Source organism: Zalophus californianus, chromosome 10 (genome assembly GCF_009762305.2).
Source record: "Zalophus californianus isolate mZalCal1 chromosome 10, mZalCal1.pri.v2, whole genome shotgun sequence".
NCBI lineage: Eukaryota > Metazoa > Chordata > Mammalia > Carnivora > Otariidae > Zalophus > Zalophus californianus.
Genome location: NC_045604.1, coordinates 2,752,583 through 2,823,808, shown reverse-complemented (window position 1 = coordinate 2,823,808; position 71,226 = coordinate 2,752,583). Strand labels below are relative to the sequence as shown.

The 71,226-nt window shown below is 46.5% G+C and overlaps 2 protein-coding genes across 5 annotated transcripts in view; both read left to right on the top strand.

Annotated features, from left to right (window-relative positions):
- The window catches only part of FCRL4 (Fc receptor like 4), a 22,753-nt gene extending 14,530 nt beyond the window's left edge, over positions 1-8,223 (top strand). The window contains exons 8-12 of one of the 2 annotated variants that reach the window (XM_027610895.2): positions 744-771; positions 1,699-1,781; positions 2,009-2,077; positions 6,242-6,273; positions 6,373-8,223. In XM_027610895.2, the coding sequence (XP_027466696.1) occupies positions 744-771; positions 1,699-1,781; positions 2,009-2,077; positions 6,242-6,273; positions 6,373-6,489 (329 nt within the window). In that variant the 3' untranslated portion in view covers positions 6,490-8,223. Of the gene's footprint in view, positions 1-743; positions 772-951; positions 1,782-2,008; positions 2,078-6,241; positions 6,274-6,372 lie in introns of those variants that run through there. The other variant, XR_003522981.2, reaches the window with a different exon arrangement.
- Positions 8,224-22,369: 14,146 nt separating this feature from the next.
- Positions 22,370-55,936, top strand: FCRL5 (Fc receptor like 5). Of its 3 annotated transcripts, XM_027610881.2 has the most exons (15): positions 22,384-22,504; positions 23,349-23,399; positions 33,053-33,073; positions 34,297-34,551; positions 36,818-37,081; positions 37,359-37,646; positions 38,999-39,277; positions 41,708-41,986; positions 47,129-47,407; positions 50,237-50,515; positions 50,949-51,065; positions 51,669-51,696; positions 52,616-52,698; positions 52,863-52,931; positions 54,729-55,936. In XM_027610881.2, the coding sequence occupies exons 1-15, from the start codon at positions 22,474-22,476 to the stop codon at positions 54,884-54,886; spliced, it is 2,481 nt and encodes an 826-aa protein (XP_027466682.2). In that variant the 5' UTR covers positions 22,384-22,473; the 3' UTR covers positions 54,887-55,936. The 3 variants fall into 3 exon arrangements, with proteins under 3 accessions (XP_027466684.2, XP_027466682.2, XP_027466685.2); XM_027610883.2 differs by lacking the exon at positions 23,349-23,399 and having other exon boundaries at positions 22,370-22,504; XM_027610884.2 differs by lacking the exon at positions 50,949-51,065.
- The last annotated feature ends 15,290 nt before the right edge of the window (positions 55,937-71,226 follow it).

The window sequence follows — 71,226 nt, the reverse complement described above, 5'->3', positions numbered from 1 at the left end:
CAGGCCTCTGAGAATGGGAGCTGGTTAATCCGCATCCTTCCTCCTCCTCGGAGACTTCCCTGTGCCAAAGCCTGAACCCTCCATCCTGCGCTCCAAGAGCAGGGGTCCCCGCAGGCCAGGCCACCAGCTCCTCCCTTACCTAGGGGAGCGTCGCTCTTCCAGAGGCTTCTTGCCTTGGCCCAGCTCAGACTAGTTTCAGGTGCTAGAGAGCCTCGTGTAGGAGATGGGCACAGACGCTGTTCTGGCTCTAGAATAATTACCCACACCCTCCAACTCTGTCTCTTGGTTTAAATCAGTTCTGTTCAACCCATCACGTTGTTCTCAGCACCATCCCTGTGCCCTGCATGGGCTGCTTTGGATGACAAGCCTTCTCGGCGAGCTGGAGCTGGAGTGGGAGCCCAAGGCTCCTCCGGGCATGACCATGGATGCTCCTCAAAGTCCGCCTGCAGCCCCTCACTGCTCTGCCTGCCAGACTATTTGGTCCTATTTAGTGTTTCTTGAGGTGTATCCTCACAGCCTTCGACCTTAATCAAGTCTCAAGTAATTGCATGTTTGACCCAGGAATATGCAGCCCTGTTCCCAGCAAGTTATGCACTTTGTTCCATCCTTTTCCAGATCATTTCCCTCAAAATCGAGGACAGGGTGCATGTTTGAATTAACTTTTCCTGATGACCTCTCTAAGGCAGTTTGTGTGTGTGAACTGTTTGAGAATGACACGAACGTGCCTTTGCTTTGTTTTGCAGGAGATGGTTTTCTGAGAAACACAGCCAGGTGAGGCCTCAGCCTTCGGGTCTTCCAAGCACAGAATATGCAGAACTGTGGGTTCACACAATTAGGTCAAGTCCTGCCTCTCTGTCCCTGTGGCTAGGTGCCCGCATTTTCACATCCCTTGAAATGACCCAAATCACAACTTCTAGAACCTTCTAATAGTTCCTATCGTGGATTTTGCAGGTATTTGGATCCATTTATGTGAAATTTATCCACTCATCCAAATGGGTGATACCAAAGATGACAGATCTTCTAGGGGGGCACACAATATTTCTGGCGCAGATGACACCCTAGTCAGACGATGCGTGGCTGTAAATATGTGCCCAGTGACTGTGCCAGATTTTCCAGGGAAGTCTTGGTTTCGAATCATTTTCTCTTGTCCCACACATGCACATATGCTCCTCAGACTCTGTATCTTTAACTTTGGTTTGGAAAACATGGTCCTGCATGTCTCAGGCTTGGGTGGTAGCCAGTGACTTGGGGCACAGACTGTGTCCAGTTCCTTCCTGACTTGTCCAGGCGGGACAGTGTGAAGACATGGAGTCACCACCTCTGGGGGTAAGGCGAGGATTTTAACCAATTGAGAGTGGTCGCTCTGTCTCTGAGGTGGTTGTTAATAAGCTGTCAGAGAGTGGTCAGCCTGTTCCCAGCAGCCCGCCATACCGGTCCTCCGGTTGCTCTCAAAAGAACAATCGGGCTCTATATGGACCTACTGAACGTCCAGTTAAACCATTCCCGGTCCCGGTCCCCTGCTCACTGCTGACCCCTCCCCTCCAGCTCTCCCAACCCCGCTATGCCCCTCCCTCTCTGGGTCCCAGGTCCCCTGCTTTCCGCTGGCTACCCCCCCCCGTGCCCCTCCCTCTCTGGCCATCCCGCTGCCGTGCCTCGTATGACGTTCCAGGGATGATCATGCGGTTACGTGTCTCGCAGGAGCCCTCCCGCCGCAGGCCGAGGAAAGGCACCCCGTGCAGGGTGCCCTGCTCCTGTGGAACTGCAGCGGTTATATGACAACGGTGAGGAGTCCCGCGGGGAAGCCGCTCCCGCTGGAGCCAGGGAGAGAGAATGTGCTTGAGGCCTGGGGGAGGCCTGGTCTCCTTACGGTGTCCCAAACCCAGACCCGCAGGAAAGCACCGCCTCATCCTACGTCCAAGAAGCGTGGGGACGAGCTTTAGAAGAGGCCTGTGTAGCGCATACTTCTGGGGTGGGGGGCAGCCTAGAAAGCGCTGTTTCTCCTTTGCAGGGCACTCCGGACAGGGAGGCTTGGTGTATTCTGAGATCCAGTTTATTCAGCTGCGACAAGAAGCGGCTGGTAAGTCCCTGGGGAAGATTCTGGCTGCAAACTATATTCCTTCGTTCAACATAAGCTAGGTGCTAGGTACTGAGGAATGTACAAGGAGTCAGTCAGCAAACAAGGCAGATAAAAACCCCTACACTGGTGCTTAGATTCTAAAGAAAGAAAAAAGACACTTAAAAATGCATCATATATCTTTGCTGATGATCAGAACAGAAATTGAACATCCTTCTAATCGATATCATGATCGTGAAGGTGTATGTTTGAAATTTTTTAAGATTTATTTATTTATTTAACAGAGAGAACACACATGAGCGGAAGCGGGGAGGGGCAGAGGGACAAGCAGACTCCCCGCCGAGCAGGGAGCCGGATGCGGGGTTTGATCCCAGGACCCTGGGATCATAACCTGAGCTGAAGGCAGACGCTTAACCGACTGAGCCACCCAGGTGCCCCAGAAAATTTCTTTTAAGTAATGAATTAAGTAGTCAAGTGATGAGGTTTACAAGCCACCTACTATGTGGTGAGAACATTTATAGATACATGTTCACATAATGTATATATATATATATATATATATATATATATATACACAGACATAGAGAAATGCTCAGTCCATATAAACAACCCTGTGTGACCGATACACTGAACAAGTAAGACCTGTGACTTCATTACAAAAATTGTGTTTCCCACTGTTTCTTGAAACTTTACTTTGTGGGAGATCTGCCCAGGCCCTCCGGATGAACATTTTGGCAGCACAGGCTTTTCAACACATTCTCCAGTCTCTTAGGTAACAGACAGCAGGTGGACACTGTCAGTCTCAGTTCAGCAACTAGAACACTTAGCCCTCCGCTCGTTCAGGCAATTTCAGGCTGGGAGCTTGCAGGGGCAGGAGGGTAGGATGGAGCTGGCTTCTCTGTTTCTGTGGCTGGCCACCCCTCAGTGGCCTGGAGGGCGCTGGGGACCTGAGCGTGAAGGACGCACCCAGCTGGTGCTTGGGAGCTGGCGTCCACCTGTCTGGCTGGCCGGTGCAGAAGTGGGCCCTGTGTGAGGTGCGTGCACGCTCTCTTCTGAGGCTCCCTGTCAGATGTTCCTTCCTACAGCCCCTTCGGTGCCTCATTCCCCCATCACTCACATCCAGCTTCCTGCTGCTGGCGTCCCCTGGTACCCGTCGGCCCTGCTAGACAGGGCCCCCTTGGCTATACTCTTGTCCTCTGTCCAAGCGGGATCACATCTGTCCCTGGACACATGCTGCCTCAGCAATGTGTTGATAATACCACCAGCTGCAAGTCAGCGCTCTCAACCCTCTAGACTGGTGGCTCTCAAACATTTTTATTGTAATCCACAGGAAGAGATACAGATTGTATTGTTAGCCGGTGTGAACATGCACACACACAAACACTAACGCATAAGTGCAACACAAGTTTTATAATTGTACTTAGTGTGATGCCCTCGAGTTTCTATTCCACTCAAATTTATGGTTTTAATCAGATTTATTGAGGTATAACCTACATACGGTATAATTCACTAATTTAAAATGCACAATTTAATTAATGTTAACAAATGTATCCAGTCCCAGACCCACCACCACCTTCAAGACGTGGAACGTTTCCAACACCCAGAAAGTCCCTTCCTGCCCCTTTGCAGATAACTTTTCCAACTCTACCCTGACCACCACTGACCCACTTTCTGTCCCTAGAGCTTTGTTTTTCTACAAGTTCAAGTAAATGGAAACCTATGGAAGGTAGTCTCTTTGTCTGGCTTCTGTCCCTTAACATAATAACGTTCTGCAACTCATCCATGTTGTAGCATATTCTAAGTAGCTCACTACTTTTTTTGACATGGAAAAAAGCTGTACATATTTAATGTATACAAGTGGATGATGTGAAACCATCAGCATATGTATCATCTCCTAATGATAATTCCTAAAGTTACCTTCCACCCCCATTATTACTCTTAATCTGTGTGCCCGGTTAGAACATTTAAGGTAAGATCTACCCTCTTAGCTAATTTTAAGTATACAATACAGTACCATTAGCTGTAGGCATGATGCTCTCTAGTGGATCTATAGAACTTGTTCACCCCGCATAGCTCAAACTTTGTATCCTTTGACCTTTACTTCCGTTCCCCCTCCCCACAGCCCTTGGTTACCACTGTTCTATTGTCTGTTTCTATGAGCCTATTTTAGATTCCAAACATAAAGTGAGGATATATAGTATTTTCCTTTCTGTGTCCAGCTTATCTTACTTAGCATAGCATCTTCCAGGTCCATCATATTGTCAAAATGTCAGGATTTCCTTCTTTTTTAAGGCTAAATAATACTCCACTCTGTGTGTGTCTGTGTGTGTGTGTGTGTGTGTCACATATTCTTTCTCTATTCATCAGTTAATGGACACTTAGGTTGTTCCCATGTCTTGGCTACTGTGAATAATGCTGCAGCAAACACAGGGTGCAAATATCTCTTCAAGATCTTGACTTTAATTCCTTGGGGTATATACCCAGAAGTGGGGTTGCTGGATCATGCAGTAGTTCTATTTTTAATTTTTTGAGGATTCTCCATATTGGTTTTCCACAGTGGCCGCACTGCCTTACACCCCCACCAACAGTACAGGAGGGCTTCCTCTTCTCCACATCCTTACCAACACTTGTCATCTTGTCTTTTTAATGACAGCCATCTTAACAGGTGTGAGTGAACATCTCATGGTAGTTTTTGTTTGTATTCCCTAATGACAAGTGATGTTGAGTACCTTTTCAATATCTGTTGGCCATTAGTAAGTCTTTGGAGAAATGTCTATTCTTTGCCCATTTTTTAATTAAGTTGGTAGTAATAGTATTTTGGCTATTTCGTTGCATGAGCTCCTCATATATTTTGGATATTAACCCCTTATCAGATATGTAGTTTGCAAATATGTTCTCCCATTTCATAGGTTGCTTTTCCAATTTTGGCACCTCACTTGGGAATTTAAAATCCCCAATATCTTTGTGCCTCTTAGAAATTTCAATTGTAACCTGATCTTGAACTTCTTTTACAAATGATGGCAAACATCATTGCTCCCAGTGATCCCGAAGTCTGCAAAAGACAGAGCTAAGACCAAGTCTTCTGTCTTTGCCGTATTTGCTGATTATAGAGCCCGTCACTATATTTGACCAACCCGGATCACCTGCTTTGTTAGTCACTTTGCTTTCTCAGCCATCCCCACTAAGCAGGACCTTTTGAATGGTAGAATTAGAACTGCCTCCAAGTTGTTTGGGTTAACTGAAAGCATCATATAGACTTAGCTTGATCATTTGCTGTTCTTTGCACTCTTTCTTTGATGTATTTGTCAAAACACCATTGAAGCTGAGCACTCTGTTGGTGGACTAGTTCTGTTTCAGGTACTTCATGTATTAATGATCTGTAGCAAGACTTCTTCCCCAGTTCCTTGAGGTTTGCATGAAGCCCCTAAAATTGTATGCAAAGTTCCATGTATATGATTAACATTCTGGGAAAAGAGTACATAGTTTCTACCACGTCGCTAAAAAGATCTATAACCCTGAAAAGTCAATGGTAAGAATATGGTGATAAAGAGAGAAGCCCCAATTATCCCGGAGGCACCTTTTTTTGGTCTCTGTCTCCATAATGGCTCTGATGCTTCCATCCTGTTCTCCGAGACCCTTAATTTCTAACGTGTAGGATCTGGCGAATCCCAGCTGCTAACCCTCACTGCGGCTCCATCTCTGGAAAACCATGGAAATAAACTAAGAACTAGAACACACTAATGTGAGGGCGGGTTTTCCCATGGGCACACACCTGAAGCATTCTCATGGGAACTTGCTGAGCAATCACGGGGGTGCTCTGAGGTTAGAGTGAGATGGAGGAGCTCTAAGTTAAGAGAGGCAAAAGTTAAACCAGAGAGATGTTATGTGTTGATATCTGGTAAAGGAAGGGAGCAAGGTTTCTTGGTGTGGTAGTAAGGAGGGACCTTACAGATCAACGGAGCTTATAAAGAACTTGCAGAGGATTGGGCTAAGAAACGGTAAAAGAGAAAATCCCATGTGCCATAGGACACATTGGGGGTCGGGGTGTGGGAAACATAACCACGGGTGGAAAAGGTTCAGTGGCTCCCATCCTCTGAGGAAAAGCTTGCAGCCTGTTCTAAACGGGTCGTGTTGCCTGTACTTCAGTGAGACCCTTTCCCTCCACAGCCAGCACGTCCAGAACATCTCTAGAGGACAAGGTGAGTGTCAGTCCCTGACTGTTTTCTCTCCCACCACTACCTCCAGCCCCATCCTCCCTCTCTCTTTCCAGTTCTTCTTCTATCTCCTTTCCACCCCAGCACACCTCAGTTGTCTACTCTTCGGTGAAGACACAGCTCCCAGAGGACTCAGCTGGAGAGGTCAGGTCTCAGGATGAAGACGCCGTGGAAAGTTATGAGAATGTCCAATTCGCATGACTTGTCCCTGATCCAAAACCCCCAGCTCAGCGCCGCCTTCGGGGTCCTTGGAGTGACCAACTGGTTCCAATGTACCAGTTCTTCTTGCCCATGTTCATTCACATCCGGGACTACTAATTCACCTGCTCTGAAATGGTGATGGGGTGGCCACTGAGAGACTTGCTCAAGTGACCAGAGTGCACGGGTGAGACAAGACCCTGCGCACCTGCTCTGAGCCTAACCTGATGTGTTCCCCAGGGTCTGATTTAGGGGAAAGGAAAAATGGGGAAGAAGTACTCCTGTTGAAAGCAGAAGCACAAATTTTGGTTAATTGGAATTTGCACATAGACACGACCGAGTGACTCGGGTCTCTGCTCAACGAGTCTCCAACAACTGTCCCACTGAGGATCAGCTGCATCAGTTGGCTTAGCCACGAGTAGTGCCTGGTCCTTCCCAGACGATACGCAGAGCCACCCCTCCAGCTTACACTGCTTACACCGTCAGGATTCAGTTGCAGACAAAATAATCCACCCCAGTGGTTTGCAGAGAAAAGAATTTAAACAGGATATTAGGTACTTTACAAAATCATCTGAAGAGCTAGAGAAGCAGGCTCGAGGCTGAGCTTCCAAAAGCAAAAGGCAAATATGTTAATGTTATTTCAGACAAAGATTTTTAACAGTAGAGAAAAGAAATTTTAAAAATCGAATTAAAAAGTTGGCTGATAGCCATACAAATCTAAATTTGAGTTGGAAGTTATCAGCATAAGCTGATGTCAAACCTTGTTTTTTTAAAAAAAAAAAAGATATTTATTTCCTAGGTCTGTCCACTGAAAAGGCCTAGAAATAATTAGCAATCCGACAGCAGTGAGCACATTTCCACGGGTTGTATTCTCCAAATGCTATTTCCCCACCACCAAATAGTTGATGTGGGAATAAACAATTCTTCCAATAAATGAAGAAAGAACGAAAGAAACAGCAAACCACTATTTTGACCAGATATTTCATGGGACACCTACTGATTAGGCTCTATCAAAAACCAAATTATATTATGTGCCTCCTGATGGAAGTATTCAATGTTACCTACAAAGTATTCATGCCCAAAATATCAAAACTGAATCCAATCAAGCTTCTAGATGCAACCACCAGTTTACAGGAAATACACGGAACTACAACATAACACCATGAGATGGCACCACAGGGCTACAATCAACAAAATCCACACAGTGGAAAAGTCTACAGGACAAATGACTGGGTTTCTTCACCAAACCAATGACAGAAGGAAGGAAGGAAGGAAGGGCAGAGGGAGGGAAGGAAGGGCAGAGGGAGGGAAGGAGGGGGGAGGGAGGAAGGCAGAGGGAAGCCCTACAAACTCAGTGAGCCTTGACACACATAAACCAAAGGGATGGCCAGCCTTGTTCGGATCCTGACTCAAACCAAGTTAAGAAAAATACCACTTAGGAAATTCTAAAGGAAATTTGTACACTAATGTTAAGAAATTATTGTATGTTTTGGATATAAGTGATAGTGTTATGGTTATGTTTTATTTTAAAGATACAGTATTCATCTTTAAGAACTCCTACTGAGGTATTTGTGGATTAAATGATATAACCTTGTTTGAAATAACCCAGTAAGAGCAGGGTGGGTGCGATGAAATGGGGCTGGTTGTGTGTGCACCATCTCTGAAGCTGGGTGGCAGGCACGTTGTGGGAGGAAGGGGGTTTTGCACTCGTTTCTGCTTTTGTATGTTTTTAGTTTTCCACAATAAAATACTAAAATGTCCATACCCAGACACCGTTGCATTCTGTGACCACCAGCACCCCACCCTCGTGGAGGCCCCCTTGCTGGTGTCTTTCCTCCGTGCCCCCCACTCTTAACACCGTGGTCACGTGCTCAGACCCTGGCAGTGAGTTCTCTCCTCCGCTTCCGTGCCCACATCGCCCTACCGACCTCCCCGCCGGGCCTCTAGGGCCTCATCTCCTGCTTCTCTCCCCTCATCACTGAGCTCCAGACGATGCACGCACCAGGCACACGCCCCCCGAAAGCCTGCCTGGAGAGCTCTTCCTCCCAGGTGTCCATCAAGGCCTTGGGGCCCACCCTCAATCACATGTATCTTGGAAACCGTTATCCCCCATCTCCAGCACTGCTAGTCTCCTTATCTACACCGCTTGACTTTTTTCCCCATAGCACATCACTGCAAAACATACTACAAAATTTACTTATTTATTACACTTCTTGTAACAGAAAGTAAGTTTCATAGGGACAACACTTTCTGTCTTTTTTGCTCACTGACAGATCCCGATCACCTACAATGGTGCCTGGCACACAGTAGGTGCTTAATAAATACTTTTAGAGAATAAACGATCATGGAAAAAAATCCTGTCCTCCCTGTGATGGAAGAGATCTGATGTAAACAGTCTACCACCACATAGCAAGCTGGCCTCACGGGGGTCTTCCACTCCATCAAGAGCTCAGGTTTGGCCCCTTTGTCTGCCAGGGGCCAGTCTGGCCTTGGCGAGCAGGCGTTTGTAGAACGTCTGCATCCCCCATCAATGTCACTTCATACGCGGTGCACCCTCAAGCAAGCACAGGGGCGCGGCGAAGAGACCGACACCCCCGGCAGGATAGAGACCCCCGCCTGCAGCAAGGCTTGGTGAGCGCTCACACAGGACACAAATGGTCTCCTACTCTGGGCCCATTCCCACAGGCCCGCCCATGCAGCTTGTCCCTGATCATCCTGCTGTGTTCTTTTCTGACCTGCGACCACACGGCTCACAGGCTAGAGCAGACCGGCCTCTGGGTAAGTCATCTTGCAGGCAAAGCATGCTGAGGGTGTGCGGCCGGAAGCCCTCCCACTGGCAGAGTTCCCCTTCAGCCTCCTTCCAGGACTCCCTGGAGGCTGGCATGTTTAAACCACGAGAGACGTCTTTTCCTCCTTTGTCAACTGGTCACAGGGAACCCGCCTGTAACAGTAAGAGTAGTTACTTGCCAAGGCCATAGGTTGCTTCAAAATCCTCAAGTCACCGACGGCTCTTCCCCGTCAAGGCTTGCTGCACGCGTCTGCACCCTTCGGGCACCCTGCGTCGTAAAATCCAGGGACACACTGATCGTGCTGTAGCCGGAATAAGCGAGAGGCGTCTTGCTTGCCCAGGGCCCACTCAGAGACGCAGCTTTATGGCTTATCCGGTTATGCAGTCAGAGCAGGGCAGCCCAACGTGACATACGTTGCCTCCGATGTCCAGTGGCCTGTCCAGGGTTGGGCTTCTCTCTGAAGAGAATGGGAGCAGCCACCAGTCTGCGTGTGAAAGGATGTGCTCAACATGCCACGGGGGACCAATTACACTCGAAACCCTGAAGGGGAGGGATTGCATGTCCCAAGAATTAAAAGACTTCGCTAATGTATGACAGCCCAAACCTGGATATTTTGCCAAGGCTAGGAAACCAGGGAGAAGAAGGGTAATTTAGTCTGCGGCTCGGGCACTGGGATTTGGCGCACTTGCCAGGGTCTGGGTTCCCACTCCGTGCATGGTGGTCCTCATTAGCTGCTCTCTTGGAGGGGCAGACTTTGACTGTTACTCCGTGGCGGCCCGGGATCCGTGCAGTTCGGGTAACAGCGATCCCTTGGTGTCGTGTAGTACGAGGATTCAGGATTTATGCAGATGAGGCTGTGGAAGTGGGTTTATCGTGTTCGACCCCCTCACGTACACCCTGACTGCGTCTCCCAAGAGGGCCCAGGGGACAGGGCTTTGCGCACATGGTGCTGAAAAATGCGCGTGAGGAAAATCCAAGCCTCTCTGAAAAGCATCACAGAAAGAGGCCCAGGACAGAGGTGAAGATATTGCTTCGGAAGTGGGCTCCCTGATTCCGACGGGTCCGGGGAGGCCGAGCCCCGGGAGGGCACGACACCTACGAGAGCAAACAAGGCCAGAACGGTCATCAGAATACCACAGCTGAGCAGGACTTTGGATCACGGGATGGGAAGAGATAGGCAGGCCATATCTGTGTCACTGAAAACGTCTGGAAGCCTGGCCTGAATCGGACAAGTGAGTCTTCGCCACCCCATATTTTGTGCTCATTGCTACATCAGCCAGGGTTCGGCGGCAGACAACAGAATCCACTGCAGCTGATTTATGAGGAGAGGGATTTAAATATCGGGCATTAGGGGAAGGCAGGAGAGTGCGCCTCTAGGGCCGAGCCTCCAGGAGCAATGGCCAGCAGGCGGGCAGGAGAGCAGCCCCCCTCCCTGACAGCTGACTCCCCCATCGAGGGGCCTCTGTGGCTACCAGAGAGCTGCTGCAACCAGGGGAGCCAGGGGCAACCATGCCACTGGTGGGTCAGCCTGCTCTGCACACCAGCCTCCCTGGTTCCCCTCCATGTTGCACTTCATGGGCCAGGATTTAATGTTCCCCCCCAAAACTTCTAGAAACTTTGAGATTCACATCGGTTTTCTCTCCCCCTAGCCTATTTTTTTTTAAGAATTTTGAGTGCTTTTGACAATTCTTTGCCTTTCCACTTGAGTCTAGGTAGAAGGTTGACCTAGATGATCTCTATGCCCCTTCCAGCCACGTATCTGATGACCCCGCAGGGCACACCATCCGCCTTCAGCTCATGTGAGCTCCATCCCCGTTTCTTGCTTATTATATTTAATAAAATCCAAAAGGCTGAGTGTGAACTGGAGATAAAATATAAAACAGCCCCCAGCCAAATGTCAGTTCAAGAGTTTCAGAAAGAGGAACCCCAAGATAAATATATCATTTATGTTTATGCAAAAGTGTGTTGGGTCTTTGGACTTCCCAGAGGCATGGAAAAATAACACCTGAAAAATTTACATAAGCTGGAGGGCGGGGGAAGGCCTTGAACCGGTTGGCTTCTGTTATAGTCTGGTTTAAAAAATGAGAGTTTTCATTAGGAAAGGAAGTTAGCTCACTGGCATGGGGCCCTCCTTCCCCGAGAGCACAAGAAGCCAGTGCTCCCCTCAGGGGCTGCTCAGGACCACAGATGAGAGAGCAGGGTGTGGGGCAGGGATGTGTATACCTGTAGGGGCCAGTGAAAAAGGGAAATGCAAGACCCCTTGCTCAAAAGGCAAGGGAAAGATTGTTGTTCAAAGTACAGAAATATAAGCTTCTTTCTTTTTCCCATGGTCTCTGCCTCCACTTGTCATGATGTTTTTGGTATTTAATTCTTAGTTGCGTTCTAAGAAGAGGAAAAATACAATTTTAAGTCATTACTGTGAATCTTATTGTTCATCTTTATATTTGAACACCAAATACAAGAGCATTTCCTGCATCTGTGGAATCACTGAGGTTAGACAACTCACATCGCAGAGCTGATGCATGCATATGCATTTTGTTCTCATGAGAGGGTAGAAATGCGGAAAAACAGCCTCTTGGCTTTTGCACTCATCTCTTCATATGTGCGCCCCCTGCCCACACTCTGCGCCCTTGGGAAGCTGGGAAGGAAGGAGGTCTGGGAGGTAAAGGGCTGCACACAGGCTGGTCTGACTTCCTCTGTCCTTCCTGCTCTTTCCAGCCTGAGTGAGAAGCCAACGCAGGGCAGCGGCGTAAGGAGGGATAAAGCAGGTTTCCTTGTTGTCCAAGTTTCTCACTGCATTCGAAGCCAAGTTCTGGTTCAAATGGAAAGCGTGGCTTCTCGGGGCTGTTAGTCATCAATGTTATGATACGCTTGCTCTTCAATCCCTTTGAGCCTTGATGACTCACACACCCTGTGGGTCCACCTGGACTTGTGTGTTCACGGGCCCTGGGAACATAAAGTTTGCGGATGGGCAGCAAGGAAGGCGGGCACGCGTGTGGCAGGGATTTCCAGGGATTTGACTCCACGGTCCCATCAGACTTCATTTACAAAACTCAGGTCCGGGGCCCCTGGGTGGCACAGTCAGTTGAGCATCTGATTCTTGATTTCGGCTCAGGTCATGAGATCAAGCCCCGTGTCAGGCTCCACGCTCAGAGTGGACTCTGCTTCTCTCTCCCCGCTCCCTCCCTTTCAGCTCCTCCCCACTCCTCTCCCTCTCTTAAAAAAAATAAAATAACAAAATTAAAAAAGAAAACACAGGTTCAAAAAGAAAATTATCAGAAATTTCAAGACGGCAGCCAAGCTCAGGGCCTTCCTGAGCGCAGGGCCCTGCATGACGGTGCAGCTCCTAGCCAGCCAGACCAGCTGCAGTTCCACGCTTCACGTCGTGAGGCGCTGGTCAGCAGCCGGCTCTAACTGGGAACCGACCTCCTAGGATCAAACAGGCCCCAAACAAATTCTAGCTCTCTCTTTCTAAATTCTTCATAACTCCATGAACCACTGTTGGCTTTATAACTGGGTTAGTCCTGGGGTTAGAAAGCACTTGCACACGCGAGCCCAGGGCTGAGAGCAGCCTGGTGACACAGCTACCGCGTAAGTGGAAAGGTCGGAGGCCAGAGGTCAGGGTGGGGGGGCTCGTGAACTCCCTAACTGCCTTTTGTTCAGCCTCTTCTCTGTGCTGACAGCACAGACTTTCAAACATCTGATCCAGCCCCGACGACTAGGCTGCAAGGATAACTAACACCTGCTTTATAAATGAGGAAATTGGGGCTCAAACTCTTGAGGTTTGGCTTCGTGTCTGCCCAATGCAAGCACCCATAGGCCTCCCACACAGCAGGCTTCCTCCCTGGCCAGCCACCCGAGTCCAAACAGACGAGACAGATGGGGTGTGGAGACGGCTAAGCTGGGAAAGAGGCACGCAGAGCAGAGGGTCTCTGTGCGGAGGGTTTAGGTGAGGCTCACCTTGGCACACCCCCAAGGTGGGGGGGATTTGCTTGGCAAATCTCATGATGGCTGCCTGTCTCCATTAGTTTTTCTAACTATAACCAGGCAAATTAGGTAATTAAGGAGAAATAAAAATCCACGTAAACAGACTAATAGAGGGCATTCGGAGGTTGAATTAGTGAGAGATCCGGGCGTGACTGGAGGACCAGCCACAAGCTGGAAGAATGGGGACGATAGTGCCCCGGAGCCCCATGCAAGGTGACCGAGCCCCTGCGTAGAGAAGGGGCAGCATGCAAGGACGACGCTGAGGGCCCGCCTAGCTTGACCTAATATCCCCTCTGGACGTGGTCAGAACGGTAGTAGCAAGGGTGCAAGTGACCCAAGGGCATGGGAGGTTCGCCCTCCAGCCCCAGAAAGTCTGATGGCAGATGGCAGGCGTGTCCTTTCTTATTTCTGGCTCTCGCTCTCGTTTATCAGACTCAAGTTGCTGTAGGCACTACCCTAAAGGAAACGGTGAAATCCTCCAGGAGACTCTTAAATCTTGTTATCCCAGCCAAGAACACTCAAACCTCAAAACATCCATTCGCCAAACACTGATGCTGACACGGGGATGAGCCTCAGAAACGTGTACTAAGTGAAAGCAGCAAGACCCAGGAGAGCACCTATCACATGAATCCCTGTGTTTGGTCAGAAAGATAAACCTACAGAGAAAGAAAATAAATTAGTCATCTGCCGCCTGGGGTTGTGGGTGAGAATGGAAAGTGCAAATGGGCGCCCGGTTTCTATTTGGGGTAGTGGAAATTTTTACAACTTAGGTGGTGGTGATAAGACAAGAGAATTTTATCATTGAAAATTGCACTTCACTGGAGTTATTCAATATATACATATTGGCCCAGTGATTTTTCATAAGTGTTCATGCCCACACATGAGGGCAGTTAGGTAGAATCACTGAGGTGTAGAAAGCTGGAGAGAGCAAGAGGCTTCGGCACAAGCTGGCTGGGTTTTGAATTCGCCGAGGATGAAGTTTTCACACCAACCCCGGGGCATGGGTGTTGTTGCCCTCGTCTGTAAAGACAAAGCAACTTGGGATCAAGTTTAATAATTTGTTTAAGGCCATGTAGCTGGTAAGAGGCAGAGCCCCGAGTCTCTCCGGGGACAGGGCCTGTTCCCCACCCTCTGTCTGTCCCGACAGAACAGTCTGTTAGATTTTCCCTCAGGAAAATGACCTCGTGGTACCATTTAAAGAAATTAAACTCTCCTTTCGTCCAGATTTGTTTACGCTGCGAAGGCTTCTTCCTCATCTGTGTGCCCTCCCTTCCCACTACGTTCCATGAGACCTTTCCCTGTGGTTTCCCCGATGATGGAGGACCGTCTGGGAGGTGCTGCCCCTTTCCCCGATGGACTCACAGAGCCCTGAAAGGATCAGATGGGGCTAACCCCCCCTTCCTACTAATCTGTCTCTCCGGTCCTCCACAAGCATTTACTCTGGTCCGCAGAGACCTAGTGCGATGGTACGCATACATATAAATAGTCCAGTGTGTATTTATAAGTTCAGAAACGGGGTTTCAGGGTTTCCATTTCCTGCCACCAGGGACTCAGAATAGGCCCTTAATTGCTCTTGAGAATCATTTAACCACAGAAACTGCTGCGTTAGCCGTGTCATATCTAGATCCCTGCTCAAATGTCAATGGCCATGGACTCTCTTCACTGGATTTGCTTGGCTCCCGCTCAGACAGATGTGGGTTCCAGTCCAGGTTCCACCACTTACTGGCTGCGAGGCTCTGGGTTCACAGGGTCCTTGAAGTTAAGGTACCTAATGTTTTTGAGCCTCAGTTTTCCTCATCTATAAAATTAGGAGAGTAATGCCTGCCTGAGAGAACATTGCCTGTCTTACCCCCCGTTCAACATGCTTCAGCTTTGATGCATAGATTAAATCAGGGAAGAGAGACAAAGTGCCTGGTGTGACGCTGTATTACAGTAAGCGTCCACATAGGGGGCTCTGGATAAGGATCTCGTCCGGTTCAGAATAAAAGCTTATCTACCGCATTTCACTTTCTAAAACCAAGCACACATGACAAAAAGAATGAAAAATTCTATCTTCAATGAAACTTTTGGAAAAGTCTGCATTCTCTCTCACAAATTAGGAGGAACGGCTTTTAACCCCGGTGACATTCAAATTTAAAACCACACTAAGGGAAGAAAGAAGGTGACCGTAACCCTACACACACCTCTAGGAAGACCTCCAGCTCCTCCAAAAGTTGGTGGCAAAACCCCCGAGGTCCAAAGCTTCAGTACGCGACTCCTTACCCAAAAGGCAAGATTTGGGGAGTTTGGGGGCTGGGAGACTGGACAGTAGGGCTGAACAAAACACCACACAGACACAGGCAGGGATGGTGGGTGGTATTGGCTCTGCAGGTGCAAACGCCGTCAGCTGGGGAGAGGTATGTGCCAACCCCATCACACAGAAATGCCGCGAAATACTTCAAGCCAGGACCAACTGCCCCCATGACAGAGGCCGTGGCAGAGACGGTGAGGAAATGCCCTGAAGCGACATGAGTAGGCAGGAGCTGTCTGCTGCCCGGCTCACATCCCTGATCTTCCCCCACAGCCCGAACCTCATTCAGAGAGAAGCTGCCCTACAGTGTTACTGGCATGGGGTTCACCTTATGGACAAGAGTAATTCTGAAAAAGAGCACGGCCAGAAGTAGAGCCATACCACTAAGTCAAAGGGGGGAAATCAGATACTGTCTTCCCCACGTTATCAAAGGAATTCTTTTAAAATTTCTCTTTTTTATATAAAAGACATTTTGGGAGTGAAAAACAAAAGAAAAGAAACAAGGTTGGAGGTAAATAAGTAACGTTTGAAAATGGAGGAGGGAAATCAGCCATATTTAAATCAGAAAACAGAAAAAGAACGAACACTGCTACAATGTACCAAGTGATGAAAGATAGGTTTGAGAAAAGTAAGCAAACCGAAATCGGAAAGAATCAGAAAGTTAAAATTATTAGGGAAAAATAACTGAAACAACTGACAGATGGAAGAACCAGCATACCCATTCATGGCACGCTGAGCGAAGCCAACAGAATAAACAAAAATGGAAAATATCTAAAGATGTAATAGAAGAGAACATCCGGAACCCCGGAACAGGATTGCCAACGAGACACATTCTGCTGAAGGGAAGAGTCCAGCAGGGTGAACAGGAAGGAGTCGAGCGGCGGGAATCCAGCGGGGAGGCAGTGTTCCGACCCACACCACAAGAGGACAGGCCGAATCTGCAAGAGAAACATGTTTAACCCAAGAATTTTAAACCCAGATATCTTAAGAATAAAGACAAAGACAGACTCTTTCTAACATGCGAGAGCATAGGGACTACAGTACAGTGAGCCCTGAGGACAAAATACAAACTAGAGTTGGAGGTGAGTCTTCAACCCATGTAAACATGGCACCAGTGCTATGCAATCGTGAAAATTATGGTTGTAGCACTCGGCACAAACGCTGTAACTTTGGAAAATGTGGAAATTATATTATTACTAACCAGGAGGTGAAAGAGAGGAAAACATGGGTAGAGGTACAGTGGGCTGATTTCTTTCTTTTTTTCTCAGGAAATAGAGTCCAATTAAGAAAAAGAGTTTTAAGAACACTAAAGTCGTAGAGTTAAACCACTAAGAGAAGTAAAGAGAAGCTATAACCTCTTCAAGGTATGAGCAACGTTAATACAACCTTAAAAGAAAATGCAAACCAGGGACTAGAAAGAAAATAAAACAACTAGAAGAGAAAGTTTGATAACACAAAATTAAATGATAGAATGAAGACCAACATAGTTGTCATATGAATATACATGTGATAAACAAATGTTATAAAAACAATAGACACATTTGGGATCTAAAAATAAAACCCAATAGGTTTTTGCATATACTATATGCAAGAAATAATTCTAAAACAAAGTGACCTAAAAGGTAAAGTAAATTGATGCTGAAAGCATACCCAAGAGACACACAAAGAGGAAGAGGAATCTTGCAATTAATACAAAACAAATCTAATTCAAGCTAAAAAGAAAAAAATTTTTAAATTGTACCAAAAGAAGGGTACTATATGATGATAAGGAACCTGAGATTGATCATGAGTTTCCAACTATCAGATCACATAATTTTACAATTTATAAATCAACCAAAAGTAAGTATTACATGAGAATACTAAAGTTTTACTTAACATATTTAATCAGATGGTTCTCCTAAATAAATGTAGGACTTTCTTTCTTGTCTTGTTTTTTGTTTTAAAGATTTTATTTATTTATTTGAGAGAGAGAGAATGAGAGACAGAGAGCACGAGAGGGAAGAGGGTCAGAGGGAGAAGCAGACTCCCCGCTGAGCAGGGAGACCGATGTGGGACTCGATCCCAGGACTCCAGGATCATGACCTGAGCCGAAGGCAGTCGCTTAACCAACTGAGCCACCCAGGCGCCCTAGAACTTTCTTTCTTTAAGATAAAGAATACACACTCCTTTTAATGGAATATTTAAGAACAACAACAAAGACCACTTTAAGGTCACAGAAACTCCCAGTAAATTCCAGAAACTAGGATAGGTACACACCATATTCTTTGATTAAAATGGAATGGTTAACAAAACATCATTATTAATATCAAAAAATAGAAAAAGAAAAATCTACCATGTAGATATTTGAAAACTAAAAATTCCTGTTTCAAAGAGAAAATCAAAACTGAAATTGTAAACTATCTAGGACATGCTGTAATAAAGACTGTATCAGAACTTATAAAATATAGCTAAAGCACAGAAAAAAAATCCATAGCCTTAAGTATTCATACTGTTCAACAGGAAAAAAATTAAAATAGGTTAACATTTTACTGAATAATTTGAAGAAAACAGTACATCTAAGAGAAGCAGAAATGTATAAATTACAAAACAGGAAAAAGAACTGTAATAAAATTCAAGAGCTGGTTATTTTGAGATAAGGAAGAAAGTCTGAAATAGATAAATTATCATGGCAGAAATTTAGACCATTACCAAGGAATAACCTTATTAAAAAACCATCAGTTCAAGATAGTTTCACAGCTAGATTTTTTGTAACACCACTGACTATATTCCCTACTGTACCCTAAAAGTTAAAGTTTTTATTTCAAGTTACATATCCAATATGAGTTGGGAGCTCCCCCCAAAAGGGAAGATGACCCGGGTTTCACTTTGTACTTGCGGTCTCTGGAACACACGGGCTGTTGGGACACGCACACCTGCTCTTGTCTATTTTAGGCTGGAAGTAGCAGGGACTGCTTTCACTCACAGCCCACCAGACAGGTCTATGGTCCTCTGCTATTTGGAAGCTGGGACATGGGGAGCATGTGGCTATCTAGTGAGTGGTAAATGTCTAGCCAATGATTAAAGGCCAAGAGAAATAAAATATAAAAATTAGAAAGAATAAGGTAAAATTAAAACATACATGCATAAAAAAAAGCAGAAGCTGAGGCAGACTAAAATTAGGAAGAGTGCAGATTTGAATGACATGATTAACAAGCTTGATCTAATTAGAAAAATAAACTTGAAGACAAAGGCATTATTAGGGATAAATGAATTATTACTTAATGATGAAAAAGTATTCCTAAGGAAGACATAATAAGCCAATCTCAGTTACCTATTGCTGCATATAAAACCACCCCAAAACCTTGTGGCTTAAAACAACAATGATGCTGTTGGTTGTCCATGCACCTGGATCAGCTAGGGTCCCTCAGGTAGCTGCATTCTCCTAGGAATGTAGCCGGGTGGGAACACGCGAGATGGCTTCATTCACACGTCTGGTGCCTTGTCTGGGGAGGCTGGGGCAGCTGCAGTTGGTAAGACTCTCCAGTAGGGCACTCCGACTTCGCAAGAGGTAGTATCTGGCTCCAAGATAATAAATATGAACATTGCCAGGACTTTGAAGGGCCAGGCTCCAACGTGCTCAGCTTTACTTCTGTCATGTTCTATTGGCAAGTCACAGGTCAGCTAGATTCAAGCGTAAAGGATATACCATGAACTTTCTGATGGGAAGAGCAGAATGCACATACAGTTGTGAGAAGAGTTGTCTCTTTGGAGACAGTGCATCCTCTGGCCACAAATATTCACATCCTTCTTATATGAAAAATAAGCCCACCACCTCCAGAGACCCCCAAAGACTTATCCAATCACAGCATCAGATTCAGATTCAGATTCAATCCTCTAAATCAGGTCCAAAGGTAGATGAGCCCCCTCCAATGTGGTTCTCAGGTTAGAAACATCTAGAGAAACTGAGGTTTGCTGGAGGGGGGGGAGGATGGAGGGATGGGGAAACTGGGTGATGGGCATTAAGGAGGGCACTTGAAGTGATGAGCACTGGGTGTTATGTGCAACTGATGAACCACTAAATTCTACCTCTGAAACTAATAATACAGTATTTGTTAATTAAATTGAATTTAAATTTAAAAAATTTTAAAAGAAACATATAGAGATAAGACAGACACTTAATACGGTGTGTTAAACCACTAGGAAGAAATAATAATTCTAAATGTATATTCACCCTATGAAACTTCAAAATATAAAATGAAAACATGGATAGAAATGAAAGAAGTAGACAAATTCAAAATTATAATGGGAAGCTTTAACATAATTCTTTTGGTAATTGACAGAAAATCAGAAAAAAAATGTAGCTATGTATATCCAACAATAAATATTTAGAAAAAACCTTTAATGATGTCATTTAAATGACATCAAAAATATGTCATCAAAAATACATACCAACATATTTTAGGAATAAGCCTAATGAAAGATGTAACTTCTACAAGACAGTTACAGAAAATTCTTGAGAGAAGTTCAAGCTGACCTATATAAATGGAGAGATATTCCATAATTATGGATTGGAAGAGTCACTCCATGTTAATTTATATAAATTGACTTACCAAGTCAGCACAATTCCAAGTATTAAAAATCCAGTGGGTTTCTGGTTTTGTTCTGTTTTTTTGAGAAGGTAACAGTAGGAATTCATAAGTCGATTTTTAAATGCACAGAAAAATATAAAGAGACCAAAACAGCCACAGATTTGTTGAGGAAGAATAATATTGCATGAAAAATTATTAGATAATAAGGCTTGCTAAAAAATTAAGCGCACCCGGGTGGCTCAGTCAGTTAGGTGTCTGCCTTCGGCTCAGGTCATGATCCTGGATTCGAGTCCCACATCGGGCTCCCTGCTCAGCGGGGAGCCTGCTTCTCCCTCTCCCTCTGCCCCTCCCCCTCTGTTAGTGCACTCACACTCTTTCTTGCACTCTCTCGCGCGCGCTCTTTCCCTCTCTCTCTCTTTCAAAATAAATAAATAAAATCTTTTAAAAAACAAAAATAAAAAAGCAATATTAATTAGGACAGTGTGGTGTTGGCATGAAAACAGACAGCTGACCAGAAGAGAACAGTTTCCAGAAGCAGACCACATGGGTGTTGGTTTTATGACAAAGGGGAAATTCCACAGTGCTGTGGGAAGCCTGAATTTTCAACAAATATGAGAACCAGGCAAAGTGGCCATTTGTAGGTGAATATAAACCCTTACTTATAGGCAAAAGTCAATTCCAATGACACTGTAGATAAAATAAAAGTAAGATAAATATTTCTAGAAAGTAACAGGAGAACAGCTGCAAGAGCTTGGAGTAGATAAAACTTCCTGGAAGGGACGGAAAAAGCTCTAACCATAAAGGAAAAGATTGATAAAGGGCACATCAGAGTTAGAGTGGTGGTTTGTCAAAGGCTCTTATCACAGAGGGAACAGGCAAACCACAGACCAGGGAAGACATTGCAATAAGTATCTGAAAAAGGACAGACATCCAGCTTTAAAAGCCCCACAGTACAGAATGAGAAAGACTGAAAAACCAATAGAAAAATGGGAAAGGATTTGAGCAGATGTTTCACATTAAAAAAGAATATCTAAATTGCCAACTAAAATATGAAAGTTGCTCAACTGCAAAATTCACCAGGGACACAACAATTGAAACCATATTGAGATCATCCCAGCAGAAGGGCTAAAATTTACAAGCCTACATATAATACCAATATCATCAAGGATTTTAGAGCAACGAGAACTCGCACACCTTGGTTGATGGGGTGTGCATTAGCACAACCACTTTGGAAAATAATTTAATGGTACCTTCTAAAAATATATGCAAGCCTTACAAGCCATGGATTCCGCTCCCAGGTGTGTGCCCAGTAGAAATGCGTGCACACACGCACCGGGAGAACTATTCAAGAATATTCACAACAGCACTGTTTGTATCCAAAAGCATGTAAAGCCTCTTTGCTGAACTAAGATGGATTAATCTCTATTTACCCTTACATACTTTTCTTGTCTCTGAGCACAGTAGGTGGGAGGTAGCATTATATATGTAAGGTGATGTGCATTTGTAGATGTGAAATGTCCCCTTAGGAGAGCAAGGCATGAACCTTGAAAAAAGGGGTAAGAAACATTATTGGAAAGGAAGAAATTGGCATTCCTCATGGTACTAATGTCTTCAGGCTCTTTGTTGACCAGGATGGAAACTTGAGTTAAAAACTTATAAAAGCAATACACATACATATAGAAAGACATAAAACAAATATCCTTCCCATCCACAGTTCTTTAAATGCAACTACTATTTTAAGTATACTTTTCAGGAAAAAAAAAAAAAGTGTATTTCTCTCAGTTGATGCACAACATGGATTCCGTTTCTCACATGTACCCCCCTGGGACCACACTACATGTAACAATCTCCTCCTTACTTTCTCCTCTTCCCCCTGGCCAGGGTGGTGTTGCCTGCTGATCTGTGCGGGTTGGCCTCCTCCTTAATAGCTGCATTGTGTATTGTTGTAAAGATGTATCAGAATATTTATAAACAGTCCCACCTTCGTGATCTTTCGTGTGCCTGTAGTGTTTTGGCAGTCATGAATGACGCTACTATACACGTTCTCTTAGACTGTCTGTGCATATTTTCCTTGAGGTAATTTCTCGACATTAGAAATGTGAGGACAAGGATATGTGCTTTTTAAAAACCCTAGCATTATTTTCTCACTTTGATCACAGGGCAGGACATTTTGATGAAGAGTTAAAATGGGGACTTTCACTTCCTGTTTTCTAATTCACTAATGCTTCTTGCTCTTTGAAAAAGAAGTTTTTCGGATGTGCTCCTTGGGGCTGCCGGGCAACATACTACTCTAAGATCAAAACTCCTGAGAAAACTTCTCTTTTGGTCTCAGCCCTAGGCAGGCCAGGTCTTCATGCTGCTGTGGGTGTCCGTGCTGGTCCTGGGTGAGTAGAACTGCTCAGTGGGGTCCCCAGGTGGGGCACGGACAGCCTCTCCCTCCCCCTGGGCTCTCTCCCCTTTCTTGGGGCTCAGACATTCTTTCCTGTGTGGGGAGATTACATTCTCAGGATTCACCATCCAGCTCAGGGGCTTCTCCCTCAGGGCTGAAGGAATGGTCAGAGCTGGGATAAACCTTCAATCCTACAGGCGAGGGAACCCAGCGACCCCAACAGTTAAGGATCTATTCACTGTTTTCCTACAAGAAATATTACTTCAAGAAGTCCAGAAAATGTATGATATTTGCTGTTCCTACTGCCTTATTCACAGAAGACCTTCCTTTTCTCTCTGCAAAGGACATATACTTATTGCTTGCATGACAAGCCCAGGTCCTGGTCCTGGGCCGGGGAGAGCATGGTCTCTAACACAAAAGAGATCTCCTTCCCCTATACTCGAATGCGAACCACAGCAGTGATGGGCAGATAAAGACCACAGGGGCAGGGAGGGACCCAGATGGGAGGTGAGTAAGGCACAGGGAAAACCTAAGGCACACTGCGTTCTTTTTCCCCAGGCTTACTGAAGTATAATTGACAAACAAAAATTGTGCATATTTAAGATATAAAAGGTGACGTTTTGATATACATAATATAATTATTAAAATAAGTACCAGAATGGAGCTAATTAACATTTCTATCTTTTCACTTACCTTTTGTGTGAGTGTTTGGTAAGAACTCTCAGAACCTACTCTCCTAGCAAACTTCAAGTATACATTACTATTAACTATAGTCACCATGCTGTGCATTAGATCTCCAGAACTTATTTATCTTATAAATTAAAGTTTCCTTTGACCAGCATCTCCAGTTCCCCCACCGCCTGGAAAACATCAGTTTATTCTCTGCTTCGGTGAGTTCAACTTTTTTAGGTTCCACATGAAAGTGAGGTCATGCAGTATTCACCTGAGTCTGGCTAATTTCACTTAGCGTAATGTCCTCCAGGTTCATCCACGTTGTCACAACGGCAGGATTTCCTTCTTTTTTGAGGGTGAATAATACTCCATTGTGTATCTGTGCCTTGTTGTCTTTATTTATTCATTGGCTGGTAGACATTTAGATTGTTTCCATATACTGACTATTGTGAAGAATGGGGCAGTGAAAGATGTCCATCGACAGATGAATGGATAAAGAAGAGGTGGTATATATACCCAATGGAATATTATGCAGCCATCAAAAGGAATGAGATCTTGCCATTTGCAACGACGTGGATGGAACTGGAGGGTGTTATGCTGAGTGAAATAAGTCAATCAGAGAAAGACATGTATCATATGACCTCACTGATAGGAGGAATTCTTAATCTCAGGAAACAAACTGAGGGTTGCTGGAGTGGTGGGGGGTGGGAGGGATGGGGTGGCTGGGTGATAGACATTGGGGAGGGTGTGTGCTATGGTGAGCGCTGTGAATTGTGCAAGACTCTTGAACCACAGGTCTGTACTTCTGAAACAAATAAGGCAATATATGTTAAGAAGAAAAAAAGAAGATAGCAGGAGGGGAAGAATGAAGGAGGGGAATCGGAGGGGGAGAAGAACCATGAGACACCATGGACTCTGAAAAACAAACTGAGGGTTCTAGAGGGGAGGGGGGTGGGGGGATGGGTTAGCCTGGTGATGGGTATTAAAGAGGGCACATTCTGCATGGGGCACTGGGTGTTATGCACAGACAATGAATCATGGAACACTACATCAAAAACTAATGATGTAATGTATGGTGATTAACATAACAATAAAAAATTTAAAAGAAAAGAAAAAGAAAAAGAATGGGGCGGTGAACGTGGGAGTGCAGGTGTCTCTGGAAGATACTAGTATCATTTCCTTTGGACAGATATCCAGAAGTGGGATTGCTGGATCCTATGGTAGTTTTATTTTTAATTGTTTGAGGAATCTTCATAATAACTACTCCAAGTACATTCCAACCAATAGCACACAGGGTTTCTTTTCTCCACTTCCTAGACAGTGCTTGTTATCTTTGTGATAATAATCAATCTGACAGGTGTGAGGTGATGTCTCATTGTGGTTTTTGCTTTGCATTCCCCTGATGATGAGTGATGTTGAGCATCTTTTCATGTACTTATTGGCCATTTGTACATCTTCTATTGAGAATATCAATTCAGGTCCTTACCTGTTTTTTAATGAGGTTATTTGTTTTCTTGTTGATTTGTTAGAGTTCCTTATACATGTTAGATATTAACCCCCCTTATCAGATATAAGGCTTACAAATATTTTCTCCCATTCTGCAAGTTACCTCTTCATGCTTTCGATTGTTTCCTTTGCTGTGCATCAGCTTTTTATTTTGATGCAATCCCATTTGCTTATTTTTCTTTTGTTCCCTGTGCTTTTGGGGTCATAACCAAAAAATCATGTCCAAGACCAATGCCACGAAGTTTTCTACCTATGTTTCCTTCTGATAATTTTATAGTTTTGGGTCTTATATGTAAGTCATCAATATATTTTAAGTTTATTTTTCTACATGGTGAGATATAAGGGCCCAATTTTATTTTTCTTCATGCGGACATTCAGTTTTCCCAGCACATTATACAGAAAAGACTATTCTTTCCCCATTGTGTGTTCTTAGCACTCTTGTTGAAGACCAGTTGACTGTAAATGTGTGGATTTATTTCTGGGTCCTTGATTCTGTTTCATTATTCTATATGTCTTCTTTTACGCCAGTTTTGGATTAGTATAGTTTTGTAATATAGTTTGAAGTCAAGAAGTATGATGTCTTGGGCCCTGGGTGGCTCAGTCGTTAAGCATCTGCCTTCGGCTCAGGCCATGGTCCCAGGGTCCTGGGATTGAGTCCCACATCAGGCTCCCTGCTCGGCAGGAAGCCTGCTTCTCCCTCTCCCACTCCCCCCTGCTTGTGTTCCCTGTCTCACTGTGTCTCTCTCTGTCAAATAAATAAATAAAATCTTTAAAAAAAAAAAAAAAAGAAGTATGGTGTCTTCAGCTTTGTTTTTGTTCAGTATTGCTTTGACTGTCAGGATCTTTTGCGGCTCCATATAAATTTTAGGATTCTTTTTTCTAGTTCTGTGAAAAAAAATGCCATTGGAATTTTAATAGGGATTACATTGAATCTGTAGATTGCTTTGTATAATATGAACATTTTAACATATTAATTGTTCCAAGCCATAAACACAGGATGTTTTTATATTTATTTGTGTTTTCTTTAATTTCTTTCAATGTTTTGTAGTTTTCAGTATAGAGACTGTTCACTTCCCTGGTTAAATTTATTCCTCAATATTTTATTCTTGTTGATGTTACTGTAAGTAGGATTGTTTCTCTCTTTCTTTTTTCAAATAATTTCTTGCTAGTGTATGGAAATGTAACTCATTTTTCCTTCAACTGTACTGAATGTGTTTATTAGTTCCAACAGTTTTTTGGCAGAATCTTTAGGGTTTTCTTTTTATAAGATAATACCATCTGCAAACAGAAACTTTTACTTCTTCCTTTCTGATTTGGATGTCTTTTATTTCTTGTTCTTTCCTATTTACTCTGGCTAGGACTTCCAGCACTATATTGAATAGAAGTGGCAAGAGTAAGCATTCTTGCCTTGTTCCTGGTCTGAAAGGAAAAGCTTTTAGCTTTTCACTGTTGACTATGATGTTAGTTGTGGATTTGTCATATATGGGAGATAATTTCCTTCTAGACATAATTTGTTGATTTTTTTTATCATGAAAGTATGTTGAATTTTGTGAAATGCTTTTTATGCATCTATTGAGATGATCCTTAGATTTTAATCCTTCATTCTGTTAATTTAGTGTATCACATTTATTGTCTTGCACAAATTGGGTCATCCCAGGGGTAAATTCCACATAATCCTCTTAATATACTGTTGAATTCAGTTGGCTAACATTTCATTTTAGGATTTTTTTAATCTATGCTTATCAGAGATATTGGCCTGCAATTTTGTTTCTTGTAGTGTACTTGTTTGGCTGACCTCATAAAGTGTGTTTAGAAGTGTTCTTGCCTCTTCATTTCTTTGGAAGAGTTTGAGAGGGTTGGAGTTAAGTGTTTGATAGAATTCACCAGTGAAGTCATCTGATTCTGGGCTTTAGTTGTTGTTTTTTTTTTTAAGATTTATTTATTTGAGATACAGAGAGGGAGAGAGAGAGAATGTGAGTTGGGGGAGAGGCAGAAGGAGAGGGAGAGAATCTCAAGCAGACTCCCCATTGAGTGCAGAGCCTAGCACAGGGCTCAATCTCATGACCTTGAGATCATGACCTGAGCAGAAATCAAGAGTCAGATGCTTAACCCACTGAGCCACCCAGGCACCCGTTTGTTGGGAGGTTTTTGATTAACAAGTAAATCTCCTTGCTTGTTATCAGTCTGTTCAGATTTTCTATTTCTTCATGATCCAATATTGGTAGCTTGTACGTTTCTAGAAATTTATTGATTTCTTCTAAGTTTTTCAATTTGTTGATATATACTGTTTATAATAGTCTTTGTTTATAATTCTGTGGTATCGGTTTTAATGCCTCCTCTTTCATTTCTGATTTTATTTGAGTCTTCTCTCTTTTTTTCTTGGTCTATCTAAAGATTTGTCAATTTACCTTATCTTTTTTATTTTTTTACCATTTCTCTCACTAATATCTGTTTATTTAAATACAGAATAAATTTGACAATTTGCCATTATTTTTTTATTGTGTTATGTTAGTTTATCTTTTTTAAAATATAGCTCTAGTTTTGTTGTTCTTTTCTATTATTTTTTATTTTCTATTTGACTTATTTCTGCTCTAATTTTTATTATTTCCATTCTTCCGCCAACTTTGGGCTTCTTGAGGTGTAAAGTTAGGTTTTTTACTTGGGAGCTTTATCTTTTTCTTAAAGTAGGCCTTAATCACTATTAACTTTTCTCTTAGAATTGCTTTGCTATAGTCTATAAGTTTTACTATGTTGTGTTTCCATTTTTGTTTCTCTCAAGATATTTTCTGATTTCCCTTTCAATTTCTTCTTTGACCCATTGATTGTTCAGGAGCTTGTTGCTTCACTTCCATTATTTGTGAATTTTCCAGTTTTATCCTGTTAATGATTTCTAGTTTCATACCATTATGGTCAGAAAATTCAATCTTCTTAAATTTGAGACTTGTTTTGTGACCTAATATGTAGTCTATGCTGGAGAATGTTTCATGTCCACTTGAGAATGTGTATTCTGCTACCGTAGGATAAAATGTTCTATATATGTCCATTAGGTTTACAAATAGATACATAGATTCTCTGGTCTAGAGTTTTGTACAAGTCTGCCATTTCTTTATTGATTTTCTGTCTGAATGATGTACCCACTGTTGAAAGTGGGTTATTAAAGTCCCCTAATATTATTGTATTGTTACCTATTTCTTATTTCAAATTTGCTATTTGTTTTATATATTTAAGTGCTTTCATATAGGGTGCATATATATATTTATGGTTGTATATCCTCTTGATGAATTGTCTATTTTATCATTGTATAATACCTTTCTTTGTCTCTTGTTACAATTTTTTTAATCTTTATTTTTGTACTTTTATTTATTTATTTGAGAGAGAGACAGAGAGAGTGAGAGAAAGTGAGAGAGAGAGAACATGAGCGGGGTGAGGGGCAGAGGAAGAAGCGGACTCCCTGAACAAGGAGCCCGATGTGGGGCTCGATCTCAGGACCCTGGGATCGTGACCTAAACCAAAGGCAGATGATTAACTGACTGAGCCACCCAGGCACCCCTCTTGTTACAATTTTTGACTTAAAATCTATTTTGTCTGATAAAAGTAGAGTCACTCTTGCTCTCTTTTGGTTACCATCTGCATGGAACATATTTTCCATCCTTTTACTCTGAGCCTATGTGTGCCCTTAAATCTAAAATGAAACTCTTGTAGGCAGCATATAGTTGTATTATTTTTATTTATTCAGCTATTCTGTGTTTTTTCTTGGAAAATTTAATCCTTTTAAATTAAAAGTAGTTATTTATAAGTAAGGATTACTCTTGTCATTTTTTCATTGCTTTCTGACTGTTTTGCAGTTCCTTTTTTTTCTTTCTTCCTGTCCCATTGTCTTCCTCTGTGATTTGATGATTTTCTGTAGTGCTGTACTTTGATTGCTCTCTTTTTATCTGTTTTGTATCTACTATAGTTTTTTTTTCCCTTTGTGATTACCATGAGGCTTGTATAAAACATCTTATGGTTATAACAGTCAATTTGAGCTAAGAAATTTATTTCAATCATGTATGAAAATGCTACACTTTTACTTCTCCTTCCCCACATTTTGTTATTAATGTCACAATCTACATATTTTTATATTGTGTATACATTAACAAATTATTGTAGCTATAGTTATTTTTAATGGTTTTGTCTTTTTTAACTTATACAACAGTTAAAAGTGATTATATATCACCATACAGTATGCTATGGTCTGTGTCCCCCAAAATTCATACGTTAAAATTATGACCTGTCAGGTGGTAGTATTAGGAGATGGTGGGGCTTCAGAAAGTGAGTAAGTCTTTAGGGCAAAGCCCTCATCAATGAGATTAGTGCCCTTATAAAAGAGGCCAGAGAGAGCTCTCTCACCCTTCTGCCTTGTCACATCAGAAGATGGCTGTCTATGATGAAATGGGCCCTCACCAGAAAGGAATCGGGCTGGTGCCTTAATATTGGAGTTTCCAGCTTCTGGAACTGTGAGAAATAAATTTCTGTTGTTCATAAGCCACTCACTATGGTATTTTTGTCATAGCAGAATGAATGGACTAAGATACTATATTTAGAGTATTCTGAATTTGACAACATGTTTACCTTCACCAGGGAGTTTTTTACTTCTGTGTGTTCTTATGCTCCTAATAATGTCCTTTCTTTGGTGTTCTTGAAGAACTCCTTTTTGCTTTTCTTGTAAGGCAGGTCTAGTGGTGGTTAACTCCCTCAGCTTTTGTTTGTCTTGGAAAGTATTTATCTCTCCTTCATTTTTGAAGGACAGTTTTGCTGGGTATAGTATTTTGATTGGCAGGGTTTTTTTTTTTTTCTTTCGGTGTTTTGAATATATCATCTCACTCTACCCTGGCCTACAATATTGCTAAAGAAATCCACTATAAGTCTTATGGGGGTTTCTTTGTATGAGACTCCTTAATGAGTCATTTTTCTCTTACTAATTTCAAAACTCTCCATGTCTTTGACTTTTGAGAATTTGAATATGATGTGTCTTGGTTTAGACCTTTGACGTTCAGCCTATTGGGGTTCTTTGGGGATCATGAACCTGGATACACATTTCCCTCCCCAGATTTGGGAAGTTTTCTGTCATTATTTCTTCAAATAATCTTTCTGCCTTTGTTCTCTGCTTCTTCTGGGACTTCAATAATATGTATATTGATTCACTTATTGTTATTCCATAAGTCACTCAAGCGTTTTTCACTTCTTGTCATTCTTTCTTTTCTTTTTGTTCTTCTAACTGGATAATTTCCAATGTTCTGTCTTCAAGTTTGCTTATCCTTTCTCCTGATCAATTATGCTATTGAAGGTCTCTATTGAACTTTCCAGTTTGGTTATTTTATTCTTTAGACCCAAGATTTCTGCTTGAGTCTTTTTTGTTTTCTATTTCTTTGTTAAACTTCACATTTTGTTTAGGTATTATTTTCCTGATTTCATTTAGTTGTGTCCACTTATAGCTCACTGAGCTTCTTTAAGACTATTATTTTGAATTATTTGTCAAGCAGTACATGGATCCCCTTTTCTTTAGAGTCAGTTGCTGGAGCTTTATTAATTTCCATTGATGTTGTCATATTTTCCTGACTCTTCATGATCTGTGTAACTTTGCATGGGTGTCTGTTTATTTAGAAGAACAGATAATTTTACAGACTGGTTTTGGCACGTAAATACCATCTGCTGCTTCCCTGGACTTATGGGACTGCCTTTAGGACTATGGTTGAGCAGGGCTGGAGCCGGATCTCATGGCCGTTGTTAGGTCTGCAGTTGGGTCCACAGTTGGCAAACCTGTTACCAGGGGCATGAATGGGTGTGATTTCTCCTGGGTCCCTGAGTATTCTCCCAATGGGTTGTTAGGCTGATTCCTGGATGGCCAAGACTACCTCTAGACTGCAGTAAAGTGGGACCGGAGCTGGGTCACAGGACTGCTTCAGCAACAGTAGTCAGGTCTGAGATCAGTGGGCCTGCTATCGGGGCATGGATGTGGATGGTTCCTCTTGGGTCCCTTGGCCATGGGATCTAGAGGCAAGACCATGGATAAATTGGACTAGAGTTGAGTCCACAGGAAGATGAGGTAGCTCTAGGTCTGCAGATGGGCTCATAGTCAGTGAGTTTTCTACAGGGCATGTGCCTGCCTTCTCAAAGTGATCCTCCTTGGTCTTTGGTTCCGGTGGGATTTTGCAATCTCCTACCTGGGTCTTACACCTCCCCACTTTTATCTGTGGATGGCTGCCAAATATGTGTTTCTGTGGGAGACACAGGTTTTAGACCTCCTATTCCATCATCTTGTTCCTGTCACTTCTGGTACTTGACATTGTAATTGCACCTGTTGATGCGTCTCAATTTCTTTTAATTCATACATATAAATGGGTTTGTTTTTACCAAAGTTTAAATTATTAGAATAAAATATATTTATTCATTTATTTAACAAAAATTTTAGTAACATTTATGTACAGCATTGTACTTGGTGTTGAGAATGATGGGAAAGCATAGGAGGCAGCATTTCTGTGCTTAGGAAGCTCATGATATAAAAGGGCCTCCAGCCAGTCCAGTGTACAAGAAACATCCACCTAACCAAGATCCCCGTTAAATAATTGTCCAAAAGCACCAATTATAGTGCAAGTAAATAATAAACTATATGCCAAGTAGCTGGTAATGACTTCATGAAACAGAGGGAGAGTGGGAGCTGGAAGGGGCAGGGATGGAGTGGGGCACAATATAAGAAAAAAGGCTCCATGGAAGCTGCATGAAACATTCCAGAAATAGGAAGCACATCCCAGTGTGGTACCAACACAAAAGGGCAGGATTGGCCAGGAGCACATGCTTTGGGACCAAACAGGATGTGTTCAAACAAACGGTTCAAAATTCCACTCTGCTGCCTACTAGCTACTTAGACCAGTTTATGGCCTGTAAATGGGGAAAATCATAGAACTTACTTCATAGAGGTATTAACAAGATTACATGAAATAATATATGTGAAAGTCTACCACATCAGAAACACTCAGAAAAGTTTTAGCTACGTTTAAAACAACACAAATTCCATGGTGACCAAGATATTTGGGTAATGGCAAATAATCCATTGTTCTCTATAGAACACTTAGGTTTGGATTACTTCTCCATTATCCTCATGTGGAGAGGGACAATATCTCTCTTGCTTACTGATGGATTTCCTTTGTCTTATCCAATCCCTGGCATACAGCTGACATTTCAAAAATTTCTGTTGAGTAAACCAAATCTGTCCCTCATCTGAAATGCCTACGCAATTTATAAACTTGTCAATTTTTCCTCCTTTGTCTTTCTATTACCTGTTTCTCAAGGCTGTATCCTCCTATCTCTACTAGTTACTTAATTGTTATTCAATAAATAAATATTCAATAAATATTTATGGAATATCTCTTATATGCCAGGCACTGTTATAGGTACGGGGAGGGGGGCATATGATGAATTTAAGAAGTTCCTGCTCTCACAGAACTTCTATTCCAGAGAAGGGAAAGTAAGCAAAGTAAACAAGCAAATAATTTTGGATAAACACTCCAAAGAAAATTAAATATTATCATCTCTTGTCCCGCCTTCTAATTAGTCTCTGCTTCACATTTGGTCTCACTGACGTTTACCCACTGTCATAACGCTCCATCTAAGTTTCAAATTCTAACTTTGTCACTCTCTACTTGAAGACTTTCCATGTCTCTTGGTTATAATAATAAAACTGTAGCTTTTATAATAAAACCATAGCTACCTACCACCCATGACATGAGCCCTACATGCCTCTCTCACCTGATTCCCCTTCATTCCCTACCTTTCAGAACTTCATCTTAACCCCTGAACATCAATGCTATTTCTTCACTTCTGTGCCCTTTATGCCTCTATTACCCTCTCCATCACCTCTTGCCATGTACAGACACCTTTGCCTGGCTGACTCCTATGTGTTCACTCAGTTTTCTCAAGCATCCCTCCCTCAGGTACCTGTCATAGCCCACCCTCCTCCACCACACACTCACACACACCTCACACACTGGCAGGGGTGGTCCTTCTGCCCACAAAGTGCCCTATGTGTACTTCCATTGCACTTACATTCTGTATTATAATTATATAATTTTGCTTCATATTTCTGCTTCCACCTCTGTCAACTTCTTACCAGCAGGCACCATTTTTTGTTCATCTTAGAAGTCCAAGCACAATGACTAGTATATACAGAGACATTTGACAAACGTCAATTAAATTTTTTAAAAATGAATTTCTAATGAAAGAAATAATAAATGGATAGAAAAAAAACAGGCATTACTTTTGAAAAGCCAAAGAATCCTTGCTCTGTATTCATCTCTGGCTCTTTTTTTTTTTTTTTTTTTTTTTGCAGCTCCTGTCAGTGGACAATTTGGTGAGTTCTCCTTTCTTTTGCTCTTCAGTGTCTCTGGATAAGAGTGTCTCCCTAATAAATATGAGGCATTTGCAATGGCTATCAGAGGATCTCTAATATCTCCTGTTCTTGCTGAGGCCAGAAGGGATGTGAAAGTGTTATGTGGTCTATTGGCATCACCCAATGGCTAAGATAGCCAAGTGGCCACCCTCTGACTCTCCCTGGAAGAACGGACAAATGCACAAGGAGCTCCTGGCCTTTGGTAGGCCCTGCACTTACCTCTATCACCAATGGACCCCACTTGACCAGGCAGGACATCTTCAACTCCATGGCAAACATGCAGGACTTGGGACAGGGTTTTCTCCAATCAGCAAGCCAGAAAAACTTCTCTGGTAACATCACACGGTGAAGATATCAGCAGGAATATTACATCCTCTATAGTTTTAGAAGTAAAATCCTCCAGGAAATGTGTGGAGAATGGAAAAACATACAAAAATTGGGGCCTTTAAAGGAAGAAATGCAAAAAAGAAGAGATCAGGGGAGAAGATGTATTATCTGTATCACACATGTTCTTAGTTCTGACTCTTATTGCCATTCTCCTGGGTCAGAGAGTGGCCCATGAATAGCAAGGAAGATCTAAATCCTCTCTCCTTGTCCAGAATCAGCTGACCTGGGATTTCTTCCTTGTCTGGGTCACCTCTGGATTCCAGCAAATGACTTGTCCATTCCTTGCTCTGCCACAATTAGCTATGATGAGAGGTTCTGGGCATCTGAATCATCTATGAAATGAAGGTGTTAAAAAAGTTAATCTCTCAAGCTTTACTCAGTGCCAAAATCTTCAGAAAATATGATTTATCCTTTTAGGAAAGTACAAGCCTGTGATTTACACAATTCCTTTGGAGGTTCTTATGAGTTCGTGAACACGATGAACCAATATCCCATGTGGGGCAGGGATGGCTTTCCCTAGGATCCACACCAGACTAACTAGCTATTTCTCCCACTGGCATTTGGCAGTGGATCCTGCTGGTGTTGCCTTCTTGAAATCATTTAGCTCATTGCCATCCCTGAGCAACCATTCTCCCCTGGGGGCTCCGGTCCACAATTGGCCTTAAGCAATCACTGACCTTCCCAGATGGCTTCCTTGGGAATTCTCCAAAGCCTGCTCCTTGGGTCTCTCCCACACAGACAACTGTGGTGGGGACCACAGGGTTCTCTATCTCAGACTCTGTCTCTTCTTTCCTCAGCACCTGCACCCAAACCCGTGATTTCCCTCCATCCTCCATGGACCATCGTCTTCAAAGGAGAAGCAGTGACTCTGACTTGCCACGTATCTCCCTTCCTTGCAGTAGAGAACAAAAAATGGTACCAGTGGTACCTTGGGAGAGAAATAATACGTGAAATCCCAGGAAACACCCTCCAGGTCCGTGATTCTGGAGAGTACAGATGCCAAACCCAAGGCTCGCCCCTAAGTGATGGTGTGAGCTTGACTTTTTCTTCAGGTGAGAAAAAAAGTGAAAGAAATAAAAACTTTAGGAACCATACAGTTACACAGAACCTGCCCTATAGTTAGTGAATCAAAATCTCTATAGATAGGACCAGGTAAAAAGAAATTTTTTAAAATTTTTTATTTAAATTCAATTTAGTTAACATATACTGTATTATTAGTTTCAGGTGTAGAATTTAGTGATTCATCAGTTGCATTTGACACCAGTGATCATTATATTAAGTGCCCTCTTTAATGCCCATCACCCAGTTACTCCTTCCCTGCCCAGCAACCCTCAATTTGTTTCCTAGAGTTCAGTGTCTCTTATGGTTTGCCTCCCTCTCTATTTTCTATTTTATTTTTTCTTCCCTTCCCCTATGTTCAGCTGTTTTGTTTCTTAATTTCCACATATGAGGGAAATCATATGGTATTTGTCTTCCTCTGACTGACTTATTTCACTTAGCATAATATCCTCTAGTTCCATCCACATCATTGCAAATGGCAAGATTTCATTATTTTTGATGGCTGAGTAATATTCCATTGTGTATCTATATACCACATCTTCTTTAATCATTCATCTGTCCATGGACATCTGGGCTCTTCCCATATTTTTGCTATTGTGGACATTGCTGCTATAAACATTGGTGTGCTTGTGACTTAGGTAAAAAGGAATTTGAGTAGTAATTTATTTGAATGGTTTCTGAATCTATGTATAACTTTAACCTAATAAGATTAACTTGGAAGGGCACCTGGATGGCTCCATCAGTGAAGCATCTGACTTCAGCTCAGGTTATGATCGCAGAGTCCTGGGATCGAACCCAATGTTGGACTCCCTGCTCAGCTGGGAGTTTGTTTCTCCCTCTCCCTCTGCAGCTCCCCCCCTCCCCTACTCGTGCTCTCTCTCTCTCAGATAAATAATAAAATCTTTTTTAAAAAAAGATTTACTTGGGGTAATAAGCAGCATGAGAATTTTTCAGCTAGGTAGACAGGCAAACAGATAGAGGTACAGGTACAGCTGACCCATGCAAACATGGGTGTGAATTGCACAGATCCACTTACATGCAGTTTTTTTTTTTTTACAGGACAGAGCTATAAATGTATTTTCTCTTCCTTATGAATTTCTTAATAACATTTCCCTCTAGTTTACTTTGTTATAAGATATAGCCTATGATACAGAGAACATACAAAATATGTGTCAGTTGACTGTTCATGTCATCAGTAAGTCTTCTAGTACAGCTGGCTATTAGTAGTTAGGTTTTGGGAGAGTCAAAACTTATACTCTGATTTTCCACTGCGTGGAGGATCCGTGCCTCACGCCCAATTGTGCAAGAGTCAACTGTATACAAAAAGCAAGAGAGAAGGAAGAAACATTTCTCTTTTTTTCTGTGCCCTAAAGCCACCTGTTTTGAATTTGAAGCAGTTATAATGCTGTTTGCTTTCACGAGCAAGGAAACAGTATAGTAACAGGGAGAAAATAAGATGCTTATCCTCTTTGAACTGGCAATTCCTCTCCTAAGAATTTGCCTACTGAAATCATAGATATGCAGCCCCCAAACTGAAGGAAATTGAATGGTCAAGAAAAGGAAACTCACTAAGTAAATTATATCATGTCACATTGAAGGAAAACTTGGAGGCCATTAGAAGTCAGGTTCACTAATGATATTGATGGCAAAGAAAAGTGTTCATAGTACAGTAAGTGAAAGAGCAAGTTATCAAATATATACATACTACTCCGATTTCATAAAGAGAACACAGTACACACAGACTCTCATGAACTTGCACATGGAAAAGAGCACCAGAAAAGTGCACACCTGAGAAGAGATTTTTATTTACCCTTCTGTTTTCCAAGTTTTCTCAGGGCATATGTGTTCATCTTAAAATCAGAAAAAAGGGAATTGTAATTATTATTTTTTAATTTTTTATTGTTATGTTAATCACCATACATTACATCATTAGTTTTTGATGTAGTGTTCCATGATTCATTGTTTGTGCATAACACCCAGTGCTCCACGCAGAACGTGCCCTCTTTAATACCCATCACCAGGCTAACCCATCCCCCACCCCCCTCCCCTCTAGAACCCTCAATTTGTTTTTCAGAGTCCATCGTCTCTCATGGTTCGTCTCCCCCTCCAACTTATTCCCCTTCATTCTTCCCCAAGGAATTGTAATTATTTTATGCATTTTTCCCCCATCCCTTATCCTATAAAATCTTTTCAATATACTAATGACAAGAAGGGAGAATCAGTGGAGGGCACCAAATGACCGCCTTGCATTTCTTGCAGCTAAACTGATCCTGCAGGCTCCCCCTTCCGTGTTTGAAGGTGACTCTGTGACTCTGATGTGCCGAGCAAAGGTAGAAAAAGTAGACACAGCCCGGAAGACCAGGACCCTGTATAAGGATGACAATGTGCTGATGGACCTTGGTGAAAACTCCAGCTTCCACATTGAACACGCAAGGCTGAAAGATAATGGAGAATATCACTGTACTGAATCTGTGACCTATTGTTGCTCTGTTTCTTCAAACACAATCAAAATCCAAGTCCAAGGTAAACCCTTCATTATTTGTGAGAAGGGTTCATGGGAAGGAAGTTCCCTGAGGTGGTTGAGAGAGAGAATGGTGGGCTGGGATATCACTGAACCCCAGGGCTCATTCCTGCAAGAATCAGAGAAAGTGCAAGAGTGCTTTGAGCTGAAGAGTGTTGGGCTCGTAAGTGCACCCCTCTTTGCCTGCTCTGCTCACGGCAACTGCAGAAGAGCTGTGCTTCTCTCCAGAGTAGCTCCAGGCCTCACTGCTCTGGGGCCTGTTGTGATTCTTCTCTCTAGAGTTGTTTCCACGTCCCGTGCTGAGGGCTAACCCCTCCTTGGCCACCCCCGGGAACCCAGTGATCCTGACGTGTGAGACCCAGCTCTCCCCTCAGAAGTCAGACGTCCAACTCTGGTTCCACTTCTTCAGAGATGGCCAGAGCTTGGGGTCAGGCTCGAAGAGCTTTCTGAAAATCTCAATCCCCTCCGTCATGGGGAGCGAAGACCCACCGTATTACTGGTGCGAGGCATGGGCAAGCATTCCCGGTGTCTACAAACAGAGCCAGAAATTCCAGATACCCGTGCAGAGTAAGTGTGGGCCGGTGTTGAGATGCGCTGGGAAGAGCTGGGCAGAGCCGCACAGCAGCCCTCGATTGTCCCGTCAGTCAGTGAACAAAGGCCCTGCCACTCCTGGTCCCAGTCCTCTTCCTGCTACCCAACCCACCGCCCCCCTCACCTGCTTCCTGCTTCTTCCCCGAGGCGCCTGCCCTCGTCTGCTCAGCTGCCTGACCTAAACACCACAGGCTGCATGGCTTACACAACAGAACTGCATTCTCTCAGGGTTCTGGGGGCTACAAGTCCAAGACCAAGGTGCCAGCAGATTGGTGTCTATGGAGAGGCCATCTGTCCTGCAGGTGGCCGCCTTCCCACTGTGTCCTTATCCAGCCTCGTTCCTCTGTCTCCTCCTCCTCTCCGAGGATTCCAGTCTTATCTGATTAGGGCCCCTTTAGCCTTCATGATCCCCTCAAAGACCCCATCTCCAAATAAGCCACACTGGGGGTTTGGGCTTCGACACATGCAATTCCAGGGAATAGAGTTCAGCTGATAACGCATCTTGATGTCTCTGCTGGCTCGCAGATCTTTGAACATGTGTCTGTCTCTTGTGGGCTTCAGGCTTTATCCAGCCTGGGACCATCACACCACTCAGTGTGTCTGTAGCATCTCTCCCTCTGCCTCTCTCTCCCTCTCCTTTTCTCTCTCTCTCCTTCCCTCCCTCCACCAGTGCACTCAAGGCCATAAGGACAGTCGTGGCCGTGAGAGGTCACAGCTTCTACAGAGGCGTCCCTGCACTCAGGGCCAATGCCAGCCCACTCCCAAGAAGACATGGGATTCAGCACTAGGACCAGGACTCAGGAAGGAGACAGATCAAGGTCCTGGCTGGCTCTGGAAACAGCCTGCTGAGTGGCTGCCAACTAGTCTCTGAGCTTCTTCCTGCGTTCTCTATCTGGAAACAGAGGGGGTCAGGCTGGGTACAGGGAGAGTGTAGGAACAGACAAGAGGGTCCTGGAAGAGTGTGTGAATCTGGAAGGAAGAAGGGTGAAGGGATCCCTGAGTCCAGCCCCAGTGAGCGGAGAAGTGGAAAACAGGGACAGAGGAAGCCTTCTTGACTTGGGGGGGAGGGGCAGCTCTTCCAGGGTCACAGGCAGGAGGAAGGAACAGGTAAGGGTGGGGCCTGGCAGCCGCAAAAGAAGGAACTTCTTCCCCAAGAGCGTCATTTACACTGGGAAACCGGACTGAGGTCACCTAACAAGGCGCGCGGGTGGGGAGAAGGGGCCACGGGTGGCGGGAAAGGGAAAGGCCAGCCTGGAGGGCAGGGGCTGAGACTGGCCAGTGATGGAAATGCGCAGGAGCCCCTGCTGACTGATGTTTCTCTCCCTCAGTCCCCGTGTCTCGCCCTGTCCTCACCCTCAGCACTCCTGGGGCCCGAGCTGTTGAGGGAGATTTGCTGACGCTTTCCTGTGGAGCCAAGACAGGCTCTTACCCCATCGTGTACCAGTTCCTTCGTGAAGAAGTAGTTCTCGGGAAGATGAAGGCCACTTTTGGGGGCACGGTGACCTTCCACATCTCTCTGACTGCAGAGCACTCTGGGACCTACTCCTGCACCGCAGGCAACAGCTTGGGTGTCCAGCGCAGCCAGCCGGTGTCCCTGTCTGTCACCGGTGAGCCTGGGGCGGTCAGCCCCCCATCCCTGTCGGGAAGCGTGTCCCCGCCTTCCAGGGCCTCTGCCTCTTCCTCCCCGCCTGATGTCCTGGCTCACGGGTCGGCTGTCCGCCTCTTTGCGGATCGCTGCTGGTTCCCTCCCACCCCGACCCCCGAGGAGCCAGCTGTTTTCCTCTTTCTCACCACTTGTCCTGTGAATATTCAGAAGCACGGTGTTCTCGGAAACAACAAAATAAGTCCCCAGGGGCCCACAGGTGTTTCTTGTCCCTTTAATATTGCATATTGATCACAGCGGGTACAGAGCCACGAAAGACACACGTGGGTCCTGGAAGAGTGTGTGAATCTGGACCCGAGGTCCTCCACAGACGCCCAGGCACGTCTGGACTGAAAGGCTGTGGGGCCAGGTGGGCGCCGGCGGGCAGGGGGGAGGCAGCGCAGGGGGCCCGGGGAGCAGAGATGGCTCTGCCTGCCGACTGGGCTTCAGACCCTGAGGCCACAAAGGTGGGTGTCCAAGTTATGAAGGGCAAGTGTCTTCCGTGGAGCCTTGAGTCCCAGTGTTGTGCGGTCTACGGAGAACAAATTCCGGGCACAGTTTTGGGGGGCGGGGACTGGAGGGTGTGGGCCGGTACTGGTGCGGAGTCTAGTCCTGGCTCAGGCCCGGAGCCGACTTGGGTTCCTCGTCTATAGAAAAAACACAACTAGGCAGGAGACAAGCCAGGATCCAGTCTTACAAGGAAATGGACCCGGGAGTCCTGTGGGAGGCATCAGATGAAAGACACAGAGAAACAGGCTCTGACACCCAGAGGCCCGAGGACATCGGGCAGTGGCATCACCATGAGCGCCCTCCACTGCGGAAGGTTCTGCATGACAGCGCCTCTGTTCACCTAAGGAAGAAGGGCATTGCGCGCCCTGCGTGCGGACTGCACTCTGTCTCCGGATGCCTCGGACTAGCCTGCATGGCCTGTGCACACAGTTCTGAGGTCGAGCGGCCGGTGTGGACCGCAATAGGGCAAGCACCAGTCCAGGGGCTATGAGTACCTGGAGGCTGTGGGTGTAAAGGGGCACCCCAATCTCTGCTGTGCCGTAAGAGGATTCTAGGGGAGTCTGTGCGTGAGCTGCCGGCTGGATGGCGTGTCATGGGAAGCGGGGGAGGGCAGGGAGAGGCTGTGGTCCAGGCAGGGGCAAATGCCGAAGGCCTGCGGGAAGGAGGGGAATGGTCCAGGACCAGGACCTGGGGACACCCCAGACCCACGCCAAGGACTTGGGCCTCATCCTAAAGGGAGCTCTGGGGTCTAAGAACAGTTTTACACTGGGAGGATCACTCTGGCTGCAGGGGAGGATGGATGGCAGAAAAGCCCGTCTGGAGAGCAGCCAGGAGCAGAGCAGAGGCCCCAGAAGAGAGGCCAGTCAGGACCCCAGGCCAGGCGCGCGGAGGGGGAAGGCCCCCGCCCGGGACTGTGGCTGGCAGAGGAGGCGCCATGTGCTCGTTTCCCACAGAAACCAAGGGAAGAGACTGAGCAGAAGACAGGGACCAGTTCAGACAAAACAGAGCTGAGAGCTGGTGAGAGGCGAGAACTGAGTCACCTCCCCTGAGTTCAGCCACAAAGCGCTGAAAGCAGAAGCAGAATGCAAACGAGAACGGAGTCTCTGGACGTGCCTGCTGCCTCATCACCTACATCGTGAGGCCTCGGCTTCCTCGTCTCTAAGACAGGGTCAATAATAGTACCTGCCCCACAGGGTTGTTTGGTAATTCAGTTAAGTGTCCGCAGGCCTATGTTTACCATTTTATATGACAAACACACATACACCTGGCACAGGCATGGAAGCGTTATATTATATTATAATCACAAACACGGACAATCAACTTTATAGATTGGTGGGGATAAAAAGCAGGTCTCAATGCACACACACAAAAAATAAGTGAGAGGCAAAGAAGTGGAGACAGTAAATGTAGCCCCTTCTTTCAGAAATCTGTCCTCAGAACCAGGGAGAAAGGCGTGATGGGGAAGAGTAAACACAGCTCTGGTAGTTTTGTTTTGTTGATTTTCTCACCTGGAGAGGATGAAACACATCTAAATGGAAATGGGAAGAAGCCAGTACAGCCAGCGCTGGACAGAGGCAGGTGGGCTCCTGGGGGGAAGGAGGAGGACCCTCCTTGGGGGGGGGGGAAGGGCAGCTCTTCCAGGGTCACAGGCAGGAGGAAGGAACAGGTAAGGGTGGGGCCTGGCAGCCGCAAAAGAAGGAACTTCTTCCCCAAGAGCGTCATTTACACTGGGAAACCGGACTGAGGTCACCTAACAAGGCGCGCGGGTGGGGAGAAGGGGCCACGGGTGGCGGGAAAGGGAAAGGCCAGCCTGGAGGGCAGGGGCTGACTGGCCAGTGATGGAAATGCGCAGGAGCCCCTGCTGACTGATGTTTCTCTCCCTCAGTCCCCGTGTCTCGCCCTGTCCTCACCCTCAGCACTCCTGAGGCCCGAGCTGTTGAGGGACACAGGGTGACACTTCACTGTCAAGCCCGGAGAGGCTCACCCCGCATCCTGTACCAGTTTTATCACGGAGATGTCCCCCTGGGGAGCAGTTCGGCCACCTCTGCAGGAGGGGCGTCCTTCAGTGTCACTCTGACCGCAGAGCACTCTGGGACCTACTCCTGCACTGCGGACAATGGTTTCGGCCCCCAGCGCAGTGACACCAAGAGCCTGTTTGTCACAGGTAAGCCCTGGATTCCTGCCGGTCACTCATCTCTGACTCTTTTGTCCCTATTTTACAGAAGAGGAAACTGAGGCCCCACGCGGTAAGTGACGAGGCAGCAGGCACACCCAGGGATTCTGTTCTCATTCGCATTCTTCTGCTTCTGCATTCAGTGCTTTGTAGCTGATCTCAGGGGAGGTGACTCAGTTCTGGTCTCTCACACTGAGCCTTTCAGAAGTCTGCATGTACCTTCCAGTCCCTGCCTCCCCCTCCCCGCCAACACACAGCTGGTGCCCCTGGCGGCCCCTTCCCATAGAACCAGCTCCCTGTGGCCTCAGCCCTCACCCAGCCCTGGCTCAGCCAGACCCCTAGATAGCTCAGCATACTCCCCAGCTTTTGCCAGATGAATTCAGTCCCTCAGAATATTTTCTCATGCCCTGTAGGTTCAGTCCCCAAGGCAATTTTTTTAACCCAATGCAGAGAAGCATCCCCTGCTTTCCCCACTAACATGTACGCTCATGTAGCCGCAAGCACAGTCACACGGACAAGTCACAGGCGAGCCCTCAATCTCTCCGGAGTTCCCTCCTTGAAGAGGTTCAAGCCCTCACAGTAGGGTCGACGAGGAAAGGAGGAATGGCTTTCTGGAGTTTCCATGATGCTTTGTCCTAATTCATTAAAATAAGTTTCATTTTACTGTATTACGTTTTTAAAGCTTTTGTTGAAGTATGACACACATTCAGAAAAGTATACAAATCAGGGGTGTACCAGCTCATGGTGACTCATGTAACCACCAAAACGGTGTCGTCTTTGGAGTGAAGTTGCTTCTATTTACACTGGTATCTTTGCTTATTAGAGAGCAAAAGTCCAGTTGTTCATTGGTTTGTCTGCTTTTATGAGAAGCAGAAGTATGACCAAAAGATCTTGAGTGGTCCATTCCACATCACAAGGAAACGGAGACCCGGGGTGTCCCCAGAGGGGGAGGGCCTGTATGGACATCCAGGGAATGAGAAAAACAAGAAAGACAACACTTGCAGACCCATGGAAGAGCTGAGAGATGTCTCAGAATAGAACTTATTTCTCAAAAGCAGGTTATATTGATAGGCGACGAGCTAGAAGCTCCCATCGCTCAACTCGCAGGCCACCAGCTATTTTCCTCGTATCCCTGCACACCATCCCTGCAGCTCCTGAGCATCCTCCACTCCATTCCCTCTCTCTCATGACTTCTCTTGACTCACAGCTTCTGCAACACCCAACATCGACTGCTCAGCTTCTGGGTGTGACGCCTTTCTCTGTATTCCACCCTCTACCGTGTCTGCCAATGCTGGGTGGCTCGCTGCCAAAGCAGTGGCTCTACCTGGTCCAGCGGGGCGTGGGGGGGCAGCTTCACCTCCAAGCTACGCCCTAGGCCACAGCCAGTGCACTGCCCACTTCTAGCCCAACAAAGTATGGAAACGACAGGACACATAATGAAGTCTGTTTCAGAAAATACTTGTTTTAGGGAACTATATGCACAGCAGACTCTGAAGTTTCCTAGAAAGAGCCAGTGTACCTGAAAAACACTTGGGTCATCGGATCTAAGTATGAATCAGAAAACCTGAATTCTAGCTCTGGCTATGAACATAACTGGTTCGTGATTTGGGCAAAACGTTTAAACTTTCTTTGTCGCACTGTTTTCACCTAAATTGGAAGTTAGATAAGACAATAATTAGTGTTCCTCGCAGCCCCAGAGTTCTGTGATTTGAGTTGGAACAGGAACCCTAAGGCCAGGAATTCGTGAAGCTCTGGAAGAAATGAAGTGAGGGAGAGTGTGAGAGGCACCAGTCAAAGCCCCAGAGAAGAGAGCCAGGGAAAACCGTGCATGCTGCCAAGCTGGGCTCCTTTACCTATCCCAGCAAGAGAGAGCACCACCATGACGGAGCCTCATCATCGCTCAGGGCAGAGCTGGGGGAGGCACCTTGAGGGTTGTGGGAGCGGGTGGTAGTCAGAGTGTGAGTGCAGCTGGAGGTGGGGCCTGCTGAGTGCACAAACTGGCGATGTGCTGGTCTTAGGGACACATGAGTCTGGGTACAGATGGTCTTACCTTTGAGCGTATGGATCTAAAGGATCTCTAGCTCCTTGATAACCCTTGTTTTAGATCACAGAAATCAAGAATGACCAACAGAAGATATTCCCCCAATATAAAATGTGGGGTAAAGAGATGATTTAAGAAATTTAAGTGTTCTGAGACCCAGATTCCAAAGCCAGAACTTAATCTATCTAGGAACGCCCCCAGCCCTAAGGCATCCTCCATCCGATTATCAAGTTTTATTTTCTTCTCAAACTTAGCAGTACCTGAAACCTCTTTATCTCCTGTTTCTTGTCTGCTTCCCTCTGTACCATGATATAAGCTTCATGAGAATGGAACCTGATCACTCGGGGTTTCCACGACACCCCTGTACCTATTCGGTGTCTGGCGCAGTATAGGTCCTCAGTCAGCATTTACGATTCAATGAACAAGAAGTCTTTGAGGTAAAATGAGGAAGAGAAGAGCAGGAAGAGAAAACTGATCTTTGCATCTGCTTATATAAGTGAGCAGAAATTAATAAGCCCTAGGTTAGCGAACAAGTTATCTGTGAGCTGAGTGAGAAGCTTCACTGTGAGTCAGGCAGATATTCTGACAAAGCAATCTACTCTTTTGAGGGAACGTACCCCAAAGAAAAGGCAAAGAGATATCGTGGGGATGTGCTCTGATCTATATCACCAGCTCTGAGTCACCGAAACACACACACATACACACATGGACACATACAGAGGCGCGCGCGCACACACACACACACACACACACACACACACACACACACAGCATTCTCAAGCAAATACAAGACTCTGAATACAACTTCATTCACTGGAGAATAAGTTATGAGCAAAAACGAAGCACAATATGGGAGTCTTTGCATTGCTGCTTTTAAACTTAAAATATAACACATAATATCTTCAAAAAGAAAAATTACTATAGGAAACAAAAAATCCTACAAATTCTTCTAAATATTCTCAAAACAATTAAAGAAAATACAGACTTCAGGAAAAAAAACTACAAAAAGGAATAAACAGGTTAAAGAAGAGTTGATAAGATAACACAAGAGATTTTAAAAATTGTCTAGCAGAGCTCAAAAGAAACACCAAAAAAAAAAAAAAAAAACCCTACAAAGCTATTTTGGAAATGAAATCCAAATTTGAAGCAGTAAGGCTAGAATGTATACTTCTAGAAACCATTAATAAAATGAAGAACTGGTTTGAGAAAATAATACAGAATGCGAAGTAGAAAGAGAGACAGATACAAAGGCAACAAGACAAAAATGTACAGTACAGAGGTCCGACAGTGAAGACCACTGAGTGGAATGTCTCTAAGTTAGGAAACCAAACTGAGGAGAGAAACGAAACTCAAAGATGTAATAAAAATTGTTCCTGAAGTGAAGAAAACTTGAATACATAGATGGAAAGACTTACCCTGAGGAGGTTACTGAATGTTGAGGTTAAACATCTGTCTGTGTGTGTGTGTGTGTGTGTGTGTGTGCGCGTGTGATCATGGCAATAAGTAAATGAGTAAATAAATGCAGTCATCTCAGAAAGAAGACTGGTCTTAGACTTTCCACAGAAATCATTGCTAAGAGAGAGGAGTCATGTCCAGACTTGTACTTTCAAGGGAGGAAAGAGAACCGAGAATTTTATACCAAATCCGAAAGTCATGCTCAGACATGCAGGGACTCAGGGAACTTAATATCCATTAAACTTTCTTTAAAAATTACTTGATGACAAAATGCAGCCAGCAAAAATAGGAATTGATACAAAGGACTCAAAATGACTTCACTGAGATATAAAACGTATACACTGAATATCTCTCAGCGGTGGCTGCCGTGAGAATCACTTAGGAACTCTGAAACAGGCTCATTACTAAGCCTCTCTCCAGACCAATTAAACTTAGAATCTCTCAGATGTGGCCTCAGAATCAATATTTTTTAACACATCCTTAGGTGAGACTATCGTACAAATAGGGCTGAAAACCACTGATTCAGAAATGAAAACAAAGGCTACTCAACTGTGAGAATCATGGTTACAGAAAGTGCCCAAAATGTAAAAAATAAATGTAACAAAGAAAAGTCAGTTGGTCTAAGGGAGACGAAGAAATAAAAGAACAACAATTCTCTCATGATTATTATTCTTATTTCATGGTGGAGAACAAAATAGAATTGACTGGATACATTTTGAAAAATTAACCACAGCTTTCAAATTTTCCATTTTGTCAATAATGTCTGAATCCTTTACAGGCAGTAACTTCTCATTAATGGATTGTAGTTCACCAGCAGCACCTGAAACACCCACGAGTAGACCGCAGGGTCACATAGGATGCAGTGGGTGAGTTGTTCAGAGACAACAACTGTAGAATTTAGGATTAGGAACAGAGAAGAAATAATAAGCTTCTGCACCTTCTATGACTCTCACTGATGAGAGTGTGGGAACTGGAATTCTTATATTCCCTTAGTGCAAGTGCAAACAGGTCCAAAGTTTTTGAAGAACAGTCTAGCATAATATATGTTTATTTGAAATGTTCATATTTCTCATCCCAGAAATTCCACTTCTAAGAATTTATCCTAAGAAGTGCATACACAAACGTGCCACGATGGATGTGCAGGACTGTTGGCCGTGACATTATCCGCAGGAGGAGAGCAAGGACATTCCCAGTCGTGGGGAATTCCTTCAGTGCACTATGGTGAATCCATACACTGGAAGGCTTTGCGCTTGTTAAAATAATTGAGCAGTATTCACCCCAAATCATCAAACTGTAAATTTAAAAGAGTTGCATTTTGTTATGTACAAATTATACCTCAATAAAGTTGGTCTCTAAGGTGGATGAGATAGACCTTTAAGAATGATGTAGAAAGAGGCTCATGATGTGCTGCTGAAGGGAAAACCAGGGTGTAGACCAGGATGTGTATTGTGATCCCGTGCATGTGTGTGCATGTATGTTTTTACGTGTTTATTTACGTTTTGGTGTGAATGGGTGTTCATATACATAGAAAAGATCTAGAAAGTGTCACAAATACTCTACAGAGGTAATCTCTGAAAAATGAAAATAAAGGAAATGTGAAAAGATACTGGTGTCAACTAATCTATTTTTGCCCTCAGTCCCAGCATCCTGCCCCGTCCTCACCCTCAGGACTCCCGGGATCCGGGCCGTGGTGGGGGACATGGTGGAGCTTCGCTGTGAGGCCCAGAGCGGCTCTCCCCCGATCCTGTACCGGTTTTATCACAAGAAAGTCACCCTGTGGAGCAGCTCGTCCCCCTCTGGAGGAGGAGTGTCCTTCAACCTCTCTCTGACCGCAGAACATTCTGGAAACTATGCCTGTGAGGCTGATAATGGCCTGGGGGCCCAGCGCAGCGAATCGTTGACACTCAGCGTCACAGGTGGGTTGGTCCTACCCTCAAGCAGCACAGCCAAGCCTGGCATGCCTTCTCTACCCGGCGGCCAGACTGGAGCTCCAACACCCCCACTGCTGGTGTGACAGCCCAGCCGGGGACTTCCTGCCGGCAGAAACCCATCTGCAAGTCCAGGTCCCTTCCTGCAGTTATGGCTGTAGGAACCTGGACCATCCAAGCAGCACAGTCTTCCTATATGGGATCAAAACTCCTCACTAAAAATGCAAAAGCTTTTTAGACCATAGGCGATATACTGATCTATAAGTATGATTACTGAAAGGGAAATTAAATTTTGAGTATGTGTCTCTCTGCTCCAAAAAAAGATTTGGCCATTCCTTGTCTGGATTTTTCTCCCTTTGACCCCCACAAGCCTCTACTCTTGTGCTTCTTTCATTACCAGGAATATAAATGTGCCTCAAACTTCTTTATTAAAAAGTCTGTCTTAACATTAACTCCGTGCATAGCCTTTCAGGAGACACAACCAATCCTGTTTACAAAGTGATTCTTAAAGCAATGGTGGCACAGGAAACACAGAGAGGTGAAAGCAGGATGGCATGAATGGAATCGGCCAGCCCTCCACCAAATTCCTCCATTCTCTATGCTGCACTCTGACCTCTTGCCATTAAGTATTAGATCCAAAGGAAAGCTGCTTCTTGTGAGCTCTGAACCTGTTGTGATGGCCCTCCTGGCTGGCCAAACCTCTAGACTCCTGTTTAGGTAGAACTGGGGTATAGCAAAAGTATGCTAAGGACAGTTGAGAAGAATGTTCTGGTCATCACCATTATCACCACCACCATCACCATCACCACCATCACCATCACCATCACCATCACCATCATCACCACCACCATCACCACCATCATCACCACCACCATCACCGTCATCACCACCACCATCACCACCACCATCACCGTCATCACCACCACCATCACCATCATCATCACCATCACCATCATTACCACCAGCATCACCATCACCACCATCACCATCACCATCATCACTACCACCATCACCACCACCATCACCGTCATCACCACCACCATCACCATCATCATCACCATCACCATCATTACCACCAGCATCACCATCATCATCATCACCACCATCACCATCATCACCACCATCACCACCACCACCATCACCACCATCATTTCCACCAGCATCACCATCATCATCACCACTCAGTCCTTGCATGTGCTAGGCCCTGTGCTTAGTACTTAGCATGTAATATCTCATTTCATCTTTAAGATAAACCAGTGAAACCACTTTTATCCCCAATTTACAGGAAAGGAAGGTGAGGCTCAGAGGTAGAAAGTAGCCAGTTTACACACAGCTGGGAATGGGACAGCCAGGTTGAGGCATGGGCCTACCCAGGGCCCCACCTAAGTCTACATCGTGACGTTCCTTCATCCCTTGTGGCCATGTTTTAACACAACTTTTGAGTTTTTAGTAATTCATTATTCTGAAGGAATGCATAAATCTTCATGATTAGAAAAGCGCATGGTACAAAAGGGACAATATGAAAAGTGAAGGTCTCATTCTACCTGCAGGCACACACTTTCATGTCCACATACTTTCAAGATATAACCACTGTTAATAGTTTCATGGGAGAAAAGAAAAAAAGGAAAGGAAAGGAAAGGAAAGGGAAGGAAAATAGTTTCATGGGTATTTTTCTTTCTTTTTAAAAAATGTTTATTTAAGTTTAATTTAGTTACCATATGTAGTATTAGTTTCAGGGGTAGAATTTAGTAATTCATCAGTTGCATATAACACCCAGTGCTCATTACATCAAGTGCCCTCCTTAATGCCCATCACCCAGTTACCCCATCGCCCCACCTCACCTCCCCTCCAGCAACCCTCAGTTTATTTCCTAGGGTTAAGAGTCTCTTATGGTTTGTCTCCCTCTCTGTTTTTATCTTATTTTATTTTTCCTCCCCTTCCCCTATATTCATCTGTTTTGTTTCTTAAATTCCACGTATGAGTGAGATCATATGGTATTTGTCTTTTTCTGACTGACTTATTTCTTTTAGCATAATACCCTTTAAGAACTCCTAGCCTCAGCAATCAGACAACTAAAAGAAATAAAAGGCATCCAAATTGACAAAGAAGAAGTCACATTTTCACTCTTCACAGATGACATTATAGTCTATGTAGAAAACTCAACATACTCCACCCCAAAATTGCTAGAACTCATGGATATTTTTCTAGAAATATTCAAATATATTATAAACATAAAGGTGTAAAATTTTTTCACAGAAGTAGAATCAGGTTATACATAATTATGCAACTTGCATTTTCACTTAAAAAATACATCTTGGATGTCTTTTGTATTTCATCAGTCAGTTAACTGTCCCTAAAGGAAGCAGTCTTAGAGGTAGATTTGCAGGGTCAAATTTGATGTGCATTTTAAATTTGGCAATTTAAGTTTGCCAAATTTGAGAAAGTGTTTCAAATCCGCAATCCCACCTAGAGCATGTTGAGGTGCCCGTTTGTCCACAAGTCCAAGAGTATGATCTGTCTTTTTAGGCTTTGTCCTTCTGATGGGTGTTTTTATTTGTATGTATTTAATTAGTAACGGAGATAATAATCTATTTATTTATTGGCTACTTGAAGTTTTTAGCGATTCATACCCTTTCCACACTTTTCTGTTCAGTATTTTTGTGCATCTGTAGATTAAGGTCAGTAGCTTTGTCTGTCATATGAGTTTCAGTCTAGTTTCCAAGACTGAGATCTGACCTCTGCCCTTTGTTTATAATTTCTGCTCATTTACGAATATGTTAGAAGTAGGGACTTGTATTAACTTTTTCTCTCCCTCAGTCCCAGCGTCCCGCCCGGTCCTCACCCTCAGGACGCCCGGGGCCCAGGCCTTCCCTGGGGACGTGGTGGAGCTTCGCTGTGAGGCCCAGAGCGGCTCTCCCCCGATCCTGTACCGGTTTTATCACGAGGATGTCACCCTGGGGAGCAGCTCGGCCCCCTCTGGAGGAGGAGTGTCCTTCAACCTCTCTCTGACCACAGAACATTCTGGAAACTACTCCTGTGAGGCCAACAATGGCCTGGGGGCCCAGCGCAGCGAGGCGGTGCCACTCTCCATCTCAGGTAAGTTTCCTGTGCCCAGGCCACCGATGTGCACAGATATCCCCTCCAAGGATATTCTGATAATCCTCATGATGTGTGAGCAGGGTACTTCTTCTCAAGGATAGGGACACGAAGCTGAGAGTTCTCTACGTGGTCCTCCTCTGAGGTGTTTCTGAAAGGATGGTACTAGAGTAGGAGCAGGGGGCCAAGGAGGACCACTGACTCTGATGCCCGCCGGTGGGCCCTGGCCGCCCCGGCCCTCCAGCCTGGCCTCAGCCGCAGACATGAGCTTCCTCCCCAAGAGCAGAGCCATTTCCCGGGTTGCTGCCCAGCCTCCCAGTCCTGGTGCCTGGACTCTTCCTCCCTCCCAGGCCCAGGCATCAGCTGCAGGGGTCAGAGCAGTTCAAGACCACGAGCCTCTCCCTCCAGCTCACGCGTGGGATCTCCCCTCCAGGGCTGACAGGGAGCAGAAGTGGCCCTATTGCCAGCGGTGTGGCTGGGGGCCTGCTCGGCATGGTGGGCCTCGCGGTCTTAGCACAGCTGCTGTATTGTCGGCTCCCCAGGAGAGCAGGTGGGTACCTTCCGCTTGAGGGCCTGCCCTCCCTGCCCCCTCCGCTCGGGCTCAGGCTGTCGTTGTAAGCACCCCTGAGCTCTCCACAGCTCCCCACCTTCCCTGCCTGCTCCCCTAGAATTCATCTTTACGAACACAGGGTTCCCAAAATGGCCCTAGTGCACGAAGATGCCTCAATGAGACAGAGTTGATCCAACATCATAAACCTCAGTGTGTCTCCCTCTCCACCCTCACGAGCCCCCAAGGAAGGGGAGGAAGAGGAGAAAGACCAAGGAATAGGAATGAGAGCAGAAACCCAATGGGATCTGACGACCTCCTGATCGTTTAATGTGCAGTATTTCCACAGCTGACCAGACCTGTTTCCCGCCGGCAGCTATGGAGCATTGCTCTTGACAAAATCCTCTTTCATGGTATAACTATGCCCCGCCGCAAGCCAGGGTCAACAGTTTCCGCCCCATCTGCCACCTCCCTTGGGCAGAGTGGAGCCGGGTCCACCTAATGCTGGCGCCCCGTGCGGCAGGTTCTCATGAGCCTCCTAGCAGCTGTGCTCCTTGTGACGGCCTCCTTCCCCTGGCTCCAGCAACCCTCTGCTTTCCCTTGCAGGAGGAAGGCCGACCTCTGACCCTTCCAGGTAAGACCCGGGCTGTGCTGCTTGTGGTTCATGAGATGCCCACAGGGGATAAAAATGAACCAGGTCTGGTCACTGCTGGGGACACAGATAGGTTGTGCCACCTTCATGTTGCTGTTTCGCTTGGCACACGTCAAGGCAATTGCCAGGACCTTCTCACCACCACCTTGGCTACACACACCTTCTTGCCTCAAGAGTTAAGTGCTTTTTATTTAGTAACCTACGTTCTCTACCACTGCTTGTCTGAGTGACCACTATAAGACTGAATACATCCATGTCCTAAGCTAGTCTCAGCTTGGCCGCTGCAAAGCTCTGGACATGACCAACCTAATACCTGCTCCGGGGACCCCCGAAAAGATGGAGTCACATGATCGGCCACCCAGAGAGACCGCTCTTCCCACCGGAGGCTGTGCCTGTAAGAAGGGGCTGCCATCTTGGATCCCAGAGACTCACCTTGGGAGCCCCACCATGGCTCACAAACCATCTCTGGGCAAGCGCATGGCCGCTGCGTCCAAACCATGCAGAGTTCCTGTGAGCCCTCATCATGACTGATTTCTTTGAGATCCTGATCTAAGAGTTCTAATCCTGGCTCTTGCCCTTTGTAGTCACGTGATCTTGAGCAAGTCACTTTGCCTCTTGGAGCCATCACCTTCTCCATCTATAAAAGAGGGATAATGATAGAATCAGCTTCATATTGTTAAAAGCATTAGCGCAGTGCCTGGTGTGTATCAGGTGCCCACGAAGCCTGGAAACATCGAGATTTGTAATGTGGTTGTTCACACTAGCAGACCGTTGGGTATGTGCTCATCTATGCGTCCAGGCTTGGCAGCCAGCCGCTGGTATAAAGACCTGCAAGCAGGGAGTGATGATTACAACTGCTTCGTCAGGGTTGCTGGGAAACATGGCTATTTCTGTCTCACAGGAGCCCTTCAGACTCGGACCCCCAGGAGCCCACCTACTACAATGTTCCAGGCTGGATGGAGCTGCAACCGGTGTACAGCAATGGTGAGGACCAAGGGCCCCCCACTAGGGCAGGGACCCCAGGGTTGGTCCAGGTGGGGGTGGGGCAGGAGAGGACCATGGGGCTGTGCAGAAGACAAGCTCTGGCTGGGGGAAGTAGGTCGGACAAGAGGCAAGGACCTTATAGCTCTCTGCCCCTTCTTTCCAAGTCAACCCTAAAGGAGGAGACGTGGTGTACTCAGAAGTGCGGATGATTCAGGAGGGGAACAGACATGCAGGTAAGACCCGTGGACTCTCGACTTCGAAGGCACCAGCCGCACGCAGCTCGGCCTCCACCCCTTCTGCAGGTCTGGGCTGACCGGACACAGAGCCGCCCTCGCGCGGGGTCGCTGGTTTTCTTCACTTATGCCCGCCTGCCCTGCTGGGCTCCCCGGCCCCACCGTGCCTGGGGGAACACCTGCCCTGTCTGGGCTTCGGCATTCCCCACTGTGATGGGAAACGGGCTGGCATTCCTCTTCTCCCTCCATCAGCTTTCTGTTGCAGCCGTGACACATGTCACCGACGCATTATCTTACCGTGCTGGAGGTCAGAGGCCAGACACAGGTCTCCCGGGCTCACGTCGAGGTGCTGCCCGGGCTGCGCTCCTCTCTGGAGGCTCCAGGGGAGAAAGTACTTCCTTGCCCTTTCTGGCTTCTCAAGGACACCCCTCCCCGTGGCTCACGGCCCCTTCCTCCGTCTTCAAAGGGGACAGTGCTATGCTGCATCCCTCTGATCACTCGTCCAAAGCCGGGTCTCCCTCTGAGCACAGCTGGGAAAGTTCTCTGATTTAAAGTTCTCCCTAAAATCTCACCTGAATAATCCAGGATAATCTCCCATTGCAAGGTGCTTAATCTGAATCACATCTGCAAAGTCCCTTCTTGCGAGGTCACACACTCACAGGCTCCAGGGATTGGGACACAGACATCTCGGGGGCATGACTCTTCCTCCCACTCTAACCCACAGGGTTGAGAAAGCAGACATGGGGATGCCATCCCCGCAGCTTGAGGATGACTCGCTGCTGCTGGGCTGGCTCTGCCCGTCCTCCCCGGTGGGTGCTCAGCTATGACCAGCCCCAGCCCGGCTCCCTCCTGCACAAGGGAGACCTGCCTCTGGGGCAGACTCCCTTTCACCTGTGCTCTGTAAGGAGCGCTGTGTGATTTTACCCATTCTGGTTTTCCGATCCTCTTGTATAAAGTCAAATGAACTGTGTTTGTGCTCATGCTTGGTTCAATGGCTCACCTGTCACACACAGGAACTCGCTCATACCCACAACTTCCTTTGAGGTGAGTATTGTTATTATCCCAATCTTATAAATGAGGGAACTAAGGCCAAGGACCTTAAGTGAGACTGCCCTGACGTCACAAAGCCTAGATGGTCCCTCCAAGCCAACAGGAGAGAGCCGCCTGCCAGATGTCACATTCCACATTCCAGATTTAGGATAGTATATAAAAGTCATAACAACACCTAACGTCCCATCAGCATGTGTTGAGATCCTGTGTGCCAAGTACAGTTCCAGGTGCTACAAATATATACGCTATGTGCGCTTATATATTTAATGCTTGTTTATGTGTTTATTCATAGCAGTCAGGACTGTACTGGCACATGTGACGGACACTGGAAAATACATACATACACACACACACAAACTCATATCAATTTACAGTAACCCCAGAGGGGGATGATGTTATTACTCCCACCACATGGAGGAGACCACCAGGGCCGGAGAGGTGGCCGTGACCTGCCTGAGGCCACACAGGTGACCTGGCCGGGCTCTCCACAGTGCATGTGAGGAGTCTGAGCTCAAAGCACTAACAAGAGAAGGGGTGGTCTCAGGGAGCCTGGGGAACTGGGAGGGATGCTGAGGAGGGCCGGGCCCCGCCGGAGGCCGAGGCCTCAGGCCAGGGCCCTGGCAGTACAGGGAGGCTGCCGTCCGGGCAGAGAGAGGACCCGGGTTGGGACGGGGCCAGTGGGGATGTGCGGCCGGGCAAGAGTGCTGGGTCATCTTTGCCAGCTGAGTGCTGCTCTTCTTCCCATAGTGGCTTCAAACTCCGCGTTAAGGCTCCTCCGGACCTACCTGCCCTCCTACGGCCCGGCCACCAGCCAGCAGCGGCTTTGCAGACCCCAGGGCTCCTCTGTCATCTACTCGCAGGTGAAGGTGGCATCCCTCCCGGCCTCCGCAGCTCCTCGCAGCTGAGTTCACACACCGGCCCTGCACCCTAAGCCATCCTTCCTGGGGGCAGGGACATGGAAGTGGGAAGAACTGAATGGCTCCAGGCCCCATCCTGTGGCCTCTGCCAGCAGTGTGACCCGAGCACGGGACCTGCAGGACAGTGCTGTTTCCCAAGCGACAGTCTGGAGCTTGTGGGTTTTTTGTCCAGTGACATGTGTCTCCCACCCAGGACCGTCTTGTGCCCTGGCCTCCTCAGCAGGCTTCAGGCATGGTCTCTGCTCTGAGTCTCACTCCCACACACACCCCAAACTCTACCCAGTGGGGCCTGCTCCTGGACATCTGTGGACATCTGTGCCCTGTGGATGCCTGTCCTCCCCACAGACATCTGCCCCCACCCCCCATCGATGCCCCTTCTCCCCGAGGACCCCTGTCCTTCTCCCGATGGACACCTGCCCTCCCACGGACACCTGCCCCCCGTGGACACCTGTCCTCCCCATAGACACCTGTCCTCCCCCGATGGGCACCTGCCCCCCACGGTGGCTTTCCTCAATGGTCATCAGCCTGGCGGCACTACTGCAGCACTCAGCCAGGTGGGACAGCATGTGGCCCTGGGAACAGGCACGGGCAGTCTGCAGACCTTCTCACCATGGGGCTGTGTTCCATGCCCCCATCTGCCTCAGACACTAAGGTCAGCCCCTGACACCAGGACAGCTTCTCCCCTGCATACGGGCTGATACCCCTGCCCAAGTCATTGGGTGCACAGCCCCTCCCCGTGCACCCCCCGGTGCGGGCACAGAGACGTCCTCGCACCCGTCACGGGAGGGGACACACATTCCAAGCATGGGCTGTTCTGACAGAGCCGCCTCTGAATGTCGTAAAGACAGAGAAGGGCAGCAAGGACGGGGCTTGGAGGAGGTCTGACAGTCCAGTGGGGACCGCGATCTTATGCCAGGTCAAGAAGAAGCCGCGGGAGAGATTTTGGAGACAGGGAAAATAGAATATCAACTATATAGTATTGATACTATTGAATCAATAATCTGATATTACTTTAAGAATATTTTTGAAAATATTTGAAATACCTTGAACTGATTCAGTAAAAATGTCTAAATGTGTGTGTTTGTGTGTGTGTTAGTGCACGTTTCTTTGTGTTTGTGTGTGTGTGTGTCCAGTATTCGGCCCCTGAGCAGCCTCCTGGGAGCACCCCCGGGGCAGTGAGGTTGGTCCCTGCACACTCCGACATGAGTCAGAAGGTTGATTGCATCAGGGGCCACTCCAGGCCATGCCACACCTGAAGCCAAGACCCCCTCTCCAGCCTGTCACCCTCCCCAGATTATGTCATCTGAACTGTCTGGCCGTCCTTCGGGGCTAGCATGCCAAGCACAGCGCACCGCACATACTCCCAAGACAGTTAAGTTCTGTCGGGGAGTGAAAGGCTCTGGGGCCATAACCGTGGACTACTGGGGAGTGTAGGGAAAATGTAGGACTTGGGTGAACAGAAAAAACCCAAGCTGACCTCCACACAGCAGGTTAGAAGGCAGTCTGGAGACAGGCAGGGGTCTCTGTGAAGACTGTGTGCAGAGAACAAGTCGCTTGGACGATACACCAGTTAGAACTCAAAGATCCTAACCTGGTCTTAGTGCCTGATGATGCGGTGGAGACCTCTGATCCCCCAGGAGCAGCAACAATAAACATAACAGCAACTAGGAAGCCCCGGAGAAACCAGGCAGATAAGGGAGTCCTGGTTCAAACCTGACACAGGCTCAATGCAAGGTGGTGGTGGGCAGATGACCGAGTGGAAGGAAGACACCATCCCCCGTGGACCCTTGTCCTCCAAGCGCCCAAGGTTTCCCTACATAGCCTTTTATTTCCCTCCGCAGGGGCCTCATCCCAGTGCTTGCTTCTGCGCAGGTAACGCTCACGGCATCGTGATGCCTTCATGCTGTGTCAGTGCATTTTCAGAATCAACCCAAAGCACAGGACACTTAACGACAGCTGCTTCGGTCTTTTTTTTTTTTTTTTTAGAATTTTTTTTATTTATTCATTTGAGACAGAAAGATACAGAGCGAGAGAGAGAGAGAGCAAGAGCAGTGGGGAGCAGCAGAGGAAGAGGGAGAAGCAGACTCCCTGCTGAGCAGGGAGCCTGACATGGAGCTCAATCCCAGGACCTGGAGATCATGACCTGAGCTGAAGGCAGTCACTTAAACCATCTGAGCCACCCAGGCGCCCCTGCTTCGGTCTTTATAAATGATAAAAACGATAACCTGACAGAAATCTGAGGCGGCGAGGCCAGGCCCATCCACGCACACTATTTCCTCATTTCCTATAGTTGAGAACCAGCAGATTTTTGTCTTGAGATGATACATCGAGAAATAGATTCAAGCCACTCTTTTTAAGCATAAATCGAACCCTGGAAAAATCTTGTAATTTTACAAGTCAAAGCCAAGAAGTAGAGGGACAGGAAGAAAGGAAGGTCATAAAACACTAAATTCTTTCTCTTCCCTACAGTGGAGTTAATAGATACTCTCTAAAGTTGATAAATCAAGAATTTGCATATGGTATCATGACATTCATATTTGTGAGCCAATACCCAGATGACTAAAAACAGAAATTGTTAATTGCAGCAGCAAACCTCAAGTAAAAGGAGGAGAAACTTCCCTTTCGTTGTCTGCTCTGATCTACTGTTTGAATTTTTAAGCACAAGCATGTGTCCTTTGCAGGAGAACGTGTCTCTGGGGAGGGGTGTCAGAGGGGTTGTTGCTGCACAGTGAAAACTCAAGGTAAAGCTGACCACTAGTGACCACTGGATGCCACTGGGTCCCCGGGCTGGTGCCAGGCCTGGGAGAAGAGTAGCCAGGAACAAGCTGGGGGAGCTGCCTCCCGTCTCCTGGGGGCCACCCTGCTGGAGACTGGTGGCCTTGACAGGTGCCAGCAGCAGGAGAAGCATCCTGCTCCCAGACGCGGCAGCCCCAGGCTGCGCAGGGGTGAGCACCCTGCCTGGAGAGCCCGCATGGCGTCACCTCTGGAGAAAATGCGCTGATGGACAGGTGCTGCAGGAAGGCAGGGCAGGGCCAGGCGGTGTGAGGAGGGGCAGAGACGGGAAAGCTGAAGGCAGCATGGGATGGGACAGAAGCCCATGGGCCAAGAAGCCATCGCATCAGGCAAGAGGGTGGAGGCCAGACTCCTGAGATCTGCCCTGTCACAGCCTCGTGCCCCAGGTCAGCTGCCTAACCAGACGGCAGCTTAGTGCGCTCACCTGCAGGGTGGGGTGAGGGCAGGACCTACCCCAAGCAGCTGTGGTGAAGACTAAGATTTAAACATTTAAAAAACTTTTCTCAGCTTGGTAGTCTCCCATAAAGCTACACCCACACTTACAGCAGCCAGCAAGCCCTCCCCCCATCTCTGACCCCAGGGAAGTGAAAACCACCATTTACACCAAAACCTGCACATGAATGTTTTTAGCAGTTTGATGACAAGTCTCCAAAAACTGGAAACAACACAAATATCCCCAAACTGGTAAACAGATCAATCAAATGGACAAATCCCATACAATGGAATCCCACTGGGCACTAAAGAGAAAGACCGAGCTACTGGTTTCTGCGACCGCAGGGCTGAAGCTCACCTGCATCGCACTGAGTGAAAGAACCATCTTCAGAAACTACAGACTGGGACGCCTGAAGTGGCTCAGTCGGTTAAGCAGCTGCCTTCGGCTCAGGTCATGATCCCAGTGCTCTGGGATGGAGTCCCGCATTGGGCTCCTTGCTCAGCGGGGAGCCTGCTTCTCCCTCTGCCTGCAGCTCCCCCTGCTTGTGCTCTCGCTCACTCTCTCTCGCCCGTGCTCTCTCTCTCTAACAAATAAATAAAATCTTTAAAAAAGAAAAAAAGAAACTACAGACTGCACACATCCATTTTTACGATACTCCTACAAGGAGGAACCACAGGGACAGCTAGCCTGACAGTGGCTGGAGCGTGAGAAGGGCTGGGCTGCAGGGCTCACCACAAAGGGGTCAGGGAAGTTCTTGGCGGTAATGGAATGTCCCGTCTTGACTGTGCTGCTGGTGGTTACATGAGCGCCTATATTTGCCAAGACTCAGACTATGCACTAAAAAGAGTACATGTTTAAGTGGAAGAAGGCCTGTCTCTCGGGAAGCCTTTGCCCTTGCTGCGCCCCTGCTGGCTCCTCCTTCCCCAGAGCTTTGCAAGGCTCCTTCCTGTGCTGCGTTCAAATTTCTGTCCAGAAGGCCCTTCCGGAGAGAGGCTAGCTCCGACCCCCAGCCCCACGCCCGGCATCTCTCACTGGCCCTTCGCGCGGCTTCCAGGCTCTTCACGGTCTTATTGCGGTGGGACCTCCTGTCCAGCGGCTCGTTTCCTCACCCTCTCCTCCCGCTAAGGCTCAGAGACCCCACAGCCCCCTTGGGTAATGCGTAGACAGTGCCCAGCAGGGTCTCGTTAAGTATGTTGTGAACGATGAAGGAATGATGCTTAGAGCAGAGCCGGGCGTGTGGACAGTAGTCCTTACGCGGTAGCTCTACCACCATCATGTCTATTGGTCACTCGTAGTGCTGGTGGTGATGCCAGGCCATGTGTCACCTTTATTAGAATGACACACGGCCCGGCGGTCACGTAAGTAGGTCTTCCTTCTCTTCCAGCGGAAGGACCGCACACATCAGAAAGGCTCAGCCAAAGCCAGGTCAAGCTGTGCCGAGTGTCCAGGCCCAGAAGAGTTGCTAGGAAGCCCCGGGAGGGACGGGGCTGGTGCGGGGGAGGCCAGCATGCTGCTGTGGCCAACCCCCCTGCGATGGGGGGGCCTGTCCTGGCCTCTGGGAGCTCAACCCGGCCGAGGGGACGGGGCTGCTGGGGACCGTGGGGTCTCAGGATTGGTTGTCACCCCACCTGGCGGCAGCTCGGAACCCCACACCTCCGCGCACGCCCCGCCCCGCCCGCGTCGGGGACGCCTTCAGTGTCCTGCCCCCACCCCGCACGCATCAGGGACGCCTTCAGTGACAGATAGGAGCCAGAAGGTTGACAGCCTGCACTTGAGGTAGCTTTGGTCCCAGGCTGGGGGTGTCTGTGATGGGAGACGGACGGTGGGATCCAGCGCTCCGACTCACCCCCAGGACGCCCCGTGCGCCTGCGTGGACACACCGAGACTTTAGCCCGAAACGTAATACTCCGGGGGTCTATTTGTTTACATTTTTTTCTGGTTTATTGTCTGTGGTTAAGGTTAAGATCAACTGGTTAAATAAAGTCGTATGTTGAGAAATACAGGGGAGCTGAATGGCTGTGACTCCGGAGGCCCAGATGAAGGCCCGCCAACTCCGCCAGGTATTTTGGGAAGAAGCCAGAGCCCCTGTCCCCACAGCGTGCGTGTAGTTTAAACCCCCGGCCTGCTGGCAACCGTATGGTTACCTTCACCTGTTAGCTAAGTGAGGCGCGGGCAGCTGGTAAAACAGTATTCCCAGGTGTGTCTGGGAGGGCGTTTCCAGAAGAAATCAGCACTTGGATTGGGAGACTGTGTAAAAACCACCCTCACCACTGCAGGTGGCTTCAGCCAAATGGGCTGAGGCCCCAGTAGACCCAACAGAACAAAATGGTGGAGGGAAGGCAGATCCACCCCCTGCCTGAGCTGCGCGGCCGCCTTCTCCCGGGCGGGGGGGGCCAGCAGCGCCCGGCTTCTTGGGTCCTTGGGCCGAGACCCGGACTCACCTGCTGGCTTCCGCGGCCCCAGTCCCGCCCGCAGGGGCTCCTCAGCCGCCGGGATCCGGTCAGCCACCCTCGCCACGTCTCTTCCCTCTGTCCCTTACTCTCTGTCCGTGGGTCTGTCTGGCCTGCTGGTTCTCTTCCTCCCGAGAACCCCGGCTGCCACAGCAGCCCCAGGGTGACCAAGACCGCTTGTCGTCAGGGAAGTTCTTGCTCTCGAGATTTAAAGAAAAAGTTTCAAGGCCAAAATCTTTTGTTGCCGTTTGGGTTTGGGTTAGTGTCTTGCTCCTACCAAACTCCCGGCTCCGAGGGAAGAGAAGACCCCGCCCCCAATCCAATGAAGCCTGCAGACTGGTTTTCACCGAAGACACATTAAAACCTTGATGTTTCAATAGTTTAAAGGATGAAATGTTTAGATACATTATTCAAGTCATAAGAAGACAATTAGGTAAATGTTAAAGCTGATTTGGAACGTTACTCTGGTGGACGCAAATGATCCAGCAGCTAGCTGCTCAAACCGTTTGGCGCGTGGTGCTACGGGACTTTTCCATGCTGGAAAGATCATTGTGTCGAGGGAACGAGCTCGCCGTCCTCTTCCAACAAAACAAACATTTTAAAGGATTTCTGAATTTTTTATGAAAACCTAAGCCCAGCATAGTGCTTTTGTTGCGGTAATTCCCGTCTTTCACATCTGAACAGGCACTGCCCCATTCCCAGCCCTCACCAGCAGTGGAAAAGTACAGCCGGGGCTGCTGCCTGTCAGGTTTTCGCAAAAACCCTGAGCTGCTTGTAACCTCAAGTTACACCTGCAGTTCTTGAATTTTGTCACATGCCTGTTTTGTGCCCCAATCTATATCCCCAGATCAAAACCCAGTAAAATCCTGAAAGAGGCCCAGAAATAGGCAAGCACAGGGGAGCTAGAACCGAAGTCAGGGTCAAGGGAGGAGGAACCCCAGGTTTAAGTGGCTGGTGAAAGCTTCCTTTAGGGAAAAGAGAGTTAGCTGGACCCTGTGGGAGGGAAGGGAGGGCCGGAGATTGTTCTCCGGAAGTTTGGTGGGACCACCAGACACTCTTCAGACTCTCGGTCCACCCTAGGGCTGGGGTCCACACTCATGGGGTCACCAGCTTCAAAAGGAAAGGGCCCTCCAGTTTCTGTCCTTCACACAGGCCCTTGAGAGCTAGTAACCCTGTGTGGTGGGGACAGATTGCACCGGCCACCAACACCAGGACGCAGAAACACAACAGGTGCAAGGCTCATGTGACCAACAGCAGGACGCATGGCGGCCGCGTGGCCAGTATGTGAGGCAGGCCGTCAGGGCCCCCAGAGGCAGGCTCCATCGCCAACAAGGTTTTCTATGTGTTTCCGACAATAATAAGCACACGATGGAGCACCGGCCCAAGAATCTCCTCACAACAAGTGCTAAATGAAAGAGATGCGGCTTGAGAAAGGTGCAGGCCAAACAAATGCATAACAGTTGAAACGGCCCATTTCAAAGCCTGGCTCTGGGTCACCGAGCCCCTGACAGACGTGGACAGTGTCTCTCTCATAAGCACCTGCCAGCCCGGGGCCCTCGCCACCCCGCCCGCCTCTGCCTGTTTTGGAGACAGGCTACTTGCAAAAGATAAACCAAAAACCCAAACCAAAGCACTAAGACCTAATCATCAAATCCTGCCACGCGGACTTGGAGACCACCAGCACCCTAGCCCTCGGCACCCACCAGGGCCCATCGTGGGTGAGCCTGCTTCTCTCATGTGGGGGTAATAACCATTTTCCCGAAGGCAATGTCGACCTTTTGATACTTTATGTCACAGCGTCTGAAGCCTCGCAAGCTCCCCACTTGGAGGCAGAAGACTTTCACAACGTATTTCTAGAGTAATTCTACATTTTATTCTTTGTGAAAAGCTGTTTTCACGGGACTGCCGACCTAAGTAATACAGTGAGTTCTCTCAAACAAAAAACTCTCCAGACAAATGAGAGGGAGTGGCCTCAGCCTGACAAATGAATTTGGGGGGGGCCTCAGTCCATAGAGAATGGATTCCTTCGGTCCCCCACAGCCAGACTGCCGCCCCAGGCTGGCCAGCTACACGTGATTGCAGAAGAGCCCTTGGGGACGCGAAGGAAAGACGGGAAGATGCTGGACTGGGACACGGTATCATGTGTCAGCGTCTGTAGGAGCATCAGCTCGCCTCGGCACACAGAGAGGACGCTGTCGCCCCAGCGGGTGGATGATCTACCCCCTGGGGCTGTTTCCAATCTGTCTGTGAGCACTCAGCAGGGAGCATGCCCATGTTAGCAGGAAAGGAGGGGTGTAACAGGACTGAGCAGCAAGGGCTCACTGTCAAAGCCCAGAAGCAGCCAGAAAGAAAGCCACTGGATAGGGTGGAGGCAGGAAGGCTCTGCGCTCCTCATCTTGGCCTCCCCCTGGTCTTCAGGACAACCATCCAGATGGTGACAAGCTTGCCCCGTTTGTGCCCCCCATGGAGAAGCTGGGTCCAGAGCCCTCCAGGAGGAGATGCGTTGTTTCCTTCCAACCAGGGGTTCAGGAGTTCAGGAGACAACATCCCTTCATGAAGACACCTGTTTTGTCAGCCATGATGGTGGAAAGGGGACGTGGTTGTAACAGGTTTGAGCTCCCTTAAAGCAGAGGCACACATTCATTTCTTTACCTCATTTTGGTCAGAGTGCCGGCGCCCAGGCTGAAGATCTCCTTATAAGAAAGGTCGCCAGAGTGTGAGTACAAGTTCCAGATGTGTCACCACATGCTCTCACCCCCTGACATCACTGGACATTGCCACCCCCTGGGAGACCCCAAGCCCCGTTCACCCTAGGGCCAACTTCTGATGGTGGCTGGGAACCTGGGCCCGTCCCTGCCTCACCAGCACCTGAGAGTCTGCTCGGATGCTGGTTAAACATTTCTGGTGGCAGGGCGCTTATTACCCAAAACATCGGACCAGAGAGTGTCTAGCCGAGCTGTCTACATTGCGGGACCGCTACAATCCTTAGCAGTGCCTTCCTGGAAACGTCCCCTCATAGGCACATGATGCCTACTGCTCTCATAATTGCAGGCAGTAGCTGGAAAGCCACAGTGTGGCACGGACGGAACAGGGGACAGGCGGGACGCAGCACTGCTGACCCCATCCCAAGATGGCTGATGGTATCCAGGAGACCAAGGTTTCAAGGGACCGCTCCGTGGGGCTGCAGTTCCACCTCTGGCCACTGGGTGTCGCTGGCGGTAGGCGCACAGACCGCCCCGCCAGGCTCTCAGCCGCTCTCAAAACTCCCCGTGCCCACCGTGAACTCAGTTTTGATTTATAATAACTTTATTACCACATTACTCAAAGGTGTGCAAATACAAAATCCATACACCTTATGCTTCTCGAATAACAACAAAAATTTAAAGTATAAAACTGGAAACAGAGCAGTACAATTCAAGTTAATGTTAATTTAATGTGGTGGGTGATGTTACTCTGCTGGAACTAAATTGTTGATTTGGAATTTAATGGGACTGATGTGCATTCACGTTTTTTGGTCCACTGGTTATGGTCTTGAGTCCATTTACTATAAACATGATCAACTATAAGTTAAGTCATTTTTTTAATTTATAAGTTGACTCATTTTAAACCATCTACCCATTCTTTGATGACCCACTAAATCAAGGAATGCAAGCTCAGTAACAGTTCATTCCTCTCCCATTTACATTCGCTCGCAGTACAGATTCATTATGATGCTGATTAGCTTTGAGGTATTCTCCAAAGAGAGTTACATAAATACTATTAATACCTTCTTTGTACTCTGCAGCCAGTGAGATCTGGTCAGATCTTGGCAAGCAGGAACTGCCAGGTCCCCTCCATCCTTCCTGCACCCCCTCGAGGTGTGGCCTGGGCCCAGACATGCAGCTGCTTTCCCCCTGCCTTGGCGGCCCTTGTGGTCTCAGGGCCCCACCACAGCCACCTCCACCAACTGTTGCTGCAGAGACCACTGACCCCACAACCATGAGCCACTGCAGCTGGTGTCACCTGTGAGGCCAAGCATCTGGGTTCCGCTCCCAGCTGGGCTCAGCTCAGCTCTGCAGCCTCAGCTCTGGACCTCCTGATGCAGGGTCTAAAAGGGGCCTTCACAGAAGACCATCGAATGCCGGACAACAACTGGGAAGCTGGGGGTTCATGTGGGCGCCACCCATCCCCTAGCCTCTGAAGTTAAGGTAGAAGGAGAGGTGCCCCATCAGCTCACCTGAGCAACCAGTTCCTTCCCGTGGTGCTAGTGTATATGACAAGACTTGTGAGGATGTGGATAAGCATCTGCTGAGAACAACCCCCAAATATTCCATTGTGATTTCAACATTCCCGCCAGTGTTCTGCAGTGGTTGCTGCTCTCCCCAGATACCAACAAGCATCTCAAGTGAGGGGAATTCTTGATTCTAAATGAACACAACTCTTAGCCCTATGGCAGCCTAGATACCCTGCTATGATTTGTTCCAGTAAAAAGTAAATAAGTGAACTTTGTAACTTCTGCAAAGCTCTTCATCTTCACCCAACAATGTCTCCCAGAAGGGTTTGCAAAAAGCCGTGTTTGCCAGCATGCGGTTTTCTCCAGGCTCGGCTCCTAGAGATAATTCCGGTGGTGCTGGTACCCAGTGCCACACAAAAATGAAAATGGACACACAAATCCAAGGGGGCACTGCTGTAACCATGGGACAGAGCCAGCTCAGAAGCCCAGGCCACTGGCCCTGAGGGGTAGGTGTTTCTAGCAAATTCAGAGCAAATACACAGAGACAAGCTCACATTGTTTCCTATCTAAACCCACTTGTTGCAACAACTGAGTGGCCACACAGACATCCACATCTGACCCTACTCCGTGATTCTAAAAGGAAGATCCGAACAGAAAGGGGAGGCACAGCTTCACTCATAATATCCAGAGGCAAACGGCAGACCAAACTGTCCCCACTCCAACCCAAGAAGTTAAAAACCTAAGTGAGTCTGATACAGAGTTGTAGGAAAGTTAACTTTTTTCCTCTGGGGAACACAAGAAAATCTTGTTTACACTTAAAATTGGTGACTTCTACTGTATGTATTTTATATCTTGATAAAAAAATCACCGATGAGAAATGAACCCTACTCTCCCCTGCCTCAGCGCCCTTCCCATGCCATTCTGGAGTCCTCTGCTTTGTTTCAGGAGCATTTGCTCTTTGTAATGAAGGATGAGTGCTTCTGTTTCTTTAATGTGTGGGTCTCTCTTTAGACAAGGGTTCCGTGAGAGGCTGTCAGCTCATCACCAGATGAGGCCCAGTGCTATTGCTTAGCAGAGGATGGCTGGCATCTGGATGGTCCTGGAGCCTCCGGGCTTCTGAGCCTGTCTCAGGGACCCACAAAGTTGTTTGCCTTGAAGGACGTGTATGTTCACACAGTTACTCAAATGTACACAGTTGAGGCGGTCACCATCACAGTCAAGATGGGGGACATTTCCATCACTTCAAAAAGAGCGCCTTTTTCAATCAATCCCCTTCCCTCGGGATCCACCTGGATTCAGGCAACACAGATCTGCTTTTTGACACTATAATTTTGTCTTTCCTAGACATTTATGTAAATGCAGTCACTTGGTCTGACTCCTCTCACTGAGCACGGTGCCTGGGAGAGCCCCCCGCTTCTGTGTGTATTTGTAACTCTTGGATTCTTGAAGCTCAGTAACACCTCATCCTGTGGATGCACCAGGGCGAGATTATCCACTCACCAATGGATAGACCTTTGGGTTGTTTCCAGATTGGGGCTATTACAAATACAGACACTAGGAACACACAGGTCCTTGTGTGGGCACATCTGTTCAGGGCTGGGACGAGGGTGAGGCAAAGAGAGCATTGGGTACAAAGTTTAAGGAGGCGCTCACTCTCGGGGTGCTGCAAGAGCAGCCCAGGGCGTGAATTTCCCTCCCTGGGCACCTGTCTCGTCTCATATAGTCTCACCCTTGGTTTTCATTTCTTTTGGAGCGGGACTGTGACATCCACAACCAAGAGTGGGATGCCGGGTCATACAGTCAATGTTCATTTAAAATTACAAGAAACTGCCAGACCAGTCCCCAGAGTGGACCCACCACTTCCAGAACCTTCTGCAATGCATGGGAGTTCTGGTTGTTGCACCTGCTCAACCACACCTGGGGCTTTTCCAGTCTTCCCATGCTGGCCCTCGGGTAGGTCTGTGCAGTAGTATCTCGCTGTGACTTTAATTCACGTTTCCCTAATGATTCATGATGCTAAGCATTTTTCCACATTTCATGTAATTTGTCTACCTCCTCTGGTGAAGTGTCTGTTCACATCATTTGCTCATTTTTGAGAGGCTCTTCATCCTACTGCATCTTTCTTTTTAAATAGTTGTTGTTGTTGTTGTTTAAGATTTTATTTATTTGTCAGAGACAGAGCACAACAGGGGGAGTGGCAGGGGGAGAGGGAGCGACGTGGGGCTCGATCCTAGAACCCTGGGATCATAACCTGAGCCAAAGGCAGACGTTTAACCCACTGAGCCACCCAGGCATCCCCCTATTGCATCTTATTCTAAGAGTTCTATCGTGGGTTCTCAGTAGAAGTCATGCATCAGATATATGTTTTGCAAATATTTTAAGAGCATGTAATGCTCTGTTTTAGCTATATCCCAAAATTTTTAATATTAAAGTTAAAATTTAATATGCTGTGTTTTTATTGTTACTTACTTCAAAAATATTTTTTAACTTCCTCGGTGATTTCTTCTTTGACCCATAAGTCATCTTAAAGTATGTTGTTTAATTTCCAGATATTTGGGGGCTTGTAAAAAGATGTTTTGTATTTTTTTACTTCTAACAATTTTGTTGCAGTCAAAAACATTTCTGTAATGTTTCAATATTTCAGAAACTATTGCAGTTTGTTTTATGGCTGAGAATATGGTCTATCTTGATAAGCATTTTACATGTGCCCTTGGAAGGTTGTGTTGCAGTTGGATGTCATGTTCTATAAATGTCAGTTAGGTTAAAGAAGTTGGCTATGCCAATCAGATCACCTGTATTCTTACTGATTTTTTAGTGTCTAATTGTTCTATTCATTTCTGGGAAAGATGTATCAGAGTCTCCAAGATAATGCTATGATTTTTGCTTTAAACAATCGTGCCTTTCTTAAAAATCCAAGAGAAGAAAACCAAAATTATGTTTAGTCTTTTGTATTTATTTACATTTTTACCATTTCCAGTGTCTTTGGTTCTTCCTGCTGATCTGAATTGTCCTCTTGAGTCATTTCCCCTCAGACTGATGGGGTCTCTGGAATTACTTGCGAAGATATATTTCTCTGTTCTTGTTTATCTGAAAATGTCTTTAGCTCTTTGTTTTTGAAGGAGTTCTTCATTAGACAGCAAATTTATTAGATTTCAATTGACAATTTTTTCCCTTCAGTACTTCAAATAATCATTCCAATGTCTTTATGTGTGTATAATTTCTGATGAAAAGTCAGCCATTATCACTGACCCCTTGTAAGTACCATGTTATTTTCCTGTGGCTGCTAGCCACATTTTCTCTTTACTCTGGTTTTCAGCAGTTCGACTCTAATTTAACTAGGGACCATCTTCTTGGAGCTGCCTGGATTTGAAAATTAATGTTTTCCACCAAATTTTGGGCAAGTTTGAGTCTTTTCTTTATTTCTTCAAATATATTTGCTGCCTTTTTGTCCCTTTTTTTCTGGTATTCCAATTACACTATGTTGAACTTATTCATACTGTGCCATAGGTCTTTGAAGTTCTGTTCAGTTTTATTCAGTGTTCATTCTCACTTTCATTTAAGATGAGCAATCTCTATTGATCTATCTTTTAGTTAATTAATTCTCTCTCCTGTACCTAATACACTTATAAACAAATCAAACAAATATTTTAATTTCAGTTATTATACTTTTGAATTCCAGAATTTCTACCCTAAACCTTTTTTTTTTACAATTTCTATTTTTCCATTGAGATACTCTGTGTGTTCATTCATTGATAGCATATTTTCCTTCCACTCTTTGAATATATTTATAATTCCTCATTTAAAATTTTTCTCTGCTACATCCAACATCTGAGCCCTTTTGAAAACTCTTTTTATAGATTGCCTTTTTTCACTGAATGTGTGTCACACTTTCCTGTTTCTTTGCATGTGTTGTATTTTTGGGGGAAAAAATCCAGTCATTGTAAATAATATGTCATAGCATTTCTGGATTCTGTCCTGTTCTTCTGAAGATGATTGCTCTTCTAATAGGCAGTTAATTTGCTTAAATTGGGACTGGAAGTGTTGTCTCCCATGCAGTATGCAGCTGCCCAATATCTGTTCTTATGACTTTTCACTGCTGCTTTTTTAGCCTATAGGACTTACTTGAGTCTGCAAAATTGGCAGCCAGTCAGGATTTGAGCAGAGACAGCTTTGCCCTCTCAAAGGTCTCCTTGCTTCTAGGTATCTCCCTATTTTTGCCAGGGCTCTGCCAGATTTGGACTCTGTTCTTTAACATTTCAAGCCTGTCTGGCTTCAGCTTTTTGCCATCAAGCTGCACACCATTAGGGAATAAATTCAGTAAACAAACAAACAAACAAAACACCTCTCAGGTCTGGTTATGCATGGCTCTATCTGTCCATAATTGGTCTCTCTCTGCTGAGTACTTGCTTTTTCCCCAGGTCCCTAGGGTCTCCCTCTCATGTGTATGCTTGAGCTGCCAACCAGGGATTTTAGAGACTTTACTTTCTGAATTTGGATCTCAATCCCTCTAGATTCTTACATGTCCAGATTTTTCCTTTAAACTTGGAAACACTGAACTCTGGTCTCTGGTACCTTTGGCTGACAAGACTGTGTTTTCTCTCGATGTTTTGCTCCACAGCCAGAGCTGGGGAAGAGGTGGCAAGGGGGAGGGTCTGACGACGCTATTGGCTAGAGTCTTCCCTTCCACTCTTTCACAACTCCACCAGCCCCGCCAAAGATCCTGGTCTGGGCTCTGAAGAGACAGAAACACAGAGAATCCAGGTAAATCTGCTGCCAATACACAAGAGGAAACTCCCTTGCTCTTCCTCCTGCTGCTGCACCTGATGCCCTTTCCCTCTGTGAGTGACCCTGTGAAGTGGTGACCTCCTCTCCTCACCCCAGTTTGGAGCCCTCTGTGTGCCCTGTTCTCGAAGCTGAGCTGAGGTAGGGGCAGGAGAGGAGCTTCTGGTAGCTGTGACTACTGAGTAACCTGTCTTTTCTCCCAAACTTGAGCCTTCTAGAAAATTAAGTTCTGGGCTAGGTGGGCCCCTTTTTGAATAGACTCAGGTTTAAGTTTGGATCTGTAGGGAACTAGCTATAAGACCTTGGGCATTATTTAATCTTTTGATCTTCAATTTTCTCATAATATCTTACAATAGCATTTGCCTAATTAGAATAGTGTTAAAGATTAAATGGAAGAAAAGCAATCAGCATAGAGTCTGGCACATAGTAATGCTCAAAAAATATGATCTACTACTACAATTCTGTTGAAGATAAAATTGAATGCATTGGACTATGAAGCACTGTCTTACATCAAACCCAGGCGTCATCCAGGTTGGCGAGGCTAGCTTGGTCAATATACATAACCTGCCACAACTTCAATTTTTCTGAAAATAAGAATGATGTCACCTACCCCATAGAAGGTGCAAGGATAAAATGACACAATACATATAAAACACTTAAAACAGGATTTGGTACATAACGAGACCTAATAAATGTTACCTATTGTTAAGGCTAGTCCTCCCAAAACGTTGCAAGGCTTTATCATCCCATATTGTTGCTGAGGAAACAAAGGTCTAAAAATTGAGAAACTTGTCCAAGGCCACGCGGGCACTCACTGGTGAGCCAGGACTTCGTCCCTTCCATGACGAGCAAACACACCGGTCCAGCCTGCCTTCCTCGGGCCGCGGGTGGACACCCAGCTGTCGGATTCCACAGCTCTCCGTGCTTCCGGGATAATACTTCGCACAGTCGGACCTGCCCTGCGGTGACTCCCTCCAGGGCGACTGGCCCAGTCTCACTCCTGCGTGCACCAGCGCCTGACAGCAGCCAGCCCCTGGAAGGTGCCGTTGACCTGAAATGAAACGAGGTGCCCCGGGTTGGAGCCCCAGAGCAGGGAGGGCTTGCTGTGAGCCTGCATCCCGAGGCAAAGACGACTCCACTCCCAGGACCGAGTCTGGACCAGGAGGAGGGGGGCAGGGCTGATGTCACAGAAGGGAAGTTGGGAGAAGCTGCTGGCTTCGGTCAGAGAGGAAAGCGGGGGAAGGGGACACGCGCAGGGTAGGTGGTGATGGAGAGACAAGGGCCATTCACTCAGGATTCTGGGCTCTGAAAATCCACTGATGGCTCCCTACCCCAAACCCGAGGACTGGCTTGTGAGCTGGCCTCACGGTCCCTGCCCGGGACTTGGTCCTACAGGAGAGACCTGAGACACACCCAGGAAACCACAGGACTTCGAACACATGCACAGCCACCTGCCAAGGCCCAGAAAAGGAAAGCGAGTGCAGTCGCTGTGAGGATGGCGGGTGGGGAGGGGTCCGTCTAGGAGCGCTTCCTGGAGAAGGAGGGGCAGGAGGGGGGTGGGGAGGGAGAAGGACGCTCAGCTTTGGCCAGGAGGGAGGACAGAGCTCTCGTGATGCCAGGAGGGAGGAGCTAGCTGCAGAGGAGGAGGGGAGGATCG

Bases quoted from the DNA above. Each gene is read 5' to 3' on its own strand.
- FCRL5 (XM_027610881.2), top strand. From the start codon at position 22,474: ATGCTGCTGTGGGTGTCCGTGCTGGTCCTGG. The intron at 23,400-33,052 runs GTGAGTTCAACT...TTTTTTTTGCAG, and splicing joins TCAGTTTATTCTCTGCTTCG to CTCCTGTCAGTGGACAATTT. The intron at 47,408-50,236 runs GTGGGTTGGTCC...TCTCTCCCTCAG, and splicing joins GTTGACACTCAGCGTCACAG to TCCCAGCGTCCCGCCCGGTC.